This window comes from Cajanus cajan, chromosome 5 (genome assembly GCF_000230855.2).
Source record: "Cajanus cajan strain Asha chromosome 5, NIPB_CcT2T_4, whole genome shotgun sequence".
Taxonomy (NCBI): Eukaryota; Viridiplantae; Streptophyta; class Magnoliopsida; order Fabales; family Fabaceae; genus Cajanus; species Cajanus cajan.
The window spans coordinates 37248057-37320145 of NC_138521.1; the positions used below are offsets into that span (position 1 = coordinate 37248057).

At 37.6% G+C, this 72089-nt stretch overlaps 2 protein-coding genes across 2 annotated transcripts; one reads left to right on the top strand and one right to left on the bottom strand.

Annotated features, from left to right (window-relative positions):
- The first annotated feature begins 13435 nt into the window (after window positions 1-13435).
- Window positions 13436-17469, top strand: LOC109793102 (UDP-Glycosyltransferase superfamily protein). Its single transcript, XM_020352568.3, has one exon. The coding sequence runs from the start codon at window positions 13629-13631 to the stop codon at window positions 15123-15125; it is 1497 nt and encodes a 498-aa protein (XP_020208157.1). The 5' UTR covers window positions 13436-13628; the 3' UTR covers window positions 15126-17469.
- LOC109793101 (protein NUCLEAR FUSION DEFECTIVE 4) lies at window positions 15626-21029 on the bottom strand. Its single transcript, XM_020352567.3, has 3 exons — window positions 20540-21029; window positions 16540-17468; window positions 15626-16392 (listed from the first exon to the last, which is right to left on the bottom strand). Exons 1-3 carry the CDS (start codon window positions 20951-20953, stop codon window positions 15912-15914), a joined length of 1824 nt encoding a protein of 607 aa, XP_020208156.1. The 5' UTR covers window positions 20954-21029; the 3' UTR covers window positions 15626-15911.
- Between the last annotated feature and the right edge of the window lie 51060 nt (window positions 21030-72089).

The following is a 72089-nucleotide window of genomic DNA, read 5'->3' on the forward strand; positions in this document are numbered from 1 at the left end:
TATATTTAATTATTCTTTATTTATATGTACTTAATTTTATAATTAACAATCTACTTATTTCTATTTAAAATTATAATTTAAATTATTTAATTTTATAATTTATAATGATATATATTTATAAAATTGTAAATATTTATTTATTACATACTTATAAATTAAATTTTAACATTTTAAATAAATTATTAATTAATTTAATATATTTATTTATCTTAAATCAAACATATAAAATTCAAAAAAAAATGTATTTACACTAGTACAAAAGAAGTATTCCACGTCGGGTATTTTGAGCTATTTACGTCAGAAAAAATACCGACGTAGATGCGGGATACGTAGATTTACGTCGGTACTGTAACACCGACGTAAATTTACGTCGAACATTACAAAAATCCGACGTAAAAAAGTAGTAAAATAAATATAAAAAAAAACATAAGAATGCAAGCAGAACTGCCCGTTCTGTTTGCAGAATGGGTCGTTCTGCTTGGAGAACAGGCCGTTCTACAAGCAGAACAGGTCGTTCTGCTTCGTAGAACAACCCAAATGAAAAGGCCAAAAACCTATATAAATAGAAAAACCAAAAAATCGAAAAGAACAGATAGGCACAATAACAATGCGAAGAAAAAAAGTGTTAACGAAACCTTGATTCATACCTGATGAGCTGCAACAGTGTGCGAATGAGTAACAAAGAGTTCACCCCTCTACAAAAGAAAAAAAAATGATTCAGTAACAAAGGAGAGGGAGAGGGTTTACAGAGAAAAAAATGAAAAGTGATGAAGAGTGAATGCGCACGGTGTGCCCCACTCTCTTATTCAAATTCGTGAACTTTTTTACGTCGGATGTATGTTGTGTCCGACGTAGATTTGACTTTTTACGTCAGACCATACCAGGTCTGACGTAAAAAAGTTCACGAAAATTACAAAAATGCCATCGCGTCTTTTTTACGTCAGATTTCAGGATTTCTGACGTAAAAGGGGTGACATAGTAACCTTATTTTGCATTAGTGTTATCCTTGTTTTATTTTCTAATTATCAAACATTAATAAAATACTAACTTAAAATCTTATCTAATTATATCATATATAATATTCTCATATCAAATTTAAAACCAGATAAGATCATATAGTAAATTGTCAATAATTAAGTTAATTAATTTATTTATATTAATTATTAGTAAAATTTAATAAATTTAAATTTAACAATTTGATCGATGAAATTCAACAAATACCATGAGTTATTGAGCGGAATAACTTTACTAAGTTATTTTGTAAGTTATTTGATTCCTCCTCTCTCTCTCTCTGTATATATATATATATATATATATATATATATATATATATATATATATATATATATATATATATATATATATATATATATAGAGAGAGAGAGAGAGAGAGAGAGAGAGAGAAGGGTTATACTAACATTGGTGTAACTTTTACTAAGTATTACACACTTCTCAATAATTTTATATTAAAATGTGAATTTTATAAATCCAACCGTTAGATTACTATAAAAAAAATATAATAATATATAATAATTATCTTACGAATAATAATAATAATAATAATAATAATAATAATATATTTAATTAATCTTTATTTATATATACTTACTTTTATAATTAACAATCTACTTATTTTTATTTAAAATTATAATTTAAATTATTTATTTTTAGATCAAATATGTAAATTGTCAGAAAATTTGAAAATCATTTGATACTTCGTTTTATTAATTTGAATCAATGTATAAAATGATTTTATGATTATCCGTCAATTTGAATTAATGAAATGAAGTATAAAATAATTTTCAAATTTTCTAAAAATTTGCAGATTTGATCTATGCATTAAGAATTTTAAATTGAACAGTTGGATCGTTGAAATTTAATATTGAACATGAGTTATTGAACGGAGTAAGTTTAGGTAAACTTACTCTTGGAGTAAAAGGATCTCTCTACATATATTAAATTAGGTTATCACGTACCATTATATATATACTAGGAGAAAGAGGAAACACACACTTCGTGTCTTTAAATATTTTTAAAAGTAAAATTATTAAAAATTATTTATTTATTTCTTAAGAATTAAGGGTATAATTATCCATAATTTTGGAGACAAAAATCAGTTACAAGATGACGTATATTTCTCTTTATCTATTACTATAGATAATCAAACAACTATTTAACTATTTATCTTCCATTCATTTTCTTTGTCTCTTTGTCTCTATGTCTCTCTCTATCTTTATATATATATCTATAACATTATATAAAAGGAATATATATAGAGAGAGAGAGGTTATTATACTAATACTGGTATAATTTTTACTAAGTATTACACACCGCTCAATAACTTTATATTAAATGTAAATTTTGCAAATCCAACTTTTAACTTACTATAAAAATATAATAATATATAATAATTATATTACGAATAATAATAATAATAATAATAATAATAATAATAATAATAATATATTTAATTATTCTTTATTTATATATACTTACTTTTATAATTAACAATCTACTTATTTATATTTAAAATTATAATTTAAATTATTTAATTTTATAATTTATAATGATAATATAATTTACAAAACTATAAATATTTATCTATTACATACTTAATATAAATTATTAATAAATTATTATATTTATTTATCTTAAATCAAACATATAAAATTCAAAAAATGTATTTATCCTTAATTTATTTTCTAATATAAAATTTTGTATATATGATTTAAGAGTAAAGAATTTTCAATTTAACGGTTGGATTTACAAAGTTAATATAAAGTTATTGACCGATGTAATACTTAGCAAAAATTATGCCAGAGTTATTATAACCCTCCTCATATATATATATATATATATATATATATATTGATTTTTTTAATATATGATTTTCAATCTTTGTAAATAAATTTTTATATTTTTGAAAAATATAAATTTGTCAAAAATATTTCATCAATAATAACTTTAACTACGAATTTTTTTATCAAAAACATAAATTTTCCGATGGATTTTCTGACAGATTTGTATCCGTCGAAAAATTTATATTTTCTGACAGAAAAATCCGTAAAAAATTTCTGACATTTTTTTCGATCAAATTTTCTATCAGAAATTTCCGACAGATTTTTCCATCAAAAATTTTCTGTCAAAAAATTTATACTTTCCGACAGATCTAAATCCGTTAGAAATTTGTGTTTTTCTTGTAGTGGTATACTTATTGTTAATATGTTGTAGGAGAGATTAGTTAAGCAGACCACCGAGGGCTCATTTGTTCCCCATGGTCGGAATGATATACTCACAACGGCCATAGAAATGCTAGAGCACCCAGGGCATATGCGTGGTATTGGTGGTTCTTGGAGTCTCCGAGATTACTTTGGTGCACCACCATCGAGGAGTAGTACTGTTGACGCTTGCAGTCAGGAGGCTATGCAAAGAATGGAGATGCTATTTGAAGAAAAATTGAATAACAAGCAACAAGAGTTTGAACAGAAGTTTGAGCTTTTGGCTCGTTCTCAGCAACAAACTACAGTTGATAATGATGGTGTTCGAGTCAGCACTAAAGGGAGTTGTGCTGCTCCAGATCCTTCAGGGGAACATACTCGCACTAATGTACCAAACCAATGTGAGTTATATGTTGAGGATGACCCACCACCACTACAAGAAAAATTGTTATTATCTACGGAATATTATCTACGGAATTTTTTCCATAGATAATATTTAGTTATCTACGGAATATTACCTACGAAATTTTTTCCGTAGATAATGTTTAATTATCTACGAAATATTACCTATGAAATTTTCCATAGATAACTCACGAAAGGTGTTATCTACAGAATTTTTTGTAGGTAACGTTACCTACGAAATTTTGTTACCTACGAAAAATTTCGTAGATAACCCACAAATAATGATAATAATAATAATAATAATAATAATAATAATAATAATAATGATAATAATAATAATAATAATAATAATGATAATAATAATAATAATATTAATAATAAATAATAATAATAATAGTATTAATAATAATAATAATAATAATAAGTTTCATGGGTTATCTATGGAAAATTCCGTAGGTAACGTTACCTACGGAATTTTCCATAGATAACCCACGAAAGGTATTATCTACTGAATTTTCCGTAGGTAACGTTACCTACGGAATTTTTCGTAGATAACCCACAAAAGCTTTTATCTATGGAATTTTTCGTAGGTAACATTACCTACAGAATTTTCCATAGATAACTCATAAATCATCATAATAATAATAATAATAATGGTAATAATTATTATTATTATAATAATAATAAATAATAATAATAATAATAATAATAATAATAATAGTAATAATAATAGTAATAATAATAATAATAATAATAAGTTTCGTGGGTTATCTATGAAAAATTCCGTAGGTAACGTTACCTACGAAATTTTTTGTAGATAACTCACGAAAGGTGTTATCTACGGAATTTTTTGTAGGTAACGTTACCTACCGAATTTTCCGTAGATAACCCACAAATAATAATAATAATAGTAATAATAGTAATAATAATAATAATAATAATAATAATAATAATAATAATAACAATAGTATAAGTATGAGATTGTATAGTTAAGGATGACTTAAATGAATTAATTTGTGCTACTTATACTGATAATGATGGAATCACACTAAGGCCAAGAAGACTAAGAGGTGATATTTTGATAGAGGCAAGAGGAATGAGTTAGTTTTGAAAACCCTAAGAAGGGTGGGCCTACTTTTGGGCCTTAGATCCTACGTTTTTATTAGCATAAAATTTATTTCTATTTTTCCCTTATCTTTAAATTTCCTATTTTCACCCTTGTATTTTGGGTATCTTAGACATAGGATTTATTTTCTTTTGTATTTCCCATTTTACCCTTGTATTATGGGGTATCTTAGTCATAGGATTTATTTTCTGTTGTATTTCCCATTTTACCCTTGTATAATGGGCTGTTTTAGATCATAGGTCTTTAATTTTGGGATAAGGTATTTAATTAGGGAGCTAGACGTATTTTTGGTGGTGTTTGGACCTATTTTTGGACTTAGAAAGGCTTAGGCCCAAGTGGAGGGCAAAGGTTGCATGGTCTTACCATGCACCTAGATAATTTAGGTTTAACTAAACCCAAAGATTCTATCCTTGGCCACCAAGTTGCATCTAGGGTTAATTTAGGTTTCATTTGGTGTGCATTTGGCATTGTAAATTTTGGCCAATGCAACCCTAGATGCCTCCCACTCCTATAAATACCCTAGGCACCTCACCTTATAAATACTTTGGATATTGAATATAAATAGAGTCTTTTGTGCCTTTATATCTTTCCTTAGTCACCCTTGGCTATTTTCGACCAAACCCTACCATCTCCACCTTGAGAGAAACAACCCTAGAAGTGGCCTTCATCATCATGAAGTGAGCCAACCCTAGAGTACCCTCCTCAAGCATTTCCTCAAACACCTTCTACCCAACCTCCATTTTCGTCCATTCCATCATCATCCACCCTAAAACCTTGGGCCACCTTGAAGAACTTGATCCTTGGTGATGGAACCAACTTCTCCATGAGAGTTAGTGGTTGATTCCTTCTCTTCTCCAAGGTTGATATGATGTGAAGGATGATCTCTTCAAGGGTATGGAAGTGTAGGATTTGGTGTTTGGGAAGGTGAAGGGTGACACACAAAATGAAGGAGAGAAATGGATAGGTGTTTGGTGGTGTAGCTCCTTTAGGCTAGCTCACTTCACTTAGGATGATGAAGGCCAACCAAGGAAGACCCAAGCTCACTCTAGGTATAGAGGAGAGGATAGGGGGGCCATGGAGTTCCTAGGGGACTAAGGAAGGAATGAAGAGGCACAAAGGCTCACTCAAATTCACTAATTTCCAAAGTGGCTACAAGGTGGGTTACCTAGAGTACTTATAGGGAAAGAAAGGCATCTAGGGTTTCTTGGGAGCATTTGGCCGAAATTTTGGTGTCCAAATGCACCCTAAATGAACCCTAAATGCATCCCAAATGAAATGGGTCTCATCCCTCCTAAAAGACTAAAGTACCCTTAGGTCAAGAAAAAGAAAGAAATGGACTTTTGACCTTAAAAATAAGGCTTAAGTCCTAAAATAAATCCTAAGACTAATTTTGCCCCATAATACAAAGGCTAAATAAAAATACAAAATAAAATTCTAATATCTAATGTACCCCAAAATACAAGGGCAAAATGGGAAAAGGAAGCAACAAATTAAGGAGATGGCTAAAATTCCACACACATGATGATCATGGCCTTTGGTGTGGTGTGTTCTTCATCTTCCTCTACTCTCCTAGCCATGGACCTTGTGATAGGCCCTATATGATGCTTCAAGGATGGTCCTCCATCACTTGGAGTGAGGCGTCCTCTTCCTTGTCCATTATCTCATGTCCATGCAAGTGACGATGCCATCAGATAACATGCATTTTACTTTTCGGTAGCTTATCTCATCAGAACTCCACAGTTAAGCGTGCTTGACTTGGAGTATTATAGGGATGGGTGACCTTCTAGGAAGTCTCCCAGAAAATGTGCAGTAAGGACAATACACATTGAAAAGTGAAGTGTCATAAAATAACATCCTTGAGAGACCAAATATGAGGATTGTTACATTAATAAATTTATTAAATTTAAACAAAAAATTTCTGAAAGTTATCTACAGATAAAATTCGTAGATAACAACTTTCGTGAGTTATCTACGGAAAATTCCGTTGATACATAGATAAAGTTATCTACGGAAAATTTCGTAAATAATGTTCCGTAGATAATGTTATCTATGAAATTTTCTGTAGATAACATTATCTACGACCTTATTACCTAGGAATTTTTTTCGTAGATAATCCGTAGATAATTGACAGTTACCTAAGGATTTTCATGATTATCTTCGAAAATTTTTGTAGGTAATGCTGATTTTTCTTGTAGTGCATAATTAGTGGCTATTGGTCGAGTATTTGAGGGTGGCTCAACCATCCATGGTGTCCCTCTAGAGCCAGACTAGAGACGGGTTGTGGTTGACCAAGTTCAAGATGCTGCTACTCCAATGCCTTTGCCCAGTACAGAGGTTCAACTAGTGGGGCAGGCAACCGACACATTCTTAGCTTGGCCAAAATGTTTGGTGATGTCGTTTTCAGCACGAGCAAAGGTAATTCTATTATTGCTCTTTTATATTCTTATAATTCTATTATTGTTTAACTAATTTTGATTATTTGTTTGGGATTTTATCAATCGTGGTAAGGAGGTCATGAGAGAACCTGTTATTGATGATGGTGATATCGTAGAAGCTGAGGATGATCCTATATCTAGGCTTCTAACCATATTATCACGATTGAAGAACAAACCAATTCAATTGTAGTGGGACATTAGAGTTTTTGGAGTTGATAGCTCTAATGTTCCACTATACATATCCCTGTCCGACGCATTAGAGATTGTTTGGGGAAACTCTATGTTAAATATATCTATCATACAACTATGGGCCATGTAAGTGATATTTTCTTTTATGAGTCTAAAATTACAATAATTACATTTAACTTATAATAATTAATTGTGTTAGGTACATGGACAAATTGAGTGTGGAGCAAGCACAAGCACAAGTATATGCATTTATTGAGCCTCAATCCATCCAAAAATCAGGAAACACTCAGGTCCAGATCCAACAATATATGCAAACATGGATGAGTGAATCAGGAAGACATATATACATGGCTCCATACATTGAAGGCTTAGTTTTTTAATCATGGTAATTTTATAACTAATTTGTTTGTCATACAATGTAGGTCCCATTGGCAGTTAATTGTAATCATTCCTAAGGAATACATCGTGGTATGGTTTTGTTCACTACATCGAAAACCAAGCCACGAAATGAAATGCCAATTACAAGGGTAACTATAATTTTTCATTATGTTTTAAAATTGTAACTATATATATTGGCTAACATCTGTTTTTATTTTAATTAATTAGAATCGTGTCTGAAACTAATATTTTAAGTGGTAGAGCCAGATCAAAGACATTGCACTTCATATTCCCTAAGGTTAGCAAATTATTTAATAGAGGCAATAATATTTGAATTTATCGACTTTGGAAATAATATTGTTATTTGTTTCTCATTTTAGTGTAATAAGCAACAAGACTCGTTTGAATGTGGCTATTACATCATGTATTGGATGATATCCATAGTTTCTGCAAGTATTATTGATTCTTGGGGGCAGGTAATTCATATCAAAATTTATTTATATTTACCTTTATGATAATTAACATTGCATATTAATGACACTTAAATTAATGTTTCAGGTATTTCAAGATCCATTTCTATTGCTTGAAGATGAAATCATCAAGATAAGAGAACAATGGGCAACTTTTTTTCTTCAAAGTATATAATAGTTAGATTTCTAAGTTTAGTTAGTTGGATATTATGTTTCTAGTTTGATAGCATTGACAAACTTATGTTCTATAGCTTTTTTAGGATAATAGGATTTACATTGTCTTAATTTATGCTTTTTAAGATTTATATATTATTTTCTTTTTGTGATTCAATTTTGAAATATATATTATATTTGAATTTGTATTCTGGACTACCTGGGTTAGGTTTTGTATCCTGGATTGTATGCAGGTTTTGGGTGTATCAAAAAGTAATACAAATCTTTAAAAAAAAATGCATACATTTACGTCGGACATGGTATAGTTCGACATAAATTTTTTAGTATTTTTTTTTTGTTTTATAACTATTTTTTACGTCGGGGCTTGACAATGTCCCATGTAAATTTACGTCGTCTATCACAACCGACATAAATTTACGTCTCCCGCATTAACGTCAGACTTTTTTCGGATGTAAAAAGTTTAAAATAACCGACGTAAATTATCCCTTTTATATTAGTGTCTGGTTATATGCAAGAATGTATATTGCAATAATGATTATCCCTTTTGTACTAGTGCTTCACACATGGAATTTTGGTGTATCAATTAAGTTTGCCATGATGTAGAAAGGTAGCAAGACCTTGGGTGACTTGGAAGGGATTTAGAAGGTTAGAAGGGACTTAGAAGGAATTGGAGTGATAGAAGTCATGTAAACAAATGGTTAATTTTGTAGTTATCTAGACATGAAAAATATCACTTGTGGAATTTGCAATTAGTTTATACTTTTCGGGTGGGGTTGTACATGGATCTCGATACATCCTATGTATTTAATTTTATTAATGCAACTTTATTTTGCTGGAAAAAAAAAATCGGTGCAACTCTTTTTGTCTTAATCTCTAGCTGTATATTTCATATAATTTATATATATATATATATATATATATATATATATATATATATATATATATAAATTAAGTATGTGTACATACTTTTTTCAAGTCGAAGCCTTTTCCATGTGATTTACAAGGAATGGGACATTAGCGTATAGATGCTGCGTACTAAAATTTATATGCAATTCTAGAGATGGAAATCTCGAAGGACAATAAAAATTCTTACTAAATTTCTAAGCAAACGCAGCCCTAAAAGAAAATGCTTAATTGGCCAAACTTTACCTATCAAATCATGTACGCAAAGTGCAAGTCAACCAAACAATAAGCCTAAAAGAGATTCTCCAAGTCAAAATGGGTATGCTTATCGGTCTGCTTCAAAGCAACGATCCTCGTTATTTTATTTCTTATACTACGTGGTTTCTTGACAAGGCTGATATAAACTTTCACTTTCTGTGTATTCGATTTTAAATTAGTATATGGCAAGGATAAACGCAAAATTATGTTCATGTGAGACATGAGTATGTATTTTTATGAAGGTGTTAGAAAATAACTAAGAAAACATGGTATTTATTGTGTCATAAAACTTAGGCTAAAATAATATTTTAGTCCCTTATAATAATTGTTTGTTTCAATTTAGTCCCACTTTTATTTTTGGTCTCAATTTGATCCCTAATAAATTAATTAGTTACAATGTCGGACTTCTGTCCAAATTATTTAAACGGAGTTAACTGTTGACCACATAAATGCCACATAGATGCATAGGTGAATGCCACGTGGATGTCAAAATTTTTAAAAACACCTGGAACCAGAACGGTCCGTTCTGAAACCAGAATGGTCGTTCTGGATGCACTCTTGGTGTGTTAATTTTGCATCCAGAACGGCCCGTTCCAGGTGCAAAATTAACACACTAAGAGTGTAACCAGAACGGGCCGTTCTGATTTCAGAACGGGTCGTTCTAGTTCCAGTGCTAAACACAACAGTCAATGATTATAGTTTACGGTTGTTAATCGTGGAAGGAAAAAGACCCAAGGTACAAAGCATTTCAAACATTGGATTTGGTAATATTGTTAATGGAAATTGATAACTTCAATTGCTAAATAGTTGGGCTATATAGTGTATCATTAAGGACAATGCAGTATATCACTAAAGACAATGGTAGCAGATTTTATTTCATTGTTAGTCAAACTGGAGTGAATCACTTACTACCAAATTGCCACTATACAGAAAATGATGAAATGACATGACATTTTTCCTTGAAGTCATTAACGATGTACCCCAACAACAACAACAACAACAACCTGTTCTTGAAGAGGTAGAACTTGAAGTAAAGGAAGAGTATACACAGGACTAACATTTCATCACACAACCACATGCAGGGACGGATCTAAGTTAATCATAGTGGGGGCACTTGCCCCACTAAATTTTTTTTTCATTCTTTTTTTTTATATATAAAATATTAATAATTTTATAAAATATATATTATTAATTATATTTTAATTATGTTGTTATATCTAATAAAATAAATACATTAATATTTTTTTTATATTTTATTTTTTTGTTTAATTATTTTTTATTTTGTGGTAAAATTATCTTCATTTTTAATGAAGAAAAAATTTACTTACTTCAAGAGTAAGTCTTAATAGATTTATTCTACTTAATAATTAATTTTCTATATCAAATTTTAAAAATTTTAATTATTAAATTAAAAAGTTTTTCATGTATACATCAAATTTATAAAAAAATTTAAAAAATTAAAAATCATATGATACTTCGTTAAATTAATTCAAACTAACATATAAAATATTTTTGTTTTAAATGAGTGTAAAAATTTAGAGGACAATAAAAGAAAATAAATTAATAATTTTATTATGTTTATCCTATTAATTTTTATCATTTTATTCTTCTAATTTTAAATAAGTTGCAAAAAATTATAAAGTGATACTTAAATATTTCTTCAGACAGAAAGAGAAAAGGAAAAAGTTATCACTCTATTTATAAGATAATTGTATTTTATAAAAATAAGTAATTTTAAAATTTTTACCATAAAAAATATTTTTCAAAATTATTATATTTTTTAATAAAATTAATATAGAATATTCTATTGTTTCCATTTAACAGAGTTCTGGAACGAGCCGTTCTAAATCCATAACGACCCGTTTTGAAATCAGAACGACCCGTTCTGATATATTGGTGGTGTGTTAATTTTGCATCTGGAACGACCCATTTCAGATGCAAAATTAACACACCAAGAGTGCACCCCGAATGACCCGTTCTGGTTTCAGAACGAGTCATTCTGGTTCCAGGTGTTTCGAGCCATTTGTCATCCACGTGATGTCCACCTATGCACCTACTTGGTATCCACGTGGCCAACAGTTAACTCCGTTTAAATAAATTAGACGAAAGTCCAACATTACAACTAATTAATTTATTAAGAACTAAATTGAGACAAAAAATATAAGTGAGACTAAATTAAAATAAACAATTATTATAAGGGACTAAAATAGATTTTTAAGCCTAAATCATGTCTTCGCGTGATGAGTTATAGAAGGGTTAAAAATGGTGGTTTATGATAGACTATGACTTGTTTTAATATTTGAGATGGTTCTATTTGTAGGCTAGGATGATTCGGGAAAGTTCAGAGACAACAAAAATCAATAATTTTTTATTTATTAATTTTGTGATATTTTAACATTTTTTATATTTTATTTAGGATAATTTCAAAATATTTTATTACTCAAAATTATACGCCATCAAATCGGTATTATGTCAATATCTCGTTATCAATTCATGTCAATACCATGTGTATTATTTTGTTAATATCAAAATGTCACATCAATCAACACTTAATATTACCACTTTAGCGATCAAGTAATAAATGGATTTGGACAAAAAGATGTGAGTGGAACAAATGGAATACAAGATTTGTGAATTTGTTAAATAATGAAGACAAAAATACAATTAAGTAAAATAAAAAGATATTTACTTCAGTATGGGAATCGTCGATGACGTCTGTTAATGTATGTTAGGTTTTGCGCACCTTTTCTTTTATAAAAAATAAAAAATAAAAATAAAAAAAGTAAATGGCAATTTGGTTGGACGTGCACCATTTCTTTGACTCACAAATACGTAGTATACAAAGCTGGTTTCACAAATGTATTTGACTGGTCCCAAATAATTAAAGCAGATATCAAGTAATCAACAAGCTAGTGAATTTTGCTAATTTAAAAATTATTTAATATTTTATTACATTAATTTAAATTGATAAATATTTATAAAACTATATTATTCATTAATTTTTTTTGTTTATATTATAGATTAATTTGAATTTATAAAATGAATGTATCGTATAATTTTTAAATTTTGAAAGATTGATAAATTTAATTTATTTATTAAAAAATTTTAATTTAACAATTAAATCACTTTATATTTAAAATAAATGAATCTCTCTTTTCTTTATATTTAATTTATATAATTAAATAAGAAAAACATATAAAGAGAAGAGTGAAATAGGAAATGACATAGACATTATAACGAAAATACTAAAATAGAGATTGAAAAAATAATAAAGGTAAAATAAGAATTTTAAAAGAACAAGATGTAAAAATGTCAGGGTTGGTCACAAATAAAAAAACAAATATGAAAACTAATTGCTTAGGAAATTTTGAATTACAAAAGTTTTATGAGAAAGTCACATACATATATATTGAATTTCATAAAATTATATACATATTCCTTATTTTTTTCTACTCCAACATTACTCATTTAATATATATATATATATATATATATATATATATATATATATATATATATATATCACATTGCGAATCCGAAAGGAATTTAACCGTAACATTAAAAAAGTAAAAAGTATGTGTGCAGTTTCACGTAATCGTATGTTTAAACTTATAAATTACATTGAACTTAATTTTAAAGAGAATTTTTTTTTCCTATCTAACTTTATAGATCACAATAAAACTCGTAAAAGGAAAAGATTCACAAGATGCTGTTCCATGTTGCGACTGAGTTCCTCTTTCCATAACAAAAGAGAAGAAAACTTAACCAGGAATTCAGGATATTAATGATTCTTAATCTGAAGTCTACATGGGTGTTGGAGTACGCCTAATTGTGCGTGCATGTTAACTATTCTAATTATTCTAATACTTACGAAACCCGTATCACATGAATCCACTTTTTGGCCTGAAAGACAGGCGTGAGGAACGCACTCTTAGAAAACTCAAACTCAACGCACTTGCTTCAGTGCGTGTCTACCTCCCCAATGGCCCCTCACATTCTTCTTCATTTTCCCTTTCCCTTATCTTTCACCACAAATATCACATAATTCCAACCCTCAAGAAACCAAAGCATCTCTATGCCCATATCCTCAGAACACCCTGAGGAAATGGCCTTCACCACCAAGTCCAAAAAAGCCATTTCACCCTCAAATTTTTACTTTTGCACAACTCTTTTCTTCATTGTTCTCTTCACTATACCTGTTATTTTCCTCCTCCATGCCCCTACCACCACCTCCATATGCACCACCCTTGCTTCCTCCCAAGCTAAAACTTGGTCAGGTGATCTTCAATTAGTTGAATTTGCATGGAACCGCCTCTCATATTTTGAACACACCCGACCACCCTTTGCTCTCAAAATTGCTGTCTTCTCTAGAAAATGGCCTATTAGCACAATCCCTGGTGGCATGGAGCGTCATGCTCACACCCTTCACACAGCTTTAGCACACCGTGGCCATCAAGTTCATGTCTTCACATCACCCCAAGATGAAAGCCCTGCAATAAACAAAGACAATCATGAACAAGGTGCATCTTCTCGCCCTTACATCCATTGCCATGATGGTGAGCCTGGCAGGTGGCGCTATAACAAGGCATGGGAACAGTTTGTGGAAGAAAACCAGAGAGAACCATTTGATGTTGTGCACTCAGAAAGTGTGGCACTCCCTCACTGGCTAGCAAGGAACATGTCAAACCTTGCAGTGTCTTGGCATGGCATAGCCCTTGAGAGCTTGCAATCAAGCATTTTCCAGGACTTGGCTCGCCGGCCTGACGAGCCTATGTCCCCTCTTTTCAACAAGAGCATACAAGGTGTTGTGCCTAAGGTGCTGAACGAGATAAGGTTCTTCAGGAATTATGCCCATCATGTTGCTATCAGTGATAGTTGTGGTGAGATGCTGAGGGATGTGTACCAAATTCCCAACAAAAGAGTCCATGTAATACTGAATGGTGTAGATGAGGATGACTTTGGAGAAGATGTTGAATTGGGAAGGGAATTCAGAATGAAAATTGGCATTCCGGGGAATGCAAGTTTGGTACTTGGTGTGGCTGGAAGATTAGTGAAGGACAAAGGCCATTCTCTGCTTCATGAAGCCTACTCAAGGCTTATAACCAAGTACCCTGATGTGTACTTGATTGTTGCTGGTTCTGGACCATGGGAGAACAGGTACAGGGATTTGGGGAGCCAGGTTCTTGTTCTGGGATCAATGAGTCCTTCCATGTTAAGAGCTTTCTATAATGCTATTGACATTTTTGTCAACCCCACACTCAGACCACAAGGGCTTGACCTTACTTTGATGGAGGCAATGATGAGTGGGAAGCCATTGTTGGCCTCAAGATTTCCAAGCATTAAAGGGACTATTGTGGTTGATGATGAATATGGTTTCATGTTTTCGCCGAATGTAGAGTCCTTTTTAGAGGCACTGGAAGCAGTGGTAAAGGAAGGACCGCAGAGGCTAGCAAGGAGGGGCAAGGCATGCCGGGAATATGCAGCTAAAATGTTTACAGCAAGAAAGATGGCATTAGCATATGAGAGGTTATTTCTATGTATAAAAGATCGTACGTTCTGTACCTATCCTTGAAGTTTAGGGCTAGAAACTCCTTTTATACCTTTCTTTCATTCATTTTTCTTTTATTCACTATGATAAAATTATATTCAAATTTTTAAACAATTATCAGATATAGTTTTCAAATGATTATAATTTCGTGAATCAATTTCAAAAATTATGGCTTCCATCTTGGATGACTCTGTTCTGGTGTATCTAATATCGGAGGATACAATAAATAAAGGAGATTTATTAAAAATGAAAGCAATATATTCTATCGATACATGGGCAAACTGAGTCTTATTCTATGTGGATATACAAATGATCTTTCATTGATACTTAAAATAAACAGACACTTTATTTCTATGGTCTCAACAAAGCTCACGCCAATGATTCAGAACATGATAAAGATGATGGAAAGAGAGGGAAAATTTACAAATACATGTGTTAGGATTCTAAGTTTAGCATGATGAGTAATCAGAATTTGCAAGACAGGCAAAACTTCAGGAAGGTTCAGATGTCATTATGTTTATTGATGTGTAGTTCCTGAGATTACTTCTATACCCTGTTTTTTTTTCTCATTTTTTTGTGCACTTTGAAAGAGTTAAACAAAATCCTTATCCTCTTGCTTCTGAATCTTCAATTCTTCTCTACAATATAACACTACCATACATATGTTCCTGAAGAATCAACCTAGCTTTAACTCTGCTCCTCTAATCTCAACCTCCCAATGCATATTTGTCCATATACACGTGAAGCTTCTGCTACTGTACAAATGAATTCAGACACACCATGATCTTCAAGGCCCATCAATGACAAAAATTATGACACAATCGATTGTGTTGAAATACGGTGTTTCTCAAAATGATGATATGCATGCCTGGTTCTTAAGAATAATAACACACTTGAACCTAGTCCCATGACAGATATGCATCCCCACCAGACAAATGTCCAGAAGTAGCACCCCCTTCCCATACACACGACCGAGTCAGACATTATTAAGTTTCCTGGTGTCGAGTCTGCATTAGCATCATAAACTAGTGCAGCAAGAAAACCATAGAGCAGAGATCCAATAGGGATATTTGTTATGAGAATGTTGTGATTGACGCCCACACTGTTGGGTCCAAACAGCTCAGATGTAACCGACACAGCAGCTGCAAATATAAAACCAGAACTCAATCCAATCAGTGCAGTGCCTGTCTGCAGTGCCAGAAGACTGTCTGATGCAGCAAGGAAGAAGAAGGCAATTGGGGTTGGTATAAGTGCGACTGATAGCCAACCAGTCCTTGCAAAATAGAGTTTACTGCAATGCAAAAGATTAAATCAACATAACTGTTACAATTTATTTCCAAGATTCACTTCCAATTAAAAACAGAGGCAGAATAAAATTATCTTCCTGTATAGGAAGCTCCAAAAGTATAATACATCAGAGATTGAAGAGAATACTTACTTTCGAATGTAATCTGGTGCAGCTGAAAGCAAGCGACCAAAAAAGGAAAAGGATGCATAGAGTGTAACAAGTGTAGAAGTATTTGAACTCTTGCCCAGAGATTGAGCAATCTGTCCCAGATTATTGCTATAGACTAGACCAATTGTACCTCCACAGAAGTATGTAATATAGTATAGCCAAAAATCCAATCTGCGGACAATTACTGCAGCTGGGTGCTCTTCTCCTAGCACTGCTAACTGATCCTGGCCAATCACCCTCTCACAACACAAATCGCTATCTTTTTCCTTCTGACTTCCAAACAAGTGTCCATTGTCACTTAGCAGGCCGTAAGTATCTCCATTGCTAACAATACTATTTTGACGGCTATGGAGCTCTTTATGCATCTCAAGATCATCATCATGAACAAGAATGAAGCTAGCACTTTCCATCCGGAAGCTGGAATGGATGGTACGGCGAAACCAAGCACGAGCATATACAATGCCAGGAATACATAATGGGAAGATGAGGAGAAGAATAGCTCCACAAAAATAGAGCCGAGCAGAAGTCACACCAGAAGCAGATGAGCCAAACAGGAGAAGATAAAGGCCAGTTAAAATGGCTAAGAAGTTCAATATTAGAAATATTACTGAGTCCCGGTTCACTGCATCAGGAGGGAGAGGGTCTAGAGCCGGTTGGCGAAGAATAGGAACAAGTGCTGCAATGCAAATGAGAAGGGGAACAAGAGCATTCAAAAGCAGATACAGTGAATCAGATGAAGGGTCAATTGAATTGGCAGCAAGGGTGTAGAGTGCTGCACTAATGCCATTGAAACTCACAGTGAGCGATAATGCAAGGGCTCGGTTAACAGGAAAATTCCTAATGCAGAGAACAAAACATACTGTGTTGAACCAACATATGCTACAACCACCTAAAAGGCACAAAAGAAAGACCTGCCAATAAAAAACAAAGGATTGTCAATGAGATGTAGGCTATGAGCAAATTATTTTGTATAACAAGATTCGGTGATTTTTAAGAGGTAATCTGCCAGAGTTTAGTTTCCAGATGTAATCACAGAATTAATGAATCTCAATGTTTACATGAATTCTTTTAAGATACAGCACCTTTATTTTATCGAATACAGATCATTGCACAGAAATCATGCAAGTGTTTTTCATTTAGTATGAGACATGAAATACTTCTAGATTAAATCAAATAACTAATAACTATTTATATTAAAAAAATATGTGGGATTGGTATTGATGAAGAGAAAAACGATGCTTGCTACAACTGAATTTATCAGCTCGCCACTTGCAACACGTTCATACGTATCACAGAATAGTGAATAAGTAAATATGGATTCAATCATAACATCTCATTCATTTTTTGTTCTCACAGGCTTTCAATGAAGGTCAAAGGAGACTGGTTATTATTTTTGCCAATACTCTTTGCAATCAATAGAAAAAGCATTTTCAAGACTTGTTAATCAATCCACTAAAAATTTGAAAACATGGGATTTAACCCTTAATTGAACAAGCATGATTAAGGAATAGAACATAGATCCAAAAGTATTGTCAACACTCGGGTTTTTCCTGGTGCAGGTTGATTCTACAAGTACTATTGTAATCATACTTTCTATGCCTCCGTATGGTGCGCCACAATCACGTGAAGCCATGTTGCTATATGTACTAGGAGGCACCCCTTCGGTCAGGCAATAGGCCGAAAGGGGTGCCCGAGCCGACGAAAACACACCACCCCTTCGGTTGGAGGATGGGCCGAACACACCCTCTCGGCCAAAGGGGGTACTCCAGGACTCCCTTACCACTAGAAGAGAACACCCATCAAAACCTCTCGGTATTAAGCTGGGCCGAAGACCTCTTCGGCATTGACGTAGGCCGAACACCCCCTCGGCCTCGGGATAGGACGAACCCCCCCCAACTGCCATCAAGGACGAGCCAAACACCTCCTCGGCCTTGACCTAGACCGAACACCTCCTCGGCATTGACCTAGGCCGAACACCTCTTCGGCCTTGGGGGAGGCCAAACACCCTTTCGGCCTCATGCCTAGCCGAGGACTTCAACAAAGAGCAGATCACAAACAACACTGCCATCAAGGACGAGCCAAACACCTCCTCGGCCTTGACCTAGGCCGAACACCTCCTCGGCATTGACCTAGGCCGAACACCTCTTCGGCCTTGGGGGAGGCCGAACACCCTTTCGGCCTTATGCCTAGCCGAGGACTTCAACAAAGAGCAGATCACAAACAACACATGACAAGTTAGATACTTATTATGCGCTAATTACCATGCCAGATTAAGAGGAGATTAATGCTAACTCAAGTGTTACCCATCTCTCAAGACTGAAGGCCCACCAGGCCCAATTGTGTCACTATAAATACACAGGTGATGTGACATAAAGAGGTACGTTATCATCCAATATAAAAGTACTTATTGCTCTGTACCGAATACTCACTTGATCGTTGGAGTGCCTTTGCAGGTACCCTCCCCACCCCGTGGAGACAGTATTTGGTCGGCACCGAAGACTTAGAAAATCAAGAAGGAAGAACGACAAGAGGAGTGTTTCTACGCAGGAACACTATAAAAAATAGTATGTTTATGGAAATTTATTTATTTTTCCTTCTCTGTAGCACTATAGTTATGCTCACGGGAAGCAATCATGAATCCAAAACATTCACGGCATGACTCTGTTAGCTGTTTTTCATATGTAAGGTCCGAATATATATTAAATAAATTGTGGAGAATTTAAACTGTAGAACATGGCTGCTCTATTGTTTAAAGCCAATACTTTATTTTGTTTGTGGAGCTATGAATGAAGTTGCGACCACATATGGAAGGTTGCAGAAATGAAAACCACGCAAGGGAAAACCACATTCGTCCCTTTGAAACTGTAAAACTTGACGACAATAGTATTTCAAATATACGTGCCTAAGACTTCATTAAACAATAAATTGCTTTGCTACTTGCTTTAGGTCAAAATTTTGGTATGATATATACTCATATTTTTTCAACTCGTCTACAGTCTTATATTTGACCAAAAACATCCAAGTACCAAAAACATCATCACTCTATAGTTGAAAAACATATTATCGTAAATTTCAGCAAAGAAGTGTGAAGAGTGTTTATTGGAACATAAAAGAATTGGTTGGGAAACTCAGCAATTTGATACACGGACAGGAATTCTATTTATTTTTATGAACTGGAAAAAAAAAAGAATATTCCTCAAGGAAATAAAATGATTTTTCTCACTATTTTGGAAAAGAAAAATAAAACAGGACGGTTTTATTTGAATACTGATACAAATTTAGAAGTACACTATTTAAGAGTTTTATCATGTTATCTACTCATGAATTCATATATTTGGTAAAATTATTAACCCACATTTAATACTCTCTATCTTATTTTATAAATATTTTCTATCAAACTTTCCCAGGTACTTTTAAATCTTTTTGAACTTCTACCAATAAAATAAGTATTAAAAATAGCATTAATTAAAAAATAATTAAAGATATAATAACAAATTTAATAATACATAAAACAACAATCATATTAAAATAGATAAAAATTGTCAAATCGTCACAACAAAATATATAACAGAGAATAATTACTTTTAAATTTTTTTTTGGAATTACTTTTAATTTTACATCCAATATAACTGTTTTTTGCTTTTCTTAAACTTAATTTGGTACAAGAGTATCAACCAATTTTTTAATATAATTTTCATTATAAGTTAGTAAAATTAAATAATTACGAGTACGGTTATTAAATAAAAAAATGAAATTCGTTTAATAATAAAAAAATATATCAAAAAGAGTATGTTTAATATCCAATTACCAGTATATTTTTTTTCTTTCCCAGGTGGCTGGCTATAAAACAAAATCAACCACTCGGAAGCAGAGGGAAGGTAGGTGGTGAGTCTGGTGACATGGCCACCATTGAGGAGTCAGAAATAAATTATAATTAATCTTAACTCCCTGGAAAAAAAAAAAAAAAAAGGTGTAAAATTACCAGAAAATAAGGCAAATCGATGACACCGTTGATGAGGAGCCACTGGAGGCCGTAGCCGAAGAATCCCATGAAAGCAGCGAGGAACAGAACAAGGGAGAGAGGAAGGTGCATGAGAGCGAGACCCGAGGACCAGCCGAAAACCTTGCCCATGTCGTTGGCGGTGGCGAGGTAGTTCAATTGCACCTGCGACACGTTGAGCGTGGATTTCAGCGACGACGAGTATTGCGAGAAATTGAAATTGGTGCCCGTGAAGGCCTGAATCCAAATGGTGACCACCAGGATCATCCACTTCCGCGATTGCCCCGCCATCAGAGCCCACACCTTCGGCCTTCGACGCGGCGATTCGGACTGCGCTGAGTTGGAATATGATTCGAATGCGAATCTGCGCCTGTCACTGTCCCTGCGTGGTCTCATCACACATGTGCGTCTCTACGTGACGTGCCTCCTTTTGTTTCTCCCACTTTCCTCGTTCCGCCTTCTCCCGTGGTATTACTGCCAGTTTTGTTGGGCATAAATAAAATAACTTAATTTCTTTATTCATGACAGCTAATTCCTTTTCATGCATAAAACACTTCAAAGACTTTCTTTGTTTAAACTTAAAATAAGAATTTTTAAACAAGTATTTTTTTTTAAAAATAAGGTGGTGTATTGGATTAAGATTTTCAAAGATTTTTTTAGCTGAAAAAAGTTCTGTGAATTTTGAAAAATTTTGCATGATTTTCATGATTTTTAAGACTTTATAGGATTTTACAAAATTTTAAATTAGGAATTTAATGGAATCTACAAGCTTTTTAAATCAAGATTTTAATGGATTCTACGAAATTTTGTAAACTTTATAGAATTTTGTAAATTTTTTATATACGATAAAAGTTCAAGATTGTTTTTCATACATTTAAATTTATAAAGAGTCAAAGATAAAAATTTTGAATTTTTAATTGATTTTAATTATTTACTCGCGAAGAAATATTTTTAGTATTAAATTCTAAGATATCACAATGTCTTATGATAATTTCCTTTTAAAAATATAAAAAATCACAATTTCACAATATAAAAATTTAAAAATAAAATAAAGTTCATAGCAAAAAAAGAAATAAAATAATTATTGAGTCATAAAAGGAGGAAAGATAAAGAGAGATAGTTATTTTTGTGTTGAGGGTTCTTCTCCCAATTAAGATGCATTCTCATCTCATTCTACTTACAAAAACTCTAACTCAAATTCATCTTTTACACACACACACACACACACACATATATATATATATATGAGGGTTCAAACGACAGCGATGTAACTTTTACTAAGTGTTACACCGCTCAATAACTTTATATTAAATGTGAATTTTGAAAATCCAACCGTTAGATTGAAAGTTCATATCTCTTAGATCATATATATCAAATTTTGTTTAAATTAAACAACAACTTTAAGGTAATCAAAGTGTTCATATTTTAGTATATTTTGAAATGTATATATTACGTCAATTTTGTTTTATGAGAATGAAGTATCAAATCATCTTAGATTAATATAAAATTTGATATAGATGATCTAAGAGTGATATGAACTTTCAATCTAACGGTTGGATTTTCAAAATTCACATTTAATATAAAGTTATTGAGCGGTATAACACTTAGTAAAAGTTACACCGGTTTAATTATAACCCCCTCATATATATATATATGAATTTTGAAAATCCAACCGTTAGATTGAAAATTCATATCACTTTATATGTGTATATCAAATTTTGCTAAAATTGAACAACAACTTGAAGATAATCAAAATGTTCATATTTTAGTATATTTTGAAATAAATATATTACGTCAATTTTTTATTTATAAGAATGAAGTATCAAATCATCTTGGATTAATATAAAATTTTGTATATATGATCTAAGTGTAAAAAACTTTCGATCTAACGGTAGGATTTACAAAATTATATATATATATATATATATATATATATATATATATATATATAAGGGAGGTTATAATTATACCGGTATAACTTTTACTATGTTCTTTATATTAAATGTAAATTTTGTAAATCTAACCGTTAAATTGAAAGTTCTTTACACTTAGATCATATATACAAAATTTTATATTAATCCAAGATGATTTGATACTTCATTCTTATAAAACAAAATTGACGTAATATATTCACTTCAAAATACACTAAAATATGAACACTTTGATTACCTTCAAGTTGTTGTTCAATTTTAGCAAAATTTGATATACACGAATAAAGTGATATGAACTTTCAATCTAACGGTTGGATTTACAAAATTCACAATTAATATAAAGTTATTGAGCGGTGTAATACTTAGTAAAAGTTACACCAATGTAATTATAACCCCCTCAAATATATATATATATATATATATATATATATATATATGTTTTAATAAATCTAAATTGATTACAAGGTCTATAGTTGATTGTAGAGATTATGATATCAATTTTAGCTTTCACCTATCCCTTTTCTTGACGTGTTATAAAAAGATTACTATTTAAAAGTTGAAATTTCAAGCATTTTCTTTGTTATATATTTGAGGAACAAACTCAACTAAATAGTGTTAAGATTCATGGAGTAGTGAATCAACTCAGCCCTGGAGTATGAGAGTTTTGATGATAACAAATGATGGATTCTGAGAGTTGAAGCTGACCAAGGACACAAACTAGTCAAGAAGAAGATATGAATATCATGATGATGGAGGAGGCCCATGGGCTAAGGGCCCAACTACTAGGGCTATGGCAAGGAGGATTCATAAAGAGTGGGCCCAAGCCCAAGAGAAGCCCATTACTCTGTTTTGTTGGGCTTTGACTCAAGCCCAAGTAGTATAGGGTAGTATATGATTTGGGCCTTAGTGCCTTGTATTTTCCTTGGGCCTTGTATTTCCGGCCTTGTAGTTTAGGATTTTCATTTAGAGGTCATTTACATTTAGGGTTATTTAGGTTGCATGTGAAGTTGCATTAGAATGTAATTAGATTCACATTTGGAGTACATTTCGGCCATGTGCAACACATGCACATGGTGTGATCCGAAATGCAAGCCAAATGGAAGCCTAATGACATTCCAAATGAACTTGCACATGGGTGATCCGGTTTAAGCTCCAAAATTTGAATTTTTGAATTCAAATTTTGGGCGCCTAAAGTTAAGTGAACCATACCATGGTTCCACTTAACCTTAGGCTAACCCATGGTTACCTAGACCTAATTTCTCCCTATAAAACACTATGGCCGAGCTTTGTACCTCACTTTTGGAATAATTGAATGAGATTTCTTCACTTGAAACCTCTCCCTCCGAAAGTCACCTTGGTCACCTTCTCTACCCTCCTTGAGTGCTTCTCTTTGTAGAGCTAGGTCACCTTTCTTCCTTGGAACTTAGCTAGAAGCAAGCTTCGGCCACCTTGAGTCTCCTTGGAGCTCCAATCCTTGACGCCTCTTCCAAGGATCCGTGGAGACTTGAAGTTCCTCCTATGTGCATCCAAGTGGAAGCACATCACATGATGTGTAATAGGAGTAGCTTATAAGTTCTTATGTGTTGTATTGTTTTGATTAGCTTATTTTGCATGTGTATGCTTTGTGCATGAGTTAATCTTAATCTAAATTGACTGAGAGTGAGTACGATGATGATTTAAAATACTTGGAAAGATTTTTGAAGTATAAAATTGAGTTTTTGAAAGCTAACTCAAAATAATCGATTATCATTAAGTGTAATCGATTATTCTAGCAACAGGTGAAAAGAGCCTTGCTGTAATAATCGATTATCTGTGAAATAATCGATTATTCCAGGAAGTACTCTTTGGAATAATCGATTATCCTGCAAAATAATTGATTATTCTGTTCTTGAGTGGTTTCCAAAAATCATGAAGAACAAAATAATCGATTTTCCTTTAACATAATCGATTATCTGGATCTGAAACTTTATAAATAGCTTTCACACTTTGAAACTAAAGAAAAGAGATGAACTGAGAATCAAAAAGAGGAAAACTATATTGTGAAGTCTTTGTGACCTTCTTGTGTAGACACCCAATTTCGTCCGGGGGCATACAAACAAGGACATGGACATCTGTTATGAAGGGAAGGAGCTCCCGAAGCGTGCCAACAAGAAGACAGGACCTTAAAGGGCCCAAAAGCACAAGTTGAGTTTTTTATTGGCCTGGAACGGACCGTTCCAAAATCGGAACGGGCCATTCCAAGGTCCAGAATGGGCCGTTCCAAGTCTTTTAAAGGGCCAAAAAACCCAAATTGGAACGGGCCGTTCCAAAATCGGAACGGACCGTTCCAAACTCATCCAAAAAGGGTTAAAAGGTTAACTGGAACGGGGCTGGAACGGGCCGTTCCTAAATCTGGAACGGTCCGTTCCAGACCAAATCATGTGGGCTTAATTTGGCCACCAGAACGGCCGTTCTGAAATCAGAACGGGCCGTTCCGGTTTCAGAACGGGTCGTTCCAGGGTCCAAATTAACCCACAACGGCCATATCCAGAACGGCTGTTCCGATTTTGGAACGGGCCGTTCTGGACCCCCTTCCCGAAGTCTATAAATAGAAAGCTGGGGCTCATTTCTCCGGACTCCGAAATTTCGTCCAGACTTCCTATAGCTCGAAATTTCTCTCTTTTTCTCTCTTCCTCTCTCCTTTTGTATTTCTTGAAATTTTTGTGAGGCATTGTAGTGTGAAGGGTTGCCAAAAAGCACCCAAATCTCCATCTTTGAAGATTAATAGAGCTCGTTCAAGAGGTATTCAAATCAATTTTCTTCTCTCTATTTTATTTCTTACATTTGATAAATATTGTTTATAATAAGAGCAATCATGTAGATATTTTAGAGTCAATTGTTAATTTAAATTTTAAATCATGTAAATAATCATCAATAAAAGGGGATATAATATTTAATTTATTATTTCTTATCGCATTAACTTCATCATAGGGTACCGATTTAGGGTGTTGTAAGGGTGCTTAATACCTTCCTTACACGTAACCGACCCCCGAACCCAATTCTGGTTATCAAGGCCATTATTGGATCTTTTAAAAATCTTTTCTTTTTCCAATGTTTAGAGTAAAACTTTGGTGGCGACTCCATAGAACCTATTTTCAAAACCATTGATTAAGGATTAGTTTGGTGTCCGGGCATTCCTTAATTGATGAGCTCTTTAAAAGGATGTTTAAACCATTAGTCGCAAGATCGGAAATTTTCGGGTTGCGACAGATGGCGACTCCACTGGGGACGTTTAAAGAGGGTCAGGCCCATTTAATTGATGAAGTTAATAAAATAAAAATAATAATTTAAATATTTTTCCCCTTTAATTTGTTTGCTTTGTTTGTTCGGCTTTAATATTTATTTGCCGGTTTAAATTCAGCATTTGCTTGAAATAAAAATTGTACACAATCCTTTGCACACAACAGTTCCCCCTACACCTGGGGGCATGAGGGTAATAAACATAGGGAGTGGTTGACGTACGACCGGCCCAAGTTTGGCCTTGGAGCCTGCGAGCCTTGTCGGAAATCACACTCAAGGTGATAACCGGTTACTCTAGCCTGAAATACTGCGACAGACCTTAGAGTTTGCCAGGTGACGGCGACAGAGATACTGGGTCCCTATAATGGGGGCACCTTGGGAGCCTTAAGACCAGTGAGATTAGAACTATCCTATACAATGCACTTTTCTTGTAGGGACCACAGACCAAGAATTTAAACGTGATTGTTCGCGGGTGTACATTTGTTTGAGCAAGTGTGTGTTGCATTTATTTGTGTTTATTTATTTCAAATGGATAAGAATTACAAACAAATAAATATTAATAAAAAATATGATAAAATTCTAACTCCCTTCTATATACCCAAACTTCAAAGCATCATATAAGATAGTTTATTTCAAAAAAAAAAAAAGAAGAAGATAAATATATAGCAAAAATCATGCATCATTTCCCTTTAGTAAAAAAAATGATAAAATTTAGGCAGAAAACAAATATCATGCATCTTTTAGTTTAGCATATACATTCATTAGAAAATGGAAGACACATAGTATGTAAAGATTTTTGAGAAAGGAGAACATTCTAAAGTACAAGAATCGTGTGCACATACTAAGGAGGCCTACTAGACTATGGACTCTCGTCATCCTTTCAACAGAAGGCAAAATCTACATCTTCTCAGACTTCTTCCGATTTAGAAAGATGTCATTCCTCAACTCAAATAGAAGATTATTTGAAATTTTGAAAAGAAGGCACGCAAAAAAGGAAATTGAAGCAAAAAAAAAAAGAACAAGAATTTGCTTCAAAAGAACATAGTTTGGGAAGCTAAAGAAAACTTCGCTGATGAACGAGAAATCATGAGCCTAGGGAGTTTAAAAAAAAAATTGATGATAAGCTCCCTTACACCTCCAATTCGTTATCAAGTCACTACAAACTGCATCTTTCTTCTCTGACTCATCAACCTCGTCAATAAAGATGAAAATTTTGGCAATCACAAAAATAGTGGTGAACCCGAAGATCCTATTGACAGTTACTTCTGATGGGAATAGCAAGAAGAGAATCTGAGAAGAAATGAAGGCTAATTGCAAATCAACGCACGAGCAAACATGTCTATAGGGACATCATTCAAGCATTAGCTTCTGTAGCCTTTTACAATATCGTCAAAGTGCACCAAAAGATTTGTACAAAGAATGTTCTCTAAACAAACAAATCAATGAGAATGATATTTGTTGAATTTCTCAATCACCTTTGCATTCTATTTTGCACTTCATATAGATAATATGTCTTCCTTGTAAATAATAAATGAGAATAAAAAGGGAAACCTAACCTGTGCGTGTTAATCAAATAATGAGATCACTGGTAATCAAGTGCAAACCCGATACATCAAATTGGAAGCACTTAAAAACCAGTAATTGTGCAAGAAGACTGGGGGCATAACACGCCCAAATTGATGATTCAAACACCGAGAGTTCCCCATGCGAAAATGACAACTGTTGGGATAGGAGGAATGATCAAGAATGAATGAATCCTTGCTTCTAGGGAATTACAACAAAACCCAATTGAAGAATAAAGGCATTGCATGACAAAAACCCGCTAGGATGAAAACCTGTAAAGGGTGTCCTAGGCAAAAATTAGGGTAAAGAAAAAGAATCAAAATCCCGATAGGATACGCCCTATGCAAAAGTTAGGGATACATAAAAAAAAAAAAAAAGTAATGCCTACTTGAGTTGAAAACCGAAAGGCGGCTTGAGTATTCCCTTTAGAAAGCAAGAATTCATAAAGGTTTCACTCCGAAGTCGAAACACCCACATTTAAGCAAGTGGGAATGCATTCCTAACGTAGTTCAACCAATCGTCAACCATGCCTCTCTAGGGGGCAGCCTCGGTTAATCTCTCTGTGTACAAATCACGAACTCGGGGCATGCCCGGGCCTTCGAGCTACGTGTAAATTGGAAGTACTGTTTCAAATGCCATAACATTCTTTCATTTCTCTTCTCCCTTTAAATATTCACTCTAGGCCTCATCCATTAACCCTTAATAAACAAAATGTATTTGTGACAAAGATGTTACTTAATAATAGCATGGAAAGGATAACAAAGGAACAATCAGGAATTCAAACATGACTAGGGTTTAATAAAAATAGAGCGCCCCACACAAACGCTGCAAAAATGAAAGCCTGGCAGGAAACCCACCAAGGGGGCTGCGCAAAAGTTAGGGCAAGATCTGCTAGGCAACCCACAATCAAAAAAGGGTAACCTAGGCAAAAGTAATGATAAAAAAATGTCCGCTAGGGAACGCATCTCAAGTAACCTAGGCAAAAGTTAGGACGTCAAAGCAGTGACGTGAGTTTGAAAACTGAAAGGCAGCTCAGGGGATCATCTAAACAAAGCACAAACCCAAGTCATCACTCCACTTTCCAAAAAGGCTAAAACACAATAATAGCTTCCTTGCAGCAAATACGTTTTGATTAATAACCCTAAACACCAAAGCCTACCTTGGCCAGCCCTTCTTCTAAAAACCCCTTCTTTTGAAAAATCCTTTCTAACAACCCTTTTGAAAAAGATAAATAAATACAAACATCCCTTCTTTTTCTCTTAACCCTTATGGCATTAAAATGGTACCGAAAAGATACACGAAAAATGCACAGTGAATACTCACAGAGGGAAGGCCGAGATGTCCTCAAATAGAGGTTAGAGACGCTTGACCACACATCGACTGGATAGTCAAGGAGCCACTGAAGCTTGGGCTCAAAAGAACATATCCCGACAGTAATCAAGATTGGCATGGATAGAAAGAAATCGTCAACATTAACCTTAATGCGTACAGGTTAATTTCCCGACAAAAAATAAATTGCATCTTTAGGAACAAACACATGAGCATAAACTGCATCGCATGCATATGAGTTAGGGGCATATGGAAGGGCGTTACACAAAAAAAATAAAAGAATCATTCCTGTCTTGCATTTTCATTGCATCCATACATCCATGCATTCTACTTGTTATGGGTCAGAAGGAGTCATCAAGACGAAGCACAAGCTAAATAGCCAACCATGAACCAAGCAGGGGCAAACGGCAACCCCAAGTGATTCTATCTTCCCACTAAACAAAGACATATCAATAGTGGAATAGAATAGAATCGATCAAACAAGCAAGTCTGTAAGCATGAAGAGGCCATCTCGCCCTATTCCTCAATTGAATGAAGGATGATCCAAGAGAATACCAAGACCAGGAATGGTTTCCTAACCAAAGCCAGGAGTGGCTTCCAAAAGAATACTCATCAATAAAGATTCAGCGAATAACATCATGGGAATAGATCCTTCCACCAATGATGACAATAAAAAGCAAAAACAACATGAGAAAAAGGCAAGCTTCATAAATGTTGAAAAAGCCGAAGCATTTAGAAAAACAGCAGAAAAAGGCAAGCTTCAAACATGAAAGAGCCGAAGCTAAACAAAAATGAAATTCAGAAAAAAAAAAACCTACCACAAGCAGACGCCTGGAGAGGCATCACAATACTCATATGGCAGGGGGGAACATTAGAATCCGTGTCATTCATCTACTTCTTTGCCCACCAACATAGGGGCACATCAAACATTTCCTGCCTATCCACGTGGGGGCAGTCTTTCATCTCAGAACACCAACAAGAAGACATCAAGTACAAGAACAAAGTGGGTTACCTGACCTTAGTGAAAGGGTTGCTAGATCCCTAAAACTAGTACAAGAACAAATTGGGTTACCTGACCTTAGAGGAGGCCGGCTGAAGCCTTAAATATCAGTCCATCTTGGAGAGGCTGAGCTACGAAACTACTTCAACAAAAAAGTGGGTTACCTGACCTTAGAGGAGGCTGGCTGAAGCCTTAAATATCAGTCCAGCTTGGAGAGGCTGAGCTACGAAACTACTTCAACAACAGAATGGGTTACCTGACCTTAGTGAAAGGGTTGCTAGATCCCCAAAACTAGTACAAAGTGGGTTACCTGACCTTAGTGAAAGGGTTACTAGATCCCCAAAACTAGTACAAAGTGGGTTACCTGACCTTAGTGAAAGGGTTACTAGATCCCCAAAACTAGTACAAAGTGGGTTACCTGACCTTAGCGAAAGGGTTACTAGATCCCCAAAACTAGTACAAAGTGGGTTACCTAACCTTAGTGATAGGGTTACTAGATCCCCAAAACTAGTACAAAGTGGGTTACCTGACCTTAGTGAAAGGGTTGCTAGATCCCCAAAACTAGTACAAGATCAAAGAGGGTTACTGATGGAACCACTTGGAGAAGATTGATGTTCTTCAAGTTGAACCATGCTAAGTCCCTTTCTTCTCTTGAGGTTAGACACTCCAATGATGAAGAAACACCTTTGAAGAAGCTCCAATGGTGAAGAAGCACTAAGGAGTGCTCGGTTACTCCTTGAAGAAGTAGAAGATGGAGGCTCCAAGGCACAAAGGTGGAAACCTTTGTGAAGGAACTAGGGAGAACTTGTTCTCCACGGTTTTGAGACTTTGAGAAGAGAGAATTCTTTTAGAAATTCTGATTTCATTCATCCAAAGTGAGGGAAAATGAAAGGTTTACAAATTTATAGAAGTAGGTAGCTTATGGAGCAAGCTAACCTTAACCATGGTTCAAGTGAACCATGGTTTGGTTGGCTTGACCATCCAAGCTAGTTAAGAGGCTTGTGGAGCAAGCTTCTCACTTAGCTTGCTTGGGAAGCAAGCAAGGAGAAGCTTGTAGCACAAGCTTCTCAACTTTGAGAAAGGATAAGCAATTTGGCCAAGACAAAGAGCTAGGCAAAGGTGGGCGGCCAAGGTCCTATTTTGCTCACTTTGATTATTTCAAAAATGTTTGATTTGGTTTAGTTAGGTTCATCCAATGATGATGAGACCTAGCTAAATCAAATCTATGAAAAATTAGGAGCAAAATGAGTCCAATATGTAAAATTTTGCCTAGGCCCAATTCTGGCCCAATTACTAGTCACACCCTCAAGCATTGCTAAATGCCACCCCACTTCTACTACTGGAAAAATAGAAAATGAGTGTATCAACAAAAGAGGTTAAATGGAGTCAAACTCTCCAAGTAACCCACCCTAGAATCAATATGTAATTACTAATAAAAGAAACTAAAGTGCCTCACAAATACAAAGGCAAAAATAAGCCTATACAAGAGAACTGTGTACAAGATATTTACAACATATAAAAAAGGTCTTCAAAATCATCCCATTTGTAAATTCACATTCAAATGAAATGCAAATTTACTTGAAATGAAATCAATGGCTGCACCAAAAGTTTTAGAAACAAAATTCAGCCACTAATTAGTGACAATTTTAGTGACAGATTTAGAAATGGAAATTTTTTTAAAGCAAAATTTCCGTCACTAAATTTGTTACTAATTCCTTGTTTTTCACAAAAATTTTCTCAAGATTTTGTTGCTCCTTTTTCCTCCAATTCAGCCACCAATGTGCAGCCCTCTCAAGTGTGTCACTCCTCTTTTAGAAGCAACCTTGATGTTGGTCACTCCTAGGTGTTTAGTTTCCCAAAGTTCTTCCACCAATAGAGAAGCAAGTTCCCTAGGTCACCACAAAACCTTCCAATGTTGGCTTCCTTTGTAACTTGGCCTTCCACACCTTCAAGAAGCACTCAACACACCTTAAGTTGCTGGATTATTAGTGCTAAAACTGAAAAATAACAATTAGGAAAAGCTATACCAATTGGTGGAAATTAATGAGACAAAACTAGGAAGAGTTCCAATCAAAGACAAGCAAAAATTAAGGCACCAAGGAAAGGTTAGCACACAAAGGAAAAACCTATCAATGGCACTAGAGTAGATTACAAAACAAAATCTATGATTACAAAAAAAAAATAAGACTCAAGAACAAGTTCTATGTGGCTGGACAGCTTTCAAACAAACAATACAAACCAAAATCCGAGAGCACACCACACACAATTTTCTACTCCTTGGCTTTTTCTTGTACTTTTTCTTTGTGATTCTTTTTGTAAATTCTTTTGCACTTTTTCTTTTTCTTTTTGTACAGGATTTTAATGCCTTTTAAACATGTATTAATCTCGGATTTAAAGAAGTAAAACTGCTGCCAAAATAATTCCACAAAACAAGAGGTATACTAGTGAAAATGTTTTTCTAGTGCTTCACAATTTTGTACAAAATTTAGGTCAATTTTCAAGCACTCTTTTCTTTTGTTTTTCCATTAAATTTAACATACTAATACCTCTATTTTGCCTCTGTTTTGAGGACTTAAAAAGTGTTAAAAGTTTCAGCCACAAAGCAAGACACAAAGAAACCTAATAGGAATAGTGTTTGACATATTTTCTTGACAAAACTTTTAATGTGACATCAAAGAAACCTAACTCTATGAAATTTGCTAGAACTAATAGCAAATCAAGAACTCAAATATGTAAAACAAAAGCACATATAGGTCAGGTACAAAGAGTATTTAAATTGCACAAAAAGAATTGACCAAAAACAACACAAAAACAAAGGTTAAACAAGCTAGTCTAGGAATTAATGACATGTAAAGGACTACACATGACTCTAGACAAAACACAAGATTATAAACCAAAAACACATGCTATTCATTATCATAATCCAATCACGGATTCAGGTCATAAGGAATAAGAGAAGACTCAACAAAATAAAAAACGCACAAGTTCATAGAAGCCTAAAGCACCAAAACCGGATTGATTCAAGATTAACGGAACAAGCAAAATGTGAATCAATCAATTCTCATGTGACATATAGGATCCATCAAAATATGTATTAAACCTAGATCCATACAGCAAACACAAGAAGACATGTAAAATATGGAAGAGACAACACGGATTCATACAAAAGTTTAAGAACACATAACCTCAAGAGCACCAAGGCTCTAGATACCAAAACTGATGGAACCACTTGGAGAAGATTGATGTTCTTCAAGTTGAACCATGCTAAGTCCCTTTCTTCTCTTGAGGTTAGACACTCCAATGATGAAGAAACACCTTTGAAGAAGCTCCAATGGTGAAGAAGCACTAAGGAGTGCTCGGTTACTCCTTGAAGAAGTAGAAGATGGAGGCTCCAAGGCACAAAGGTGGAAACCTTTGTGAAGGAACTAGGGAGAACTTGTTCTCCACGGTTTTGAGACTTTGAGAAGAGAGAATTCTTTTAGAAATTCTGATTTCATTCATCCAAAGTGAGGGAAAATGAAAGGTTTACAAATTTATAGAAGTAGGTAGCTTATGGAGCAAGCTAACCTTAACCATGGTTCAAGTGAACCATGGTTTGGTTGGCTTGACCATCCAAGCTAGTTAAGAGGCTTGTGGAGCAAGCTTCTCACTTAGCTTGCTTGGGAAGCAAGCAAGGAGAAGCTTGTAGCACAAGCTTCTCAACTTTGAGAAAGGATAAGCAATTTGGCCAAGACAAAGAGCTAGGCAAAGGTGGGCGGCCAAGGTCCTATTTTGCTCACTTTGATTATTTCAAAAATGTTTGATTTGGTTTAGTTAGGTTCATCCAATGATGATGAGACCTAGCTAAATCAAATCTATGAAAAATTAGGAGCAAAATGAGTCCAATATGTAAAATTTTGCCTAGGCCCAATTCTGGCCCAATTACTAGTCACACCTTCAAGCATTGCTAAATGCCACCCCACTTCTACTACTGGAAAAATAGAAAATGAGTGTATCAACAAAAGAGGTTAAATGGAGTCAAACTCTCCAAGTAACCCACCCTAGAATCAATATGTAATGACTAATAAAAGAAACTAAAGTGTCTCACAAATACAAAGGCAAAAATAAGCCTATACAAGAGAACTGTGTACAAGATATTTACAACATATGAAAAAGGTCTTCAAAATCATCCCATTCCTCTTGGTTCTTTTAATGTATCTCCTCTTGGATTCCTTGGCCTTGGCCATAGTCTATCAGTTACCTAACCTCAGAATGGAAGGAGCTACACATTATCACAAGGGAAACAACGTAGGAGCATCACGCAAAGAGACGAAGAGAAGACCCGGACGAAATGTCTACGTCTTTCCTTGCCTTTGGAAAAGCAACACATTACTATTCCAAAGGACAAGTAAAGAGGGGCAGCTGTAGACACCCAATTTCGTCCGGGAGCATACAAACAAAGACATGGACATCTGTTATGAGGGGAAGGAGCTCCCGAAGCATGCCAACAAGAAGACAGGACCTTAAAGGGCCCAAAAGCACAAGTTGAGTTTTTTATTGGCCCGGAACGGACCATTCCAAAATCGGAACGGGCCGTTCCAAGGTCCAGAACGAGCCGTTCTAGATTTGGAACGGGCCGTTCCAAGTCTTTTAAAGGGCCAAAAAACCCAAATTGGAACGGGCCGTTCCAAAATCGGAACAGACCGTTCCAAACTCATCCAAAAAGGGTTAAAAGGTTAACTGGAACGGGGCTGGAACGGGCCGTTCTTAAATCTGGAATGGGCCGTTCCAAGGCCGTTCCAGACCAAATCATGTGGGCTTAATTTGGCCCCCAGAACGGCCGTTCTGAAATCAGAACGGGCCGTTCCGGTTTCAGAACGGGCCGTTCCGGTTTCAGAACGGGCCGTTCCAGTTTCAGAACGGGCCGTTCCAGGGTCCAAATTAACCCACAATGGCCATATCCAGAATGGCCGTTCTAATTTTGGAACGGGCCGTTCTGGACCCCCTTCCCGAAGTCTATAAATAGAAAGCTGGGGCTCATTTCTCCGGACTCCAAAATTTCGTCCAGACTTCCTATAGCTCGAAATTTCTCTCTTTTTCTCTCTTCCCCTCTCTTTTTGTATTTCTTGAGATTTTTGTGAGGCATTGTAGTGTGAAGGGTTGCCAAAAAGCACCCAAATCTCCACCTTTGAAGATTAATAGAGCTCGTTCAAGAGGTATTCAAATCAATTTTCTTCTCTCTATTTTATTTCTTACATTTGATAAATATTGTTTATAATAAGAGCAATCATGTAGATATTTTAGAGTCAATTGTTAATTTAAATTTTAAATCATGTAAATAATCATCAATAAAAGGGGATATAATATTTAATTTATTATTTCTTATCGCATTAACTTCATCATAGGGTACCGATTTAGGGCGTTGTAAGGGTGCTTAATACCTTCCTTACACGTAACCGACCCCCGAACCCAATTCTGGTTATCAAGGCCATTATTGGATCTTTTAAAAATCTTTTCTTTTTCCAATGTTTAGAGTAAAACTTTGGTGGCGACTCCATAGAACCTATTTTCAAAACCATTGATTAAGGATTAGTCTGGTGTCCGGGCATTCCTTAATTGATGAGCTCTTTAAAAGGATGTTTAAACCATTAGTCGCAAGATCAGAAATTTTCGGGTTGCGACATCTTGGAGTGTTTTCTTTGTGAAACCAAGAAGAAAAACATTTTGTGAAATGCTTTAAAAGAGATCATCATCATCACTACATTCTTGGGAGAGAAAGATTAAGATTTGTTTGGAATTCATAGTCTGATTTGTTCAGCTTCCAGGTGAATTTGTTCCTTTAACTCTTTGTGTAATTTGTAAGGGAAATCTTGATTAGGTGTCTCAAGTGGTAAGGAATTCTTGTAGTGGGTTTCTACAAGAAGTGCTTTCTTGGGGGCAAGAAAGTGGTTATGAATTTGATATTTATAGATACTGCTAAAAAGTCCTTCAAAATCCGTCTAATACAACAATCCTTTAAAATCCTTATATTTTTGAATATCAATGGATTATTTTTAAGTTGTAAAAAGTCTCAAATAAATACTAATGGATTTTGATGGACTCTTTAAAATATTTTGAAAATCTAGATTGAATACCACTGGATTATTTTTAAGTAACATAAAATCTTGATTAAATACCAACAGACTTTTTTACTTAAAAAAAAGTCTTTTAAAATATTATGAAATCCTAAATCAATAGACCCCTAATTCTTAAAAAATTAAAAAAAATCCTATTAAAAAATATAGACAAACACATAAAAATAATAATAATAAGATTATTTATTAAAAGAAACATAGTTAGAGAAATATTTATATATATATATATGTATGTATAATAGATTTGTATATTCTTATTATAAGTATATTTATCTAAGGATACATCAATGGGTCATGTCTCTAACATCTAGAGTATTTAGATTTTCAACTTGTCGACAATAGGTGAAGTATTTGCAAAAGACACTCCAGTATTCAAGTAAAGATCTCATACAAATACTTATGTGAGTAATAAATGAATAGAGATTTTACATTGATATGTGTAATTATTTATATTGATCATAATGAATTTGGATTTGATGGGATTTAGTTCTTGATTACTAATTAGTTAATACGATCGCTAATGATGAGTTAGCCTCTTGACCTTACTTATTCTTTTTATTAGTCATGTAACCCTAATTATGACAATTTGAGGTAGTATGTCTAAAGAATCTTGGCTATCATGAGTGGCGAGTTCATCATTATCGTAACCCGAAAATTTTCAATCTCAAGACCAATAGTTTGGACTACCTTTTTGAAAAATCTCATTAATTAAGGAATACCCAAACGCCAGACTAATACTCAAATAATGGTTTTAAAAATGAATTCATGGAGTCACCACCAATGTTTTACTCAAAACATTGGAAAAAGAAAAGGTTTTAAAAAAAATTCCAATAATGACCTTAACAACCAAAATTGGGTTCGGGGGTAGATTACGTGTAAGGAAGGAATTAACACCCCTATAGCGCCCTAAATCGGTACCCTTATGATGAAATTAACATAATAATAAATAAAATTTTAAATATTTTATCCCCTTTTATTATTTAATATTATTTTCATGACAAAAAATACATATTATCTACATGATTATTTATTGTATATAAGAATTATAAATAAAATAAAAAGAAATAAAGTAATAAATAATAAATAAAATAAAAATAATAAATAGAATAAATAAAAGATAAGAATTTAGAACCTGTGAAGCAAGTTTTTTATAAAGGAATCTTCCCAAATGCATGCGGGGCACGTTTTGACAGTCTTTCGCTATACAAAAACCTCACTATCACTTAAAGGTTTACATAAAGATGGGGGAAGCTATGTGCGGTTCATTGTTTTTATCCCTTGGCCAGAGGGTTTCTTATATAACCAACTAGGAGACAAAAGCATAAGAGAGATACCCGATGTGGGACTAAATTTTATAAAAATACAATATTTTCCTAGGCACCATGCAAGAGCTCTAGAGGATTCGTTAACCGTCGAATCGTGCTGGATTTTTTATGGTATCTTCAAAATTTATTGATCTTTAATTTCAAAGGTTAGATCGTTAAATTAGGTCTGTAGTGAGAGATACTATCATACCAAAGACATTGTCTGGTACAAGATTCATATTTTCCAACTGCAATGAGAGGCCTCTAGAGACAATAAGAAAAGAGTATATTTCTAGATTAGGTTAAATGGAGTCAAAGTGCCCAAGTAACCTACCCTAGAAACAATATACAATAGCTAATAAAAGGAAATAAAGTGCCTCACAAATACAAAGGCAAAAATACACCTATACAAGTATCTACTATATACAAGGTACAGGACATCAAACTATACAATGTATGTACAATAGAGACTATGAAACTAAAAAGAGGAATCATACTCAATACTCATATTGAGCATAGGTCTAAGAAGCACCTCCTCTCTAGAAGCCTCCTCTAGCCTCCTAACCATGGACCTAGTTAAAGGCCTAATGGTCTTCAAGTTTGAGCCTCCTTGGATCAACCTTCACCTTTCTTGGTCTTACCTCTTCCAAAGGGATCCTTGGGGATTAGATTTCCATCATCATGGCTTTGTCGTATACCAGATTGGGATGCGAGTACAGTCCCTCCAGACCTTTCCCTCACGGCTTTGTCGTATACCGAATTGGAATTTGAGTACAGTCTCTCCAGACCTTTCCTTCATGGCTTTGTCATATACCGGATCTGGATGCGAGTACAGTCTCTCCAGACCTTTCCCTCACGGCTCTATCGTATACCGGATTGGGATGTGAGTATAGTCTCTCCAGACCTTTCCCTCACGGATTTGTCGTATACCAGATTGGGATGCGAGTACAGTCTCTCCAGACCTTTCCCTCATAGCTTTGTCGTATACTGAATTGGGATGCGAGTACAGTCTCTCCAGACCTTTCTCTCATGGCTTTGTCGTATACCGGATTAGGATGTGAGTACAGTCTCTCCAGACCTTTCTTTCACGGCTTTGTCATATAACGAATTAGTAGGTGAGTACAGTCTCACTAGACCTTTGTTGTATTTTGAGGAAACTGTTGATGCCCTCATTGGTTTGCTTGACTTGTGGTAGATATTGCCCCAAGGATGTTGGGCAAAAGGTGTGTTGTGATGCCTTTAATTTAGGCTGCTTTTTTCTTTTGTTTGGATGCTGTCAATTGGAATTTGTGTTCCCCTTTCTTGGCTTTTTCTTGTTGGTGTTGTGGGATGAGAGACTGCCCCTAGGTGGATGGGCAGGAGATGTTTGATGTGCCCCTGTGTTGGTGGGCAGAGAAGTGGATGGCTAGTAGGGATTCTAGTGTTGTCCCTGCCACGTGAGTATTTTGATGCCTCTCCAGGCGCTTGTTGCGGAGTCCTTTTGATTCATTGATGATTGATTGTTTGATTGTTGACGGATGCCCCATGGTGAGTATGGATGCATGGATGCACATGAAAATGCAAGACAGGAATGGATTGAATTTTTTTATTATATTTATTTTATTTTTATTTTTTTTGTAAAGTGAAGTTATACCCTTTTGTGCACACTTATGCCCTATGCATGCTATGCAATGATGCCTCTATGTTAATGCTTGAATGCAGATTGATTTTACTTTCAAGAAATTAATCTATGCGCATTGATGAATGACATGGATTGTTAGCCTTTTAGTTGTGTCGAATTTAGTGTTGCTTTTTTGAACCTGAGGTTTGTGTAGTTCGGCCCTCTCGCTTGTACCGAATATGATATGTTAGCCCTTAGATCAGGTATACCTAGACTCTGTTCTAGGACACCTCCATCTTTTCCTTGTGAGTGTTCACTGTGCATATTCCGTGTATCTTTCAAATTTATCTTAATGCCATGTAGGTCAAGAGGAAGGGGATATATACAAATATTTTTTTTGTAAAAGTTTTGTTAGAAAGGATTTTTTCAAAAATGGTTTATAGAAGAATGGCTGGCCGAGGTAGGCTAGTGGTTTAGGCTGATGAACAAGCACATTCAAAGTGAGGAAATCATTTTTCGCGTTTTCTTATTATTTCCTTCAAAGTTAAGCAACGACTTGGGATTGCATATTGATTAAATGATCTTCTCGAGCCACCTTTCGGTTTTCAACTCGGGATGCTGCTTTTTCCTAACTTTTGCCTAGGTTACTTGAGATGTGTTTCCTAGCGGACATTTTCTTTTTTGTTTGATCCTCACTTTTGTCTAGGCTACCCTTTTTGTTTGTGGGTCTCCTAGCGAACCTTGCCCTAATTTTTGCGCAGCCCCCTTAGTGGATTTTCTACCAGGCTTTTGTCTTTGCAGTATTTGTGATCATCTTTCATTCCTTTAATAAAGGGGGGTGCCCCTTGCACTGATTCCGCTTGGACTTTTATCCACAAGTCATGCCAAATTTGATTGATCTTTATGTGTTCCTTATTGCGTATTAAGCCATTGTTTCTAATGATGTCCTTATTTCAAATGTACTTGTTCATTTAAGGTTTGTTAATGAGGCTTAGAGTAGATAAGAGGGAGAAGAGAAACGAGGTAGAAAAATGTATGGCATTAAAAAAAAATTTTCAATCTACACGTGCCCATTTAATGCAGCTCGAGGGCCCGGGCATGCCCCGAGTTCGTGATTCATACACAAAGAAGTAGAAGGAGGTTTCCCCTTAGAGAAGCCTAGGTCATTTAACTATAGCGCTAGTCCTCCTCCACTTTCTTGGATGTGGCACTTCAGAAGATCTCGGAGGGAGGGCACTTTAGAAGATCTCGTGTAGAGAGAGGTCCTTTGGCTTCTTCTCTTGTAAAGGTATTTTCGACTCATATCCTAAGCCTTTCCTAAGAAATAGGAATGGGTAGAAGCGATGATAGAGATTTCCATGGAGTCTTGCTTCTCAAGAGGAATATTCAAGCTGTCTCTCAATTTTCAGCTCGAACAAACATTGCTTCTCAAATTTTTTATTTTTTTTATTTTACTTTAATTTTTTTTCCTAGAATGCCCTTTGCGGGTTTTCATTCTACCAACTTCTTAACAAACAATGTTTCTTTCTTGTTGAAATTACCTTTCGAGAAAGCTCTATTCACTTTGCCTTATTGTTTGAGGGATTCGTCCTCCTCAGATTCTCTTATTAGCTTGCAACTTGTTAAGAGTGTGGATCCATCCATTCCTAGTCGTTTCTCCTATTTCGCTTGGATTTCATGGTTGCACGACACGGCTTTATCCTCTTGGGGCGAGAGTTGGCGTCTTAAAAACTTTTTATGCATATGGCTTGTTTTCCATTATTTTCGACTAATGCACATAGGTCAATTTCCTTTTTTATTCTCATTTATTCTTTTACAAGGAGGGATATGTTCTAAATGAATGTAATGCAAACATGTAGAGAAAGTTAAGAATAATAAATATCAGTCTCATTGATTTGTTTATTTGTGAATGCTCAAATAGATTTTAACAGTATTGAGCGAGAATCTGTATTAGATTCTCAGAAGACTTAAAACATATCAAAGCAATAACCCAACCATAGTATTTTTTTTTAAAAATTAATTTGGGCTTTTCTTTAAAGCGCAGATACTGTCGTATATTAGAGCATTCACTTTTCTTAACTTTCTATACGTACTGCAACCTAATCCTCCTTAGCTAATAAAATAAAATGAATGAAATTAATGAGCTAATCTAGAATATATGTCATTTTTTTTGCCTAATCTTTATCATGTTTCTATTATCTAAAGAGAAATGATGCATGGTAAAGATGAGATTTCTTTTATTCATTTTTTAAAAAAAAAGGAAACTATCTATATGATGTTAATGGAATGATGACATAAGAATGTACAAATGGGTATAAAATTTTATTATTTTTTTTATTTTATTATATTTTTTTATTATCTGTTTGCTTATTTTAAAATTCCAATCCACTCTTATTAGAAGAAATAATACAAACAAATGCACACACACACATGCTCAATCAATATACACCCACGAACGATCGTATTCAAATCCTTGGTCTGTGGTCCCTGTAAGAAAAGTGCATTGTATAGGACGGTTCTAATCTCACTGGTTCTCAAGGCTCCCAAGGTGCCCCCATTATAGGGACCCAGTATCTTTGTCACCGTCACCTGGCAAACTCTAAGGTCTATCGCAGTATTTCAAGCTAGAGTAACCGGTTATCACCTTGAGTGTGATTTCCGACAAGGCTCGCAAGCTCTAAGGCCAAACTTGGGCCGGTCGTACGTCAACCACTCCCTATGTTTAATACTCTCATGCCCCCGGGTGTAGGGGGAACTGTTGTGTGCAAAGGATTGTGTACAATATAATTCAAACAGGTGCAGAATTTAAACAAGCAAACAGATATGCAAGCAAAACAAATAAAAAACAAAGTAAAGGGGCAAAAATATTTAAATTATTATTCCTATTTTACTAACTTCATCATTTATTGGACCTGACCCTCTTAAAACGTCCCCAGTGGAGTCGCCATCTGTCGCAACCTGAAAATTTCCGATCTCGCGACTAATGATTTAGACATCCTTTTGAAAATCTCATTAATTAAGGAATGCCCGAACACTAGACTAATCCTTAATTAATGGTTTTAAAAATAGGTTCATCGAGTCGCCACCAATGTTTTACTCAAAACATTGGAAAAAGAAAGGATTTTTAAAAAGGAATCCAATAATGGTCTTGATTACCAGAATTGGGTTTGGGGGTCGGTTACGCGTAGGGAAGGAATTAAGCACCCCTACAGCGCCCTCAATTGGTACCTTATGATGAAGTTAACGTGATAAGAATTAATAAATTAAATATTAGATCCCCTTTATTAATAACTATTTACATGCTTAAAATATAAATTAAGCGATTAACCCTAAAATATTTACATTATGACGTTTATTATAACAAAAAAAGTGATAAAGATGAGGAATAAAAAGGAAGAGAAGAAGATTGACTGAAATACCTCTTGAACAAGCTCTATTGAATCTTCAAATATAGAAAAGGTTCTTTGTGGCGACCTTTCACACTACAATATGGCTCACAGATCTCAAGAAATACAATAGGAGGGAGAAAGAAGATAGAGATGCGACACAAATCTCAAGAAATATAATAGAAGGGAGAGAGATAGAGAATTTTCGTGCTCAAAGGAGTCTTATTCAAAATTTCTCTGGCTGCCCTGAAAACTGTGCCCAAGGCTCCTATTTATAAGAATCAGAAGGGGACCAGAACGGCCCGTTCCGGATTCGGAACGGCCCATTCTGGGCTAATCCGTTATGGGTAAAATAAGACACTGGAACGGCCCGTTCCAAAAGTGGAACGGCCCGTTTTGGTTTCGAATTTTACTTACACAAAGTTGTTCTAGAACGGCCCGTTCCAAACTAGGGGAACGGCCCGTTCCAGTTTTGACCGGCCCGTTCTGGGCAAGTTTATTATAGGTAAAATAAGAACCTGGAACGGCCCGTTCCAAAATCGGAACGGCCCGTTCTGGGTTCAAATCTTGCATATATCAATCTGTTTTGGAACGACCCGTTCTGTTTTGCGAATAGCCCATTCTGGTCTTGGAACAGCCCATTCTAGGCTATCATCTCTTATTGTTTCCATGCTTCAGGAGCTCCTTTCCTTCACAATGGAGGTCCATTTACTTGTTTGTGTGCCCCCGGACGAAATTGGGTGTCTACAGTAAGCTCCCCCATCATTGACATTTCAAATTCTCCTTGCATGGTTTTAGAAAATTCTTTGCATAGAGAGTTATTAGTAGATCCAAATACAATATCATCCACATAGATTTGTACATATATTGTATCATTTTTAAACTTCTTGACAAACAATGTATTATCCACCTTCCCTCTTTCATAGTCATTCTCAATCAAAAAATTGCTCAACCTGTCATACCATGATCTTGGAGCTTGCTTCAAGCCATAGAGTGCCTTTTTGAGCTTGTACACATGATTAGGATTCTTAAAGTCCACAAAGCCTGGTGGTTGTTCAACATACACTTCCTCTTGTATGAACCCATTGAGGAAAGCACTTTTCACATCCATTTGATAAAGCTTGAAATTCATTATAGAGGAATAAGCAAGAAGTAATCTAAGCCTCTATCCTTTCTACAGGGGCGAAAGTCTCATCATAGTCAATTCCCTCTTCTTGATTATACCCCTTAGCCACTAGTCTTGCCTTATTTCTTAGAATTATCCTAGATTCATCAAGCTTATTTCTAAAAATCCACTTGGTTCTTATAATTGGATAATCTTTTGGCAATGACACTAAATCCCATACTTCATTCCTTTCAAACTGATTTAGTTCCTTTTGCATGGCCATTAACCAATGTTCATCTTTTAGTGCTTCATCAATGCTTTTAGGTTCAACTTGTGACACAAAAGCCATAGTATTGCAAATATTCTTAATGGCACTTCTAGTTGAAACTCCCTTACCAATATTGCCAATTATGTTATCCATTGATAAGTCTCTAGAATTTTTCCATTCCTTAGGCAATTGTTCACTTGTTTCCTTTGTGTTTTCATGTGATTCACTCTCTTTAAGCTTATCATTTGGTTCATTCTCCAATAGAGGTTGATCAAGCAATTCAGTTAAATCTTCAATTTCAGTTTGCCTTGTCTCTTGTTTGTTAGATTCATCAAATACCACATGGACAGACTCTTCTACAACCAGGGTTCTCTTATTATAAATTCTATAGGCTTTACTATTTGTAGAGTATCTGATGGAGTAGTTCCTTCCATGGAAGATGACAATGGTTGAAAGGAGACTCCTTGCCCTTGATATAGGTTCACCAAGGGGTAGACAAAGGAAAGTTTTTGTGGGACAAAAGGGAGATGGGTGTGAAAGAAGGTGTTGGGCGGAAGCATATGGTGAAAGGTGTTTGGTGCTCACAAGGTTGGCTCACTCCAAGTGAAGGTGGAGGCCACTCTAGGTTTCCTACTCTCCAAGGGTGGAGATAGGAGGGGGTTAGACGAATCCAACCTAGTGACTAAGGAAGAGATGTTGAGGCATAAAATGCTCACTCAAAATCTATATATTCCAAAGTATTTACAAGTGGTGGGGTGTTGGGTATTTATAGGAGGGGAGGCATCTAGGGTTGCATTTGGAGTAGGCAAATGCATTCCAAATGAAATGCAAATGAACCCTAGATGCAACTTGGTGGCCAAGGATGGAATCTATGGGCTTAGATTGGCTATATCTAGGTGCATGATAAGACCATGCAACCTTTGCCCTCCACTTGGGCCTAAGCCTTTCTAACACCAAAAATAGGTCCAAGGTCACCAAAAAAATGCGTCACCTCCTAATGTTAAACCCTAGCCCAAAATTAAAACTCTAATCATCTAGAACACCCCATAATACAAGGGTAAAATGGGAAATATAAAAGAAAATAAATTCTAAGTCCTAAACACCCCAAAATACAAGGGTAAAATTGGAAATACAAGAAAATAAATTCTATGACTAAAATACCCCAAAATACAAGGGTAAAATAGAAAATAAAATAAATGCTAAAAAAAAAACTTAGGAGCTAAGGTCCAAAAATGGTCTCACTATCCCATTCCTCTTGCCTCCTTTAGTATATCACCTCTTGGTCTTCTCGGCCTTAGTGTTATTCCATCAGTATCCTAGAAAGATTGCCTCATCAGCCTTTGCATCAAATTTTCCAAGTTGCTCTTTCCCATTGTTCAGCACATAGCACTTACACCCAAACACTCTAAAATATGAAATATTAGGCTTCCTTCCATTGTAGATTTCATAGGGTTTTTTCTTTAATATAGGTCGGATTAGTACTTTGTTTAACACATGACATGTTGTGTTAATAGTATCAGCCCAAAAATATTTTGGCAATTTTGTTTCATTTAACATAATTCTAGCTAGTTCTTCTAAGGACCTGTTTTTCCTCTCAACAACCCCATTTTGTTGAGGTGTCCTAGGTGCTGAGAAATTATGGTTTATGCCATGTTCCTCACAGAATTTTTGAAACATTATGTTTTGAAATTCACCTCCATGGTCACTTCTTATAGAGGTAATGTTTGAACATTTCTCATTTTGAACAAGCTTGGCAAATTTTATAAAGGCATTAAAAGCATTATTTTTGTTTGCAAGAAACATAACCCATGTGTATCTTGAGTAGTCATCAACAATCACTAAACCATAGTAGTTTCCACCTAAGCTCATGGTTCTTGAAGGAACAAACAAATCCATGTGAATTAATTGCAAAGGTCTAGTTGTGGAAATCTGATTTTTGCCTTTAAAGCTAGCCTTCACTTGCTTGCCCTTTTGACAAGCATCACATAGTTTGTCCTTACTAAACTTGAGTTTAGGTAAACCAACCACTAATTCTTTCCTACTCAGTTTATTCAAATGATCCATATGAATATGTGCAGCTCTCCTATGCCAAAGCCATATGTTTTCTTCTTGAGTTATTAAGCACTTAGTATTTGAAATTGCTATAGAGTGTTCCAAGTCAATCATGTATATATTGTCAATTCTTTTTCCTATGACTTTGATTTCTTTAGTCTTTTTTATCAAATATCAAGCAACATGTTTTATCAAATTCAATTTTAAAGCCTTTGTCACTTAGTTGACTTATACTCAACAAATTATGTTTCAATCCATCAACAAGCAGTACATTCTCAATCAATGTTTGAGAGGAGGAGTTACCAACATTGCCATGGCCAAGAATTCTCCCTTTGTTGTTGTCACCATATGATGGAGAAGGTAAGGAGGAGTGGAAGAAGTGCTTCTCCTAAACTTCTCTCTAGCTCGGATCTTCTTCAAGGAACTTGTATCCGAATGGATTGAAGGCAAAATGGAAGAGGAATCTCGGATGGAGAAGAGGCCTAAGCCTTGGATGGAAGCATCCAAGCTTAAGGTTCAAGGGAAAGCTCACTTCAAAGACGAGGAAACCTAGTAGGGTTCCTAAGGTGAAGCTCACTTTCTCACGAAGACTTTGAAAGGAAACTCGGCACAAGGCTCTCAAATTTCATATAATGTTCAAAGTGTTTACAAATGTGTGAAGGAGGTGTTTAAATGGATCCGGATTCAAGTGCCTTGGCGCCAATGTGAAGGAGTCACATGTGGCGCCAAGTTTTGAATTCAAAATTCAAAAAAATTGAATTCAAAACTTCACACACACATGTCATGTCCAATCACATTAGGCTAGGTGCATTTAGGTGTGATTTAAGATGCATTTAGGGTTAATTTTGAGTCACACATGTTCAGCCAAGGTGGCATGAAACATGTGACTCAAAATGTAACTTAAATGTATCCTAAATTAAACCTAATTTAACCTAATCCAATTAAACTAATATTCCTCCTTAAACCCTAATCTAATGACCTAAATACAATGGTCAAGAAAATACAATGAATAGGAAAAATTACAAGAAGAAAAATGAGCCTAATATTGGGTATCAAAAGCCCAAAGCCCAAGAAGCCCAAATACAAGCCCAAAATCAAAAACCCTAATCTATTGTCATAATACAAGACAAAAATAAAAATAACTTCCTATGCTAATAATATGCAATAAAACATGGTGTTCAATCAAGTAAGGTCCATATGAGAAGCACCCTAGGCCCACCAAGCCTATTGGGCCCACTAAGCTCTAAACCAGACAAGTCTTCAAGTAATCTTCTGGCCATAGCTCTAGTGGTTGGGCCTTTAGCCCATGCTTTTCCATCATTCCCTCCCTCTTGAGAAGGATTCTTCCTCGAATCTAAAGACTCTTCCTCATCATCACTAGCACCTACAAAAGGTTTGAGATCACTAACATTAAAAGTAGGACTTACTCCATAATCAGAGGGTAAATCAAGTCTATAAGCGTTATCATTGATACGCTGTAAGACCTGAAAAGGACCATCTCCTCTAGGACTGAGTTTGGACTTCCTTTGTTTTGGAAAACGATCTTTTCTTAAATGAAGCCAAACCCAATCACCTTCCTCGAAGATGATAGGTCTTTTGCCTTTATTTCCTTGTTGAGCATACTTCTCATTTTGGAGTTGGATATGAGTATTAATCCTTTCATTAATTTTCTTAACAAACTCAGCTCTTGAAGCCCTTTCCTTATGAATGAAATGTTCAACATTAGGAAGAGGTATCAAGTCTAAAGGAGTTAAAGGATTAAATCCATACACAGCTTCAAAAGGAGAAGTATTGGTAGTTTTGTGGACTACCCTATTATAGGTGTAGACCCCTAAAATTGTCCGGGTTGGAAATAGGACTCGAAGACTCTCGAAGACCGAAGGAAAGTCAGCCGAAAGGACTCCTGGAAGACCCTGGAAGACCCTAGGATGATTCTTCATAGGTTTAGAAGTCTTAGAGTAGCTTAAAATAAGGATGTGGGAGGATTGGAGCTCAATACGACCTCCTAGAAGTTCAGTACGGCCGTACTGAACAATTTGAACTACAATACGGCCGTACTGAAACCAATACGGCCGTACTGAAGTTTTTGAACTTTAGTACGGCCGTACTGAATTCAATACGGCCGTACTGTAGTTCAAAACTTCAGTACGGGCCGTATTGATGTCAGAGGCCGTACTGCGCCTCACTCCTATATATAGGACGTCATTTGGACGTCATTCCACACATTTTGGACACCTTTTCCATACTTTTGGACCCTCTTGCTGAGTATTCTGGGGTTTTTGAGCAGTGTTCTGCCCTAGAAGTCTCTCCGAGAGCCGATCCGACAAAGTTCTTGAGTTCTGAGCATTTAGCTTGAGGATTCGAACTAGTCGAAGGGAAATCTTTTTGATTTCCATAGTAAAAATTAATCCTTAGGGAAGGAACGAGCGAGCGTGTAGTGGGAAGGAGCGCCAAAAAGCCTCCTAACGTCTGTTTAAATATATAAAAGCACGCTTCAAAGGTTTCTTTTTCAAATCCTTCCTTTTATTGCTTTCTGATTGTTGCATTGCATTTTTCATCATGTAGATATCTCGTTTATAGTCGTTTCTAATAAATAGGGGTAATTTAGTAATTTTACACTGTTATTTATAAAATAATCCGTCATAAGGAACCCGAAAGGGGCGTTGTGGGGTGCTAACACCTTCCTCGCACGTAACCGACTCCCTTACCCGACTCTGGTTGTAATGGCCAAAGTTGATTTATGAAATCAATTGCCTTATATCTTTTTCCAATGTTTTGAGTAAAACATTGGTGGCGACTCCAAGAACCCTTCTTTTGCGAAAACCACTAATCCATGGAGGGTCCCGCTTGGGATTAACATGGATTGGTGAATCATTTAATAAAATTGTTAGTTCGATGAGGTCTCAGTTTGAGAATAAGTCGTTCTAACAATCCATCATTTTTCAAAACTTAAAAAGAGTCCAACCATCGTCGCGAATGCCAAGGTCCGTTTCGGCGGGTGGCGACAGATGGCGACTCCACTGGGGAAGCCTCGAGAGTCAGTCCCATTTAGTGATGGATTATTTCTAAAATAATAGTTTAAAATTAATTCATTACCCCTCGCTTGTATGATAATATGTTTTATCTATGTGGCTTTTAATAACTGTTGAATGTTTAAATTTTCGCAATTGTTTGAAATAAAAACTGCACACAAACCTTTGCACACAACAGTTCCCTCTATACCCGAGGGCATGAGTGGAAAGCCATAGGGAGTGGATGTTAGTACGGCCGGTTGTCGAATGGGTCTATAGGTGCCCGTAGACCGTTGTCGGAAAGCATCACTCAAGGTGATAACCATGAACTCAAGTCCGACAGTGCGTTGGAACTTTCCATCGACTTACGACGAGAGGAATTGGGTCCCTATAATGGGGGCACCTTGGGGGCCTCAGACCAGTGAGAATAGTTAGAACCTCCTTGAATATGCACTTTTCTGCAGGATACCCCTACCTCGTGATTCGCTCGTGACTGTTCGTGGATGAGTGAATTGTTTGTGCATTGTTTATGTGACATTGTTTGAGCATACATTGCATTATTTAAACATACAACATTCCTTTTTAAATAAGAATAAATATGAATAAGAATCTTCCATTACATGGTGTTAACATCTACCTTCACATTCATATAGGTAGTTTCCCTTTTCACCCGAAAAATACAAAAAACAAAATACTCAAAGAAAAATAAAGAAAAAATATATTTATCCAAACTAAGCAATATCATGCATCATCTTAGGAACATCCTGAAAACATGATAATGCTTAGTTGAATAAACACTATGCATGCATATTCAACGCCATCATCTCATATCATGCATTTTTGTCGTAGATCATGAAGGGATCTAGGGGAATGCAAGGGCAGTTGAAGAAAGTGGATTTCTTATTATACCGTGCCGAGAGGTTGGACCACCTCTGTTCTTTGATGCCACGTGAGGCTCGTGTGGAGTTCGAGAAATCTTATGGACGAGTCCTCGACTTGATGAAGATATGTGTGGATCCGGCTTTTCTGAGAGCATTGGTTCACTTCTGAAGTCTCGATCTGCATTGCTTCGAGTTCCCCCAGTTTGACTTAGTTCCTACTCTCGAGGAGTATGAGCTCATGCTACGATGGCCCAAATCAGCAGGGGTCTATGTCTTTCATGGCAATCATGTGGCCGTGGAGAGGGTTGCTACTCAAGTCAAACTGCCATCACGATCATCTGCCTTAGTGGGGAACGGCAGTATCAAAGGTTGGAAGCTCGCTATGATTGAGGACCACCTTTCTTCCTTGGCTGGTGAGGGAGATTGGTTAGCTTTCAACAAGACTCTAGCGTTAGCCGTGTTTGGGACGATCCTATTCCCCTTTCACGCTAACACAGTGGACCATGCTGCTATGGACGCTTTCTTCGCATGGGACGTACACATGAAGAGCCCCGTGCCTGCCATTCTTGCCGACACCTTGCTTTCTGTCCACCTATCTCAGCAGAAGCAAGGGAAGATTATCCGATGCTGCACCTCCTTGTTATATGTATGGGGCATCACACATTTCTATGCCTCTAGTCACATGGGGACTTTGCCCGATCCGTTGAGGAGCTTTTCGAAGATCCCCGTACGCCGCCGCTATGCTTCCGAATGGAAGGAGGAGATGGAACAGTGGAGCATTGAGCACTTCACATGGATTTGTCCTTGGTTCTGTCCGAGCAATATATTGATGAGATGCGGCAGCTATCCAAGCATACCTTTGATGGGCCTCAGAGGTTGCATAGCCTACTCACCTAGATTGGCTATGAGACAACTTATGAGGACTCAGATTGTTCCTACTCAAGAGGAGCTTGGAGGATTGTGTTTCTCCTTTGATCCCGAGCATCAGAGAGACATGCACGCTGTCATTAGAGCGTGGGAGAGACCAATCTATGAGAGAGATCAAGAGCTTGGAAAGCCTCGGGTATCCGTCTCCACTGACTACGAGATTTGGAGGAGCGAGAGGGGGGTGCCCCAACCATCCACCTCTTGCGCAACCACAGTCACAAGGAGGGTGTTGCAAGAACAAGTCGACGCCTTGACCAAGAAACTGGAAATCATGGGAGCTCAGATGAGAGTTCTTGAAGAAAAGAATGAAGAATCCGGTTTCGTCATTGATGGTCTACAAAGGCAATGCAAGAAAAAGGACCACGAGATAGAGCGGCTCAAGGATGAATGTGCTAACCTCAATGAGAAGGCTATTCGGGCATCTAAAATGCCAAAGGTTGAACCGAGTAGTCAACTCCGAGATGTTGACGCAAAGATAGCACATCTTGAAGCCGAGTATGCAAGGCAGGCACAGTTGATCAAGGACATGCAGGATGACCTACTCTTGACTCGATCCGATACGCAGCAATGGCGGGAGGTTGCTCAACAACAAACCGCAAGCCTTTCCGATTTCCGCAAGAAGGAAAGGGAGGGATTAGCACAGATGGCTAAGCTCCGAGAGGAGAAGGATCGAGCCGAAGACGAACTTAATGAACTGCAAGCCATGATCAACTACTATATTCAAAAGGCGAAGGACGCTCAAAAGATCAGTGATGATATGAGCCAAGCAGTCCATACGCAAGTCGAAGCAATGGCCCGCCATGTAGAGGAAGCCGAAGATGAATGGAGAAGAAACATGAACCCGCCTGTGGGTTTCTATCGGCTTTTCTCATTTTGTAAAAGATTGCTTCGAAGCATTGTATAATAAGTTGTACACTTTCTTTGATTAATGAAATCGAATTTTTGAGATTTATGAAATCTTTCAATTGCCTTTGCATTTCATAGTCATTCATTTGCATATATCTCTCCCAATAAATCATTAATAAACATTAATAAAAAGAAAGAATTAATCGATGCGTATGTTCAGAATGGATCGCACGCCATTTGTTATTAAATGCAAGCCAACAACCGCGCCAAGCGAACGCACGTCAACTCCGTTGTTAGTAATCATGACAAATAAAGGGGAAGGTCCGACCCCGTTAAGGATCACTGCTCCAAGACCTTTCCCCTACGAATCGAATAAGGCTGTGCCATGGATATACGACATCCATTCTTCTGCCGACAGCGATATCTCTAACATCGCTGGACTTGGGGGCATGACTAGGAGTGGCAGGATCTACACTCCCGAAGATCTTCATGATAAAGCTCCCAAGAATAAAGGAAAGGAAAAAGAAAAAGAAAAAAAAGAAAAAAAAAACCGAGGAAAATAAAGAATCCGAGGAAAAAGATCAAAGGACGAAGAGGGATCAAGATCCTTCTCGACGTTCTTTAAGCCAGATCTTTAGGAAGGCCGGTTCACAAGCGTCAAGGCCGGTCGTCGTCATCAAGTGCTCTTCTCCTTCCGATAGGGATATATAGACCTGATGACTGTTAGAGATCACTCCTCGGGGACAGCCCGACCCCCGAGCCTCGATAGGGCACATGTTTCCGCTAGAATTATAATAAAATCATTCTTTATTATTTCTTATTGCTTCTTTTCTTGCTTGCAATAAATTTCTAGACCACATTATTTTAACCCTGTTTGAATAAGCATGAATGAGGTTAAAATTGTCTTAATAAACAATAAACCCGCATCATTTTTATGTGGAAGTGTGTGTGACAACTTGGAGCACCATTCCTTGGCCTCGACAAGTGCCATCATGGATAAAAAAGAAATCCTTTAAAAACAAAAATCATAAAAAAAAGCTCGGCAGGAAACCCAAAAAGGGGGCTGCGCAAAAATAAGAGCAAAGAACCCGCTAGGAATCCCACGAAAGGGTGACCTAGGCAAAAGTTAGGGTTGCAAAAATGAACAAAAACAAAGGTCCGCTGAGACGCCACAAAAGGGTGTTTTAGGCAAAAAATAAGGACAATCAAAAAAGCAAAAGAAATCCATGATGGTACCATGAGCCGAATTCAAAAAGAAAGGTTCAAGGGAAGCTATCTAAGTTGTCAAATCACAACGTCAATAACAGGACTTTCTTAACTTCATAAGTGTTTAATCAAACAAGCCTAAACACATAAGCTTACCTTGGCCAGCTATTCTTACAAAAACCATTTTCAAAACAATAAATAATCCCCTCTAAAACACAAACTTTTGAACAAAAATATCTTTCCTTTTTTCTCTCTTGTCCCAAACGATTTTAGAATAATCTAGTAGAAACATGGAGATATAGTGGTCAATAGGAGGGTTGACACGTTTTCTAAAGGAAGGAAAGGATCACTTGGTTGATGACACCAATCTCGATATAACACGCATCATTCCTCGGTTACATAAATCGGCAGCGCACAGCCCGTCTAGAGGAATGGCAAAATCCAAGCAAAGAAACGCATCAGTTAATTCTTTTGAAAAATAAATCAAATAGAATTAGGTGCATCATACCGCATACATGCATACAGATGATAGGTGTAATGGAAGATCACTTATTCTCTGTTTATTTCAAAAAAAAAAAAAAAAAAAAAAAAACTCAATACGCCCGTACCAGGCTCAATACGCCCGTATTGAGACTAGGGTTATGGGCAACCCTTCAGTTCAATACGGGCGTACTGAACTGAATACGCCCGTATTGACCCCAACGGACACACCAATACGGGCGTATTGAATCCAATACGGCCCGTATTGGTCCCCCATTTTGTACAATAACGACCAAGTCAGTACAGCCGTATTGAATTCAATACAGGCCGTACTGACCTATTTTTCCCTATAAATACACCCTTTTTCCCCCTCATTTTGCACAGCTTTCTTCTCCCTCCGCATACTTTGTCTGTGAGTGTGTCTGAGATTTCCCAATTCTGAGAAATGGCCGAGTCATCAAGAAAGAGGCAGAGGGTCCCCGCGCAACTCGAGATGACCGCGCGACATCAAGAGAGGCTGGAATTCCTAGAGTCGTTCGCATTCCAGTCGTCAAGGGTGCTCGACCTCAACATCCTTCGAGCGATGGAATGGGAGGATGAGGTCGTAGGCTACATCAACGCTATAGGATGGGGATTCCTCCTTGATCCCCACCCTAAGATCTATCCGACGGCGACGAAGGAGTTTCTAGCTACCGTCGGCATGACAGAGTCGACGAACAGTTTCGGCGCGACGGTCTACTAGGTGGACTTCTGGATGAAGGGAGGATACCGCTCCCTGACACTGGACGAATTCAACGTCCAGGCTGGCTTCTTTCAGCGAGCTGATCAGCTGGAGTATCGGGACGCCATCTGCGAGTGCCCCGATAATCTGACCCCGAACGAGATGTGGAGAGAACTCACGGGGCAGATGGACTATCACGCTGGAGTGAAGGGTACTCGGCTCCCGACCTCACTCCGGATCTGCCACAAGCTGATCACCGGCTCCATCCATGCCAGACCCAAGAGCCCAGAGTCAGTGACACGGCAGGATCTGCTAGCTCTTTACTGCATGGTCACCGGACAGAGGGCCAACCCCGGATTCTTTTTCCTCGAGCACATAAAGAATCTGGGGGCACGAGAGGGTAGCGACGCTCGGCGAGGATACATCATGGTCTCCACGCTCCTTTCACGACTCGCCGAGAACTGGGGGTGCCCCGATGGCGTAGATGCGCGGGAGTTGGCGCCCAAGCCCATCAATGCTGCCACCCTGCTCAACATGAGGATTATTGCCAGGGCAGGGAGGCAATATGTACGGGCGACCACACACGACACCTTCAGCGATCTCTTCGAGAACATCGAGCTCCCGGGTGATGTGGACCCGCAGCCAGAGGCCGACACCTCACAGCAGGACAGGGTCTACTTCGATGCTCGTTTCGACGCGTTGCAGCAGAGCATCGACGCTCGATTCGACACTACACAGCACGGTATCGACGCCCTACGACAGGATTTTGACAGCCTGTCAGTCTGGCTGCATCGTCGCTTCCCAGACCCTCCACAGGATCCGCCGGCAGAGGAGTGAAGACCGGCTATCTTTCTTGCTTTTTATGTATTTGATTGATCAGGCTATGCCCCACTTCTCTTCATTTCCATTGTACAAATTTCATTCTATTTAATAAATGAAATTTTCCACTTTTGAATCCAAATTCTTTAGCACTTTAATTTCTGTACAGAAAAAGCCAAAATCAACAAAAAAGGCAAAAATACAGAAAAAGCCGAAATCAACAAAAAAGGCAGAAATTCAGAAAAACCAATAAATCGTACAGAATAACTGAGCCTGGAGAGGCTTGCCGAAATAATACTCCCCAGAGACTTCTCAGCTCACACTCTTGGACCAAATCCCCAGTAAGAGCTATCAAAGCAAGATCGGTAAGATCCCCCAATGGAAGCAATGATCATCCAAACGAAATATCCGAGTCAAAGGACTCAGACTTCCTCAGTGGAAGATAGCTTTCCAACTCGAGCGACGAGTGAAGCTAAGCCTGAAGAGGCTTTCTAAATAATACTCTGGGATACATAAGATCCTCAATCCCCATTCGCCTACTCAGAGGCACCCCTTCAAAAAGAGAAAAATCAAAAAGATCAATAACCATTCCCCAAGCGGAATCCGACACTCAGCCGAACACCAAACATCAAGATAATTCGCCTACTCAGAGGCACTCCTTCAAAAAGAGAAAATCCAAAAAAGATCAATAATCATTCCCCAAGCGGAATTCGGCATTCAGCCAATCATTGAACGTCAAGATGATCCGCCTAACAGAAGAGGCTAATCAAAATTAACGACAGAATCCCCCAGCGGATAACAGCCTACGCAGAGGCAACAAAACCAAGAAAATCAAAAAGAGTCACCCGAATAAGGATAACCGGGATACTCCACCACCGTCGAAAGGACGTCAGCCAATCATAAGGCATCGCTCACCTCAAAAGGAGCATCTTTGTGTCTGCACCCCCAAGGAATCAGAAATTCCCCAGTGGGCACCAACTACGCAATGGAAAGTTGGGACACAAGAACCTATGAGTAACTGCACATCCCCTAGACGGATCCCTGCGTTATCCAGCCCTCAGTGGCACAAAAATCAAAAACAATCATCGAAGCAGCATCGTGGACTGTGGAGACAAAATCATCACAAATCCCTGGAGAGGGCAAACTCACACTGCCAACGTCGTCAGAAACACGGAGGCAGACCCTGGGGAGGGCAAACCGCAGACCCTGGAGAGGGCAAACTCAGCTGTCAAGGTTGTCAGAAACACCGAGACAGAGCCTGGAAAGGCGGTACTCAGCTACCCCGTCGTCAGAAACACGGAGGTATGCAACCCTGGGGAGGGCAAACCGCAGACCCTGGAGAGGGCAAACTCAGCTGCCAAGGTTGTCAGAAACACCGAGGCAGAGCCTGGAGAGGCGGTACTTAGCTACCCCGTCGTCAGAAACAACGGAGGTATGCAACTGCCAATGTCGTCAGAAACACAGAGGCAGAGCCTGGAGAGGCGGTACTCAGCCACCAACGTCGTCAGAAACACGGAGGTGTGCAACTGCTAACGTCGTCAGAAACACGGAGGCAGAGCCTGGAGAGGCGGTACTCAGCTACCGAGGTTGTCAGAAACACTGAGGTATGCACGAGACTGGAGAGGCGACGACTAATACTCAACCTGGAGAGGCTACTCAACAATTTTCCACCGGAAGACACTACAAGTCGGAAGGATGGCTTATTCCCCGGACAATTGGGTCAACTCCTTTACTTGTCAACCGGTACACCAAAAAGCCGTTTGACTAAGTAAAAGGGGGGCAGCTGTAGACCCCTAAAATTGTCCGGGTCGGAAATAAGACTCGAAGACTCCGAAGACCGAAGGAAAGTCAGCCGAAAGGACTCCTGGAAGACCCTGGAAGACCCTAGGATGATTCTTCATAGGTTTAGAAGTCTTAGAGTAGCTTAAAATAAGGATGTGGGAGGATTGGAGCTCAATACGGCCACCTAGAAGTTCAGTACGGCCGTACTGAACAATTTGAACTACAATACGGCCGTACTGAAACCAATACGGCCGTACTGAAGTTTTTGAACTTCAGTACGGCCGTACTGAATTCAATACGACCGTACTGTAGTTCAAAACTTCAGTACGGGCCGTATTGATGTCAGAGGCCGTACTGCGCCTCACTCCTATATATAGGACGTCATTTGGACGTCATTCCACACATTTTGGACACCTTTTCCATACTTTTGGACCCTCTTGCTGAGTATTCTGGGGTTTTTGAGCAGTGTTCTGCCCTAGAAGTCTCTCCGAGAGCCGATCCGACAAAGTTCTTGAGTTCTGAGCATTTAGCTTGAGGATTCGAACTAGTCGAAGGGAAATCTTTTTGATTTCCATAGTAAAAATTAATCTTTAGGGAAGGAACGAGCGAGCGTGTAGTGGGAAGGAGCGCCAAAAAGCCTCCTAACGTCTGTTTAAATATATAAAAGCACGCTTCAAAGGTTTCTTTTTCAAATCCTTCCTTTTATTGCTTTCTGATTGTTGCATTGCATTTTTCATCATGTAGATATCTCGTTTATAGTCGTTTATAATAAATAGGGGTAATTTAGTAATTTTGCACTGTTATTTATAAAATAATCCGTCATAGGGAACCCGAAAGGGGCGTTGTGGGGTGCTAACACCTTCCTCGCACGTAACCGACTCCCTTACCCGACTCTGGTTGTAATGGCCAAAGTTGATTTATGAAATCAATTGCCTTATATCTTTTTCCAATGTTTTGAGTAAAACATTGGTGGCGACTCCAAGAACCCTTCTTTTGTGAAAACCACTAATCCATGGAGGGTCCCGCTTGGGATTAACATGGATTGGTGAATCATTTAATAAAATTGTTAGTTCGATGAGGTCTCAGTTTGAGAATAAGTCGTTCTAACAATCCATCATTTTTCAAAACTTAAAAAGAGTCCAACCATCGTCGCGAATGCCAAGGTCCGTTTCGGCGGGTGGCGACAATAGGCAAATTCAATGTGAGGCAAATACTCATCCCAAGATTTGTGATTGCCCTTTAGGATTGCCCTAAGCATAGTAGACAGAGATCTATTCACTACTTCAGTTTGGCCATCTGTTTGAGGATGACAAGTAGTTGAAAAGAGGAGTTTAGTTTCTAGTCTTGACCATAAGACACGCCAAAAATGACTTAAGAACTTTGTATCTCTATCTGAAACTATTGTCCTAGGAAGTCCATGGAGTTTAACCACATCTCTAAAAAAGAGTTTTGCAATGTTGCTTGCATCATCTACTTTGTGGCATGGAACGAAATGTGCCATTTTACTGAAACGGTCCACAACCACAAAGATAGAATTCATTCCCCTTTGGGTTCTAGGTAAACCTAGCACAAAATCCATGCTAATATCTACCCAAGGGGAAGAAGCAACAGGAAAAGGTGTGTATGTACCATGAGGCATTACTTTAGACTTGGCTTGTAAATAGGCCAAACATCTAAAACAATGCCTTTGGACATCCTTTCGCATATGGGACCAATAAAATTTTTCTTTTAGAAAACTAAGGGTTTTATCAACACCAAAGTGCCCCATAAGCCCACCTTCATGACTCTCTTTAATTAACAGTTTCCTAATGGATCCTTGGGGTATACATAACCTTCCTTCTTTGTACAAATACCCCTCAGCCATATAGAAACCATCAAAAGCTTTTTATTGTCATTTTTTATAATTATCACCAAAATCAAGATCTTCCTCATACAATTCCCTAATATTATCAAATCCAAGAATTTGAGTAACTAGAGACATAAGCAATGTATGCCTTCTAGATAGTGCATCAGCTACAATATTTGATTTTCCTTTCTTGAATTTAATAATATATGGAAATTGTTCAAGGAATTCTAGCCATTTGGCATGCCTCTTATTTAACTTACCTTGACCTCTTAAATATTTAAGTGACTCATGGTCACTATGGATGACAAACTCTTTGGACACTAAATAGTGTTCCCAAGTTTGTAAAGCCCTAACCAAGGCATATAACTCCTTATCATAGGTGGGGTAATTGAGGGAGGCACCTTTTAGTTTTTCACTAAAATATGCAATGGGGTGTCCTCCTTGCAATAACACAGCCCCTATGCCAACTCCAAATGCATCACATTCTAGCTCAAAAGTCTTTTCAAAATTTGGCAAAGCTAGTATGGGTGCATTTGTAAGTTGGTCCTTAAGAAGTTGAAATGCTTGGTCATGCTTTGAAGTCCATTCAAATAAAACATCTTTTTTGACAAGCTCATTCAATGGTGAAGCAATGCTAGAGAAGTTAGGAACAAATCTTCTATAAAAACTTGCAAGTCCATGAAAACTTCTAACTTCACTAACATTCCTTGGTTTGGGCCACTCTTGAATGGCTTTGATTTTCTCGGGGTCCACACGAACCCCATCTTTGCTTACAATGAACCCTAGGAAAACCACATGATCCACACAAAAAGTACATTTTTCAATATTTGCAAATAAGTGGTTTTTCCTAAGGATCATCAAAACTTCTCTAAGATGTCCTAAATGATCATCTTGAGACCTACTATAGATTAAGATGTCATCAAAATAAACAACAACAAATTTCCCTATACACTCTCTCAAGACATGATTCATAAGCCTCATGAATGTACTTGGTGGTGCATTAGTTAAACCAAAAGGCATAACTAGCCACTCATACAATCCAAATTTGGTTTTAAAAGCAGTCTTTCACTCATCACCCTCTTTGATTCTTATTTGGTGATAACCACTTTTAAGATCAATTTTAGAAAATATAGTAGCACCATGTAGTTCATCAAGCATATCATCAAGTCTAGGGATTGGGTGCCTGTACTTAATTGTCATATTGTTAATGGCCCTACAATCACTACACATTCTCCATTTTCCATCTTTCTTGGGCACTAACAATACAGGCATAGCACAGGGACTCAAACTCTTTTGCACCCACCCCTTATCCAATAATTCTTGAACTTGGTTCTCTATCTCCTTAGTTTCTTGGGGATTTGTCCTATAAGCTGGTCTATTGGGTAGACTAGCTCCAGGCACAAAATCAATTTGATGTTCTATACCCCTAAAAGGAGGAAGGCCCTTGGGACCATCACTAGGGAATATATCATCAAATTCTTTTAGCAAATTAGAAACTTCAAGCGGTAAAGAACTAGGTTCAATACTTAAATTATGACAATTAAGCATACCTCTACAAAGAAGAATGTAAGAAGGCTTTTCAACAAATAGGGTTTGTTTTAAAGTTTCTTGTTGAATTCCTTCTATTGGAAGAGGTTTCTCTTCCTTCTTCTTCTTTGAAGATTTATGCTTCTTTTCTTTTTTTTTTATCAAGTTTTTTTTTCTTCTTCTCTTTTCATTTTCATTTGTACTTGATCCTCTATCACTTGTGAAGGAGACAAAGGATGAAGTACAAACTTCTTTTCTTTATGGGTGAAAGTAATTTCATTGGTAAGGCCATTATGCATGGTTTTCTAGTCAAATTGCCATGGCCTTCCCAACAAAATATGGCAAGCTTCCATTGGAACTATGTCACAAACCACTTGATCTTCATATTTACCAATAGAGAACTTGACTTTCAGTTGTTTATCTACAATGATATCCCCATCTTCATTAAGCCAATGAAGTTGATATGGTTTCGGATGGGGAATTGAAGTAAGATCAAGCTTCTCCACCAACCTTGTGCTACAACATTTGCAACAAGACCCACTATCCACAATAAGAGAACAAGCTTTATCAAAAATTTTACACCTTGTGTGAAAAATGTTCTCTCTTTGTGAAAGGTGTGAATCATGAGGTTGGCTTCCTAGAAGCCTTCTAATCATTAGAAGTTGACCATCATAAGGATATGCCCTTTCAATTGGATGGTCTTCCTCACTTGTTTCACTATCACTTGAAGTGGTAGAACTAGTCTCATCAACACTACTATAAATGTCTTGCCCTCTCAAAATCATCACTTTTTTAGTTGGGCATTGAGAAGCTATGTGGCCTCTCCCAAGACATTTAAAGCATTTGATGTCACTAGTCTTACTACTAGAAGTGACAACATTTTTATTTTTCTTTTTTTCATTTTCTTTTTGCTTTTCTAGACCCTTGCTAAATTTCTTAGAGGAATCATATTGTCCCTCCCTCTTGTAGTCTTTCTTGATATATGAGCTAGATTGAGTTTTGCCTTTGAAAGAACTTTTTCTTAAATTTTGTTGTTCCACCCTTATACAAAGTTGGACCAAATCATCAAGGTCCCTATAAGGGAGTAACTCAACTCTATCTCTTATATCAAAATTTAGACCACTCAAAAATCTAGCAATGGTCAATCTTTCTTCTTCCCTAATCCCAGCTCTCATGAAATACAACTCCATTTTCTGTCTATACTCCTCCACACTCGTATTCTTTTGTTGGAGTCTTTGGAGCTTATCCATAAGCTCCCTACTATAATAAGAAGGTATGTGCCTTCTTCTCATAGCACTCCTCAATTCATTCCAATAAGTAATAGGAGGGTCATTGTGAAGTCTTTTCTCTCTTTCCAAGGATTGTCGCCACCGGCCCGAAACGGGCTTTCGGCATTCGCGAAGGATGGTTGGACTCTTTTATTTGTTTAAAATATGGATTGCTAGAATGACTTATTCTCAAACTGAGACCTCGTCAAACGAGCAATTTTATTAAAATGGTTCACCAATCCATATTAATCCCAAGCGGGACCCTCCATGGATTAGTGGTTTTCGCAAAAGGAGGGTTCTTTGGAGTCGCCACCAATGTTTTACTCAAAACATTGGAAAAAGGGATAAGGCAATCGATTCAAAAATCGACTTCGGCCATTACAACCAGAGTCGGGTAAGGGAGTCGGTTACGCGTGGGGAAGGTGTTAGCACCCCACAGCGCCCCTTTCGGGTTCCCTATGACAGATTACTTTATAGATAACAGTGTAAAATTACTAAATTACCCCTATTTATTATAAACGATTATGAACAAGATATCTACATGGCGAATAAATTAGATATGCGATGCAACAATCAGAAAGCAGTAAAAGGAAGGATTTTGAAGAAGAAACCTTTGAAGCGTCCTTTTATATATTTCGTAAAACTGGGAAGCTTTTTGGCGTTCCCTCGCTCTACAAGCCCGCTCGCTCCCTCCTATAAAATTTTGACTATGGAAATCCGGAGGATTTCCCTTCGACTAGGTTCGATCCTCAAGCAAAATGGCTCGGGGCTGAAGAACTTCGTCGGATCAACTCTCCGAGTGATTTCTAGGGCAGAACACTGCTCAAAAACCCCAGAATACTCAAGGAGAGGGTTGAAACTATGTTCAAAAGTGTGGAATGACGTCAAAATGACGCCATATTTATAGGGAATAGGCGCAATACGGGCTATGGAATCAATACGGCCGTATTGAAATTTTTGAACTTCAATACGGCCGTATTGAGTTCAATACGGTCGTATTGAAATTCAGAAATTTCAATGCGCCCGTATTGAGTTCACTGCGGCTGTATTGAAGCTTCAATACGGCCGTATTGATTTCAGTACGGCCGTATTGAAGTTTCAGAAACTTTAATACGCCGTATTGAGTTCACTGCGGCCGTGTTGAAGCTTCAATACGGCCGTATTAAGTTTAGTACGGCCGTATTGGGCTTCATTCCCTCCACTTCCTTATTTTAAGCTACTCTAAGACCTCTAAACCTACAGATAGCCATCCTATGGTCTTCTAGGAGTCCTTCTGGCTGACTTTCCTTCGATCTTTGAGAGTCTTCAAGCTTTATTTCCGTCCCGGACAATTTTAGGGGTCTACAGCTGCCCCCCCTTTACTTAGTCAAACGGTCCTTTGGTGTACCGGCTGACAAGTAAAGGAGTTGACCCAATTGTCCGGGTGATGTGCCAACCTTCTGACTTGTAGCGTCTTCCGGTGGAAAATTGTCGAGTAGCCTCTCCAGGTTTTGCTTTGCTTGCTGCCCAAGCTGGAAGCTGTGAGTACCGCCTCTCCAGGCTTAGCTTCGCTCTTTGTTCGAGCCGGAAGCTAAGTACCTTTGTGACGACGGTGGCAGTGTGAGTTTCGCCTCTCTAGGCTTAGCTTCGCTCTTTGTTCGAGCCGGAAACTAAGCACCTTTGTGACGACGGTGAGCAGTGTGAGTTTCGCCTCTCCAGGCTTAGTCTCGCTCTTTGTTCGAGCCGGAAACTAAGCACCTTTGTGACGACGGTGAGCAGTGTGAGTTTCGCCTCTCCAGGCTTAGTCTCGCTCTTTGTTCGAGCCAGAAACTAAGCACCTTTGTGACGACGGTGAGCAGTGTGAGTTTCGCCTCTCCAGGCTTTGCTTTGCTTGCTGCCCAAGCTGGAAGCTGTGAATACCGCCTCTCCAGGCTTAGCTTCGCTCTTTGCTCGAGCCGGAAGCTAAGTACCTTTGTGACGACGGTGAGCAGTGAGTACCTCCTTTCCAGAGATAGCTTCGCTCATTGCTCGAGCCGGAAGCTGCATACCTCTGTGTTTGTGACGACGGGGTAGCGTGAATATCTCCTTTCCAGGGATTTGTGATGATTTTGTCTCCACAGTCCACGATGCTGCTTCGATGGTTATTTTTTTGATTTTTGTGCCACTGAGGGCTGGATAACGCAGGGATCCGTCTAGGGGATGTGCAGTTACTCATAGGTTCTTGTGTCCCAACTTTCCATTGCGTAGTTGGTGCCCACTGGGGAATTTCTGATTCCTTAGGGGTGTAGACACAAAGATGCTCTTCCTGATGTGAGCGGTGCCTTATGATTGGCTGACGTCCTTTCGACGTTGGTGGAGTATCCCGGTTATCCTTGTTCGGGTGTCTCTTTTGGTTTTCTGATTTTGCTGCCTCTGTGTAGGCTGTTATCCACTGGGGGATTTTGTCGTTGATTTTGATTAGCCTCTTCTGTTAGGCATATCACCTTGATGTTCAATGATTGGCTGAGAGCCAGATTCCACTTGGGGAATATTTATTGATATTTTTTGATTTTTCCTTTTGAAGGAGTGCCTCTTATGTAGGCGACTGGGGAATTGGGGTTCAGTGTTCGGCTGAGTGCCGGATTCCGCTTGGGGAATATTTATTGGTATTTTTTGATTTTTCTCCTTTTGCAGGGATGCCTCTTGAGTAGGCAACTGGGGATTTGGGGATCTTATGTATCCCAGAGTATTATTTAGGAAGCCTCTACAGGCTTAGCCTCACTCAACACTTGAGTTGGAGAGCTATCTTCACTGAGGAAGTTTAAGTCCTTTGACTTGGATATTCTGCTTGGGAGATCGTACTTCCATTGGGGATTTTGACGATTTTGCTTTGATAGCTCTCGCTGGGGATTTGTTCCGTGAGCTTGAGTTGAGGTTTCTCTGGGGAGTATTATTTCTGCGAGCCTCTCCAGGCTCATTTATTCTGTACAATTGGGGGAGTATTATTTCTGCAAGCCTCTCCAGGCTTAGTTATTCTGAAAGAGTATTATTTCGGCAAGCCTCTCCAGGCTCAATTATTCTGTATGAGTATTGTTTCGGCAAGCCTCTCCAGGCTCAGTTATTCTGAAGGAGTATTATTTCGGCAAGCCTCTCCAGGCTCAATTATTCTGAGAGAGTATTGTTTCGGCAAGCCTCTCCAGGCTCAATTATTCTGTATAATTTGTTGAATTTTCTGTATTTTGCCTTTTTGTTGATTTTGGCTTTTTCTGTGTTTTTGCCTTTTTTGTTGATTTTGGCTTTTTCTGTGTTTTTGCCTTTTTTGGTTGATTTCAGCTTTTTCTGTACAGAAATGTCTCTGAGAAGTATTATTTTGGCAAGCCTCTTCAGGCTCAGTTATTCTGAGAGAGTATTATTTCGGCGAGCCTCTCCAGGCTCAGTTATTCTGTATGACGCTGTTGATTTTCTGAATCTTTGCATTTTGTTTGCTGCTGTCATACACAAGCAATTTTTTCTATTTTTTCTATTTTATGCAATTGCCTCATGACGAGGTCTTTGAAAATTTCTTTATGGCCAATACGGCCGCATCCATTTCAGTACGCCCATGTTTGAGTTAAAAATTTGTTCATAACCCCAATTTTAGTACGGGTGTACTGAACATGGTACGGGCGCATTGTTTTTTCTGAAGTTTATATATTTTTTGTTTTTTTTTTTTGTTTGTTTTTCCAATAAACAGAGAATAAGTGATCTTCCAGTACACCTATCATCTGTATGCATGTATGCGGTATGATGCACCTAATTCTATTTGACTCTTTTTTCAAAAGAATTAACCGATGCGTTTTTGGATTTTTCCATTCCTCTTAGACGGGCTGTGCGCTGCCGACTTCTGTAACCGAGGAATGATGCGTATTATATTTTTGGTGTTATCCACCAAATGATTCTCCCTTCCTTTAGAAGATGTATCAACCCTCCTATTGACCACTATATCTCCATGTTTCCACTTAGATTATTCAAAAATCTTTGGGACAAGGGAGAAGAGAAAGAAAGGATATATGTTTTCAAAAGTTTGTGTTTTAGAGGGGATTATTTTATTTTCGAAAAATGGATTTTGAAAGAATGGCTGGCCAACGGTAGGCTCAAGTGTTTAGGTTAGTTTGATTAAACACTTATGAAGTTAAGCACATCTTTGTTATTAATGATTGTGCTTTGACAACTTGGATAGCTTTTCTTGAGCCCCCCTTGTTGAATTCGATTGATGGTACCATCATGGATTTATTATTATTCTTTTTCTTTTTGATGGCCCTTACTTTTGCCTAAAACACCCGTTTGTGGTGTCTTAGCGGGCTTTTTCTTTTTGTTTATTATTTTGTAACCCTAATTTTTGCCTAGGTCACCCTTTTGTGGGATTCCTAGCGGGTCTTTTGCTCTTATTTTGCGCAGCCCCCCTTTTTGGGTTTCCTGCCGAGTTTTTTTTTATATATTTTTTAGGATTTCTTTTTATCCATGATGGCACTTATTGAAGCCAAGAAAAGGTGCTCCAAGTTGTCGTGCACACTTCCACGCAAAATGATGTGGGTTTATTTTTAAGACGATTTTAACCTCATTCATGCTTATTCAAACAGGGTTAAATAACGCGGTCTAGAATTTTATTGCAAGCCAGAAAAGAAGCAATAAGAAATAATAATGAATGATTTTATTATAATCATAGTGGAAACATGTGCCCTATCGAGGCTCGGGGGTCGGGCTGTCCCCGAGGAGTGATCTCTAATAGTCACTGAATTTACACATCCCTATTAGAAGGAAAAGGACACTTGATGACGACAGCTAGCCTTGACGTTTGTGAACCAGCCTTCCTAAAGATCTGGCTTAAAGAACGTCGAGAAGGATCTTGATTCCTCTTCGTTCTTTGATCATTAACAGGGTTGTATCCTAACCCTTGTTTCCCCGGATTGTCCTTGATAATAGGTAGCTCCGGGATCCCTTGGGAGTCCTTGCCTAATCCTTGTCCTGGCAAGTATCCGTTCTTTGTGAGCATATGAGCTACCTTCTTCATTTCTCGGGGAAATATCTCAACATTGGTGATTTCCAATGCTTGGAAGGCGGTTTCCAAAGCTTCCTCTGCTGCATCCACATAAGGTATGTTGGATGGCTTACTGATGAGTATGTCATCTTCAGCTTGCACGGTCACCAGTTTGTCACCCACGATGAACTTGACTTTCTGGTGGAGCGTAGAGGGTACAGCTTTCGCATCATGAATCCAAGGTCGGCCGAGGAGACAGCTGTATGCAGGAGTAATGTCCATTATTTGAAATTCGACGTTAAAGATAGTGGGTCCGATTTGGATTGGAAGACTGACTTCTCCCACCACTTCTCTTTTAGAGCCGTCGAAAGCTCGAACGATCATGTTGCTTGGGCGCATTTGGACTCCCTTGATTGCCATCTGATCGAACGTTCTTTTTGGCATCACGTTCAAGGAAGATCCATTATCCACCAAGACCTTCGCGATGTGATACTCCTTACACTTTACAGAGATATGCAAGGGCTTGTTATGGTGCGGTCCCTCGGTGGGGATCTCTTCATCTGTGAAGGTGAGGTGATCATTAGCCGTGATGTGACTAACAATCCCCTCAAATTTGTCTTGGGATATGGTATGTGATACATACGCCTCGTTCAAGACTTTCAACAGAGCTTGCCGATGCGGTTCGGAGCTTAGGATCAACGACAACAAAGTGATCTTCGCTGGTGTCTTGTGAAGTTGATCCACAATGGAGTACTCGCTCTGTCTGATGAATTTTAACAGCTTGTCAGTCTCCTCCTCAGATTCTTTTTCCTCGGTTTTATCTTTTCCTTTTTCTTTATTCTTGGGAGCTTTATCATGAAGATCTTCGGGAGTGTAGATCCTGCCACTCCTAGTCATGCCCCCGAGTCCAGCGATATTGGAGATATCACTGTCGGCAGAAGTATGGATGTCGTATATCCATGGCACAGCCTTATTCGATTCGTAAGGGAAAGGTCTTGGAGCGACAATCCTTAACGGCGTGGGACCTTCCCCTTTTTCTGTCTTGATTACCAACAACGGCGTCGTCGTGCGTTCGCTTTGCGCAGTTGTTGGTTTGCATTTTATCACAAATGGCGTGCGATCCATTCTGAACATACGCATCGATTAATTCTTTCTTTTTATTAATCTTTATTATTAATTACCAGGAGAGATAAATGCAAAATGAATGACTAATGAGATGCAAAGGCAATAAATCTCAAAAATACGATTTTATTCATTAAAGAAAGTGTACAACTTTTATACAATGCTTTGAAGCAATTTTTTACAATAAGAGAAAAGCCGGTAAAAACCCACAGGCGGGTTCATATTTCTTTGCCATTCATCTTCGGCTTCCTCGACATGACGACCCATTGCTTCAATCTGCGTATGGACCGCTTGGCTCATATCGTCACTGATTTTCTGAGCCTCCTTCGCTTTCTGAGTATAGTAGTTGATCATGGCCTGTAGCTCATTAAGCTCGTCTTCGGCTCGATCCTTCTCCTCTTGGAGTTTGGCCATTTGTGCCAATCCTTCCCTTTCCTTTCTGCGGAAATCGGAAAGGTTTGCGGCTTGTAGTTGAGCGACTTCCCGCCATTGCTGTGCGTCGGATCGAGTCAGAAACAAATCATCTTGCATGTCCTTGATCAACTATGCCTGCTTTGCATGCTCGGCTTCAAGGCGTGCTATCTTCACATTGACTTCTTGGAGTTGACTACTCGGTTCAACCTTTGGCATTTTGGATGCCCGAGTAGTCTCCTCGTTGAGGTTAGCACACTCATCCTTGAGCCGCTCTATCTCATGGTCCTTCTTCTTGCATTGCCTTTGAAGACCATCAATGGTGAAACTGGATTCTTCGTTTTTCTCTTCAAGAACTCTCATCTGAGCTCCCATGATTTCCAGTTTCTTGGTCAAGGCGTCGACCTGTTCTTGCAACACCCTCCTTGTAGTCGTGGTTGCACAAGAGGTGGATGGTTGTGACACCCCCCTCTCATTCCTCCATTTCTCGTAATCAATGGAAACGGACACCCGAGGCTTTTCAAGCTCGAGATCTCCCTCATAGGTTGGTCTCTCCCACGCTCTTATAACAGCGTGCATATCTCTCTGATGCTCGGGATCAAAAGAGAAACACAACCCTCCCAGCTCCTCTATGGTAGGAATGATTTGGGTCCTCATTAGTTGCCTCATAACCAATTTAGGTGAGTAGGTTATGCAACCTCTGAGGCCCATCAACGGTATGCTCGAATAACTGCCGCATCTTGTCAATACATGGCTCGGACGGAACCAAGGGCAAACCCACGTGAAGTGCTCGATACTCCACTGTTCCATCTCATCCTTCCACTCGGAAGCATATCGGCGGCAGACGGGGATCTTTGAGAAGCTTCTCAACGGATCGGGCAAAGTCCCCATGTGACTAGAGGCGTAGAAATGTGTGATGCCCCACACATATAACAAGGAGGTGCAGCATCGGATGATCTTCCCTTGCTTCTGTTGAGATAGATGAACAGATAGCAAGGTGTCGGCAAGAATAGCGGGCACGGGACTCTTCATATGCACGTCCCAAGCAAAGAAAGCGTCCATCGCAGCATGGTCCACTGTGTTAGCGTGAAAGGGGAATAGGATCGTCCCAAACACGGCTAACGCAAGAGTCTTGTTGAAAGCTAACCAATCTCCCTCACCAGCCAAGGAAGAAAGATGGTCTTCGATCATAGCAAGCTTCCAACCCTTGATACTGCCGTTCCCTACTAAGGCAGCTGATCGTAGTGGTAGTTTGACCTGAGTGGCTACTCTCTCTACGGCCACATGGTTTCCCTGAAAAAGGTAGACCCCAGCTGATTTAGGCCACCGTAACATGAGCTCGTACTCCTCTAGAGTAGGAACCAGGTCAAACTGGGGGAACTCAAAACAGTGCAGATCGGGACTCCAGAAGTGAACCAATGCCCTCAGAAAAGCTGGATCCACACAAATCCTCATCAAATCGAGAACTCGCCCAAAAGATTTCTCAAACTCGACGCGAGCCTCTCTTGACATCAAGGTACAGAGGTGATCCAACCTCTCAGCACGGTATAATAGGAAGTCCACTTTCTTTAATGGCCTTTGCACCTCCCTAGACCTCTCCATAATCTACAATACAATGCATGATATGAGATGATGGCGATGAATATGCATGCATAGTGTTTATTCAACTAAGCATTATCATGTTTTCGGGATATTCCTAAGATGATGCATGATATTGCTTGGTTTGGATAAATACGTATTTTTTTCTTTTTGAGTATTTTGTATTTTTGTATATTTTGGGTGAAAAGGGAAACTACCTATATGAATGCAATGGAGGCAGATGTTAACACCATGTACTAGAAAATCTTTATTTCTATTTATTCTTATTTTTTATTGTAAACAAGAATGTTGTATATTTAAAAGGTGCAAATATATGCTCATACAATGTCACATAAACAATGCACAAACAATTCACTCATCCACGAACAGTCACGAGCGAATCACGAGGTAGGGGTATCCTGCAGAAAAGTGCATATTCAAGGTGGATCTAACTGTTCTCACCGGTCTGAGGCCCCCAAGGTGCCCCCATTATAGGGACCCAATTCCTCTCGTCGTAAGCCGATGGAAAGCTCCAACGCACTGTCGGACTCGAGTTCATGGTTATCACCTTGAGTGATGCTTTCCGACAACGGTCTACGGGCACCTATAGACCCATTCGGCAACCGGCCGTACTAACATCCACTCCCTATGGTTAATCACTCATGCCCCCGGGTATAGAGGGAACTGTTGTGTGCAAAGGTTTGTGTACAGTTTGTATTTCAAACAATTGCGGAATTTAAACATACAACAGTTATTTAAAGCCATATAATAAATCATGTTATCATACAAGCAAGGGGTAACGAAGTAATTTTTAACTATTATTTGTTAAAAACAATCTGTCACTAAATGGGACTGACTCTCGAAGCTTCCCCAGTGAAGTCGCCATCTGTCGCCACCGGCCCGAAACGGGCTTTCGGCATTCGCGAAGGATGGTTGGACTCTTTTATTTGTTTAAAATATGGATTGCTAGAATGACTTATTCTCAAACTGAGACCTCGTCAAACGAGCAATTTTATTAAAATGGTTCACCAATCCATATTAATCCCAAGCGGGACCCTCCATGGATTAGTGGTTTTCGCAAAAGGAGGGTTCTTTGGAGTCGCCACCAATGTTTTACTCAAAACATTGGAAAAAGGGATAAGGCAATCGATTCAAAAATCGACTTCGGCCATTACAACCAGAGTCGGGTAAGGGAGTCGGTTACGCGTGGGGAAGGTGTTAGCACCCCACAGCGCCCCTTTCGGGTTCCCTATGACAGATTACTTTATAGATAACAGTGTAAAATTACTAAATTACCCCTATTTATTATAAACGATTATGAACAAGATATCTACATGGCGAATAAATTAGATATGCGATGCAACAATCAGAAAGCAGTAAAAGGAAGGATTTTGAAGAAGAAACCTTTGATGCGTGCTTTTATATATTTCGTAAAACTGGGAAGCTTTTTGGCGTTCCCTCGCTCTACAAGCCCGCTCGCTCCCTCCTATAAAATTTTGACTATGGAAATCCGGAGGATTTCCCTTCGACTAGGTTTGATCCTCAAGCAAAATGGCTCGGGGCTGAAGAACTTCGTCGGATCAACTCTCCGAGTGATTTCTAGGGCAGAACACTGCTCAAAAACCCCAGAATACTCAAGGAGAGGGTTGAAACTATGTTCAAAAGTGTGGAATGACGTCAAAATGACGCCATATTTATAGGGAATAGGCGCAATACGGGCTATGGAATCAATACGCCCGTATTGAAATTTTTGAACTTCAATACGGCCGTATTGAGTTCAATACGGTCGTATTGAAATTCAGAAATTTCAATGCTCCCGTATTGAGTTCACTGCGGCTGTATTGAAGCTTCAATACGGCCGTATTGATTTCAGTACGGCCGTATTGAAGTTTCAGAAACTTTAATACGCCGTATTGAATTCACTGCGGCCGTGTTGAAGCTTCAATACGGCCGTATTAAGTTTAGTACGGCCGTATTGGGCTTCATTCCCTCCACTTCCTTATTTTAAGCTACTCTAAGACCTCTAAACCTACAGATAGCCATCCTATGGTCTTCTAGGAGTCCTTCTGGCTGACTTTCCTTCGATCTTTGAGAGTCTTCAAGCTTTATTTCCGTCCCGGACAATTTTAGGGGTCTACAAGGATGTCCACCAATACATAGCTTGTCCTTGGAAAGCTAAGGTGGCTAAGGGAACTTTTCTTTCCTCACCTGCTTGATGACAAGTGAAGATTTGCTCCACTTTCATCTCCCAGTCCAAGTAGGCATCCACATCCTCTTTACCATGAAAGTAAGGGAGATCAACCCTTGATTCCCTCACTTTGGGTTCCTTAATGACTTTTCTAGGCATGGGTTGGTAATAATCATCAATTTTCAAACTACCCATATCTTCTTGGCTAGAAGAGACATTGGAACTTTTTGTGGAACTTTTTTGACTTTTGCTTTTATGGATTTTTTTAAAAAGTTTTTCTTCTCTTTGCTTAATCTTGTTTATCTCTTCCTCAAGAGCAATAAGTTGTACTTCTCTTTCAATCTTTTCTTTTTCTTTTTGAAGTACCTCTTGTTGCTTCCAAAGTTTTAGTGCTTCAACCTCCTTGACAATTCTTTTAAAACTTTTAGGAGATTCAAAGTCACTACTACTTTGAGAAATGTGACTCATGATTAAGCAATAAGAATTTTATATGCTATGCAAAAGATATAAAATGTTTTTGGTATTTTCTAGGAACAAAAATAGCACTTCGAAGTCTAAGTGTACAAGTTGCACTATCAAGGGAGGTGAGCTACTAAGAGCCACTTAATAACCAAGCCTTTTCAAGTGGAAATCACTAAACTCCTTTGTGGTATCTTTGATTCCCCAAAACTTTTCATAAAAAATTTTTGTATGCTTTTTCACAATTTGTTTTTGAAACTTATCTAAACGTGAACAATTAAAATCTACACAATACTAGACGTTTCAAGGCAGCAAAGTAAACACAATTAAGGACAAGTAACTTAAAGGAAGCAAGGATAAACAACTAGTCGGTTTGCCCTAAGTGAAAGCTTGAAACATATGAAATTTCCAAGCCACTTCCACTAGTACTACACGTGAGTAGGTTACCAAGGGGTTAGATATACCTGACCAGCTTCTTAATACTCCCTCCAAGCTTTACAAATTGATTTAAAATACAAGAGAGATTGCAAAAATTTAAACTAGCCTAGAAAGCAA

Excerpts from the sequence above, each read along its gene's own strand:
- LOC109793101 (XM_020352567.3), bottom strand. The coding sequence starts at position 20,953 with ATGAGACCACGCAGGGACAGTGACAGGCGCAGATTCGCATTCGAATCA. Across the intron at positions 17,469-20,539 it reads TCGATTTGCCTTATTTTCTG|GTCTTTCTTTTGTGCCTTTT; the intron begins GTAATTTTACAC and ends TTTTATTGGCAG. Across the intron at positions 16,393-16,539 it reads GCACCAGATTACATTCGAAA|TAAACTCTATTTTGCAAGGA; the intron begins GTAAGTATTCTC and ends TTTGCATTGCAG.
- LOC109793102 (XM_020352568.3), top strand. The coding sequence starts at position 13,629 with ATGCCCATATCCTCAGAACACCCTGAGGAAATGGCCTTCACCACCAAG.